The following is a 72089-nucleotide window of genomic DNA, read 5'->3' on the forward strand; positions in this document are numbered from 1 at the left end:
TAGAAAAACAATAAATAAATCAAACATTTTTTAAAAAGAAAGAAAACAAGCTGGTAGCTCTGTATGTACTAACATAGCAAGATATAGATGCTATATTGTTGAGTAAATAAAGAATGCTTTGAAGAACAAAATTACAATAGTATTCTATTTAGAGGTTTAGAAAATCTATAAATATGCTTTTGTGGTAATAAGAGAATATATACATCTAATTATATATTGTATTGCATGTACAAAGAATAATATTTGGAAGGATATATAAAGTATACAGCAAAATGGTGCTTGTCTCTGGAAAATTAGAGTAGAAATAGGAAATAATAGGCAAAAAAATCTCTTAATTTTAGTTTACGTTCTTCTAAAATGTTTGCATCTTTTTTAAACAATTATTTTGGTTTGTTGTCTAATCGGGGAAAAGAAATATTCCTTCAATAATCCATTTTAATGATAAATTACCTTCCCTTCTGGGAACAATCCATATGATTTATCTAAGTTTCTTATACCATAAAAAGTTCATGTTCCAACACTGACCTCAACGTAGAAAACAATACTTGCCCATGTGAAAACTGTTACTTAATTGCCACAATAACTTTTTGCTTATGATATATTTCTTATTCTTATTGTGATCATTGTTGTTTTCCACTGAACAACCAATAGTAACTTGGCAATGCCCTACATGACTCAGAGGGCAGAGCGCAAAAGACCCATGGGAAACCCCACCTCCCACTCACCCGGGAGCAAGATTGCCTTTACTGCATAGTAAGCATTAATCCACCCTAATGTTTTAGTAGATAATTCCTCATGACTACATTCTTGTGTGTCTTATAATAATTCTTTAAAAAATTCATAATGCTTATGTTTATAGCAATAGCCATTTTGTGGCCATCACAAAGCATACAACAGGTTGTTCTACAAAGAAAGATTAGTAGGATGAATAATAATTCCTGTGATAATTGTCTCCCACACTGTCTTAAAATACTTAATCTGCAATCACCCTAAATGTAATTTCAACAATTAGGGATGAATAGCTGCTGATAAGGGACTTCTTATAAAGTGGACATAACTTTGGAGACCTGTGAACTTCCAGACATTTATGTGAAATCACTTTATTCAGACTAATATTCTCATAAGACCCAGCTGGACCATGAGTTGCTTAGGTGGAGTTTCCTAGAAACAGGTGTGAAATCTGGGCACATGTGATTGAGTGAGGGTATGCCTCCTAGCAGAGCCCTACAAAGGAGTGAGGAAGCAGAATAAGCAACAAAGAATATGGTTCCAGGTAAAGTCTAGTCATGGCCAGATCCTGTATTGTCTGAGCTAAGGCAAGGAGGCAAGGCTTTGTACCCTTTATCAGTCAATCATCAGCATCAGGTGCAGAGGCTGTAAACCCCAGGATTCTCCAGGCTAGGAACAGGAGTTCCCCAGAGAAGGTTGATGATGTTAACCATTAGTCTAAGCACTCAAACCAGCAGGAAGTATATGTAAACTGACTGAAAATAGGATATGGACCCTATGCCCAGAACACCTACTGCGAGAGCTTTGATGAAGAAAAGGGAGGAACGAAATAGAGGTAATTATGAATTTGGGCACCAAAGACAGGAGGCAGAGATTGAATGAGGTTTTCTTCTCCTCATTAAGATATCACTGAAGCATAAGGAATAAAGGGACCAGGAAGAGGGGGAGAAATGTTTTCTAAAACGTTTAGAAAATTCTAAATAAAAGCCATTACTCATTTCTTAGTAAATTTAAAAATGTAAATGTAGAATTTCATTCTGTCACTGACTGGATTTCCTTTTTTTCTTTTGGAAATTAAAACCTGTAAACACTAAAAATTGAAGTATTTTACACCTTCTGTCATCTCTTTTGCAAACATCACCTTGAAAAACAACCTAGGGGAGCATTTGTATAGTTAGGATTCATCTTCCTTTTCTCTAGGACTCTACCAGAGAGAAGAGAACAGGCCTTCAATTTACTGTCTTCACACTTGCGGATGTCCAATGACCCCCCTGATTAATGTGACATCATAAAGCACCTGGAAAGAACACCTCAGCCCACTAAAATCTCCTGAGATATATTTCTTTCCAAAAACATACTCACTCCTTTCAGACTCTGTGCTTTTCAGAATGATGTCAACTTATAACAGCTTCTTGACATTAATTACCATCATGCCATTCCGTAAGTTTAGCTCTCTGAAAAGCAGCCTGAAGCTGTCAGGGAGGGTCACATATTTTCATATCCACTTACCTTGACACCAAAGTAATTCAGAAGATACTCACTTTCAGTTCCTCATTTCTTTTCAAACATTAGGAGGCAAGTGACCCACCATTCAATTCACAAATCTTGATTAATTCCTTCCACTTAGCATGTCCCAATTTCTGCCAAGGTATGTGGTCTACAGATTGACAGCCTCATTAAGAGCTTATTCAAGTGCTTGGTGATATAGCTTTGAAGTTTCTTGAGCCCCTAAGAGTCTGAGGAGTAGAATCTCCTCCCTCTGCCTGCCCATTGCAGCACAATAGCCTGTTTACTACCCAGAGGCAAAGAGATTTCAGATTTAATGACAGTCAGTTCTTAGCCTCTGCACATAAACATCCTTTTCTGTGGCACCAGATATCTGCCTAATGTTATCTTTCTACCAGGGTTTCCAAGGGTTGGGTACAACAGGAACTCTAAGGATGTGCCCATGAAGGGACTGTGTATTGTCGTCGGCAGCCGTCCGTCTCGAGAGACGATGGTGTAGCTTCCTAAGAGTCCATCTGCACCGCCGAAAATGGCTGTGCAGTCCGACTCGGGAGTGACACGGTATCTGTCTCCTCCCGTGTTGAATCGACATCTTGCGATGACGCTGAAGCTACAGAGCCTGGGCAGGGTAATATGGAGGGTCTGCTGTTGCCCATGCAGCAGACCCCCCCTCTCTTCGCAGCTGAAGGGTCCAAGGGAAAGACGGAGTCAATACAGCTTGGGTTCAGGTGCGCCGCAGGAGTTGCCGGTGTTGACTACAACGTCAAACCGCCTTAGGGACTCCGGCTCCGGATTTTCTGTCGGGGTTTACTCTCCTAGCCTTTCCCCTGAAGAGGAATGCCGCAAGGCAGCGGAGGTTTTTTGGAGTCAGAGTTTTTCTTCTCTGATGTGCCCTGACTGGAAGATCGAACCAGCGACACTTAGCTCGCAGGCCGACGCTCAATCCACTGAGCTAAACCAGCCAGGGCCCACTGTGTATACAGAATGTTTATCTAAAAACATTTCCCAAAGCCAAAGATCAAAGACAGAGGATTAATGTAACTCAACTCGTTATGAATTTCCAAATAAGGTGAATGAGGACAGAGGCCTCTAAGACAAGCAGTATAATTCCTATTGATAAAACATACCTGGTATCCCACTGACAAACTTTCCTTTCAATAGGTGCCAAAAAAATGACAGCAATATTAAGGAAAGAATAGCCTTAAATGCCACATTAGACAAGTTTGACATTGTAAACATTAATAGTACATTTCATACAAAAACTACAGATTACATGTTGTCCTCAAGTGCATATGGGACATTTTCCAGACCAAATTCACATATTAGAACACAAAACAAGCCTCAATAAATTCAAGAAGTTTGAAATTATATTAAACATATTTTCAAATCACAATAGCATGAAACTAGAAATCAACTACAGGAAGGAAACTGGAAAAAAAAACACAAATATGTGAAGATGAAATAACATGCTTTTAAATAACCAATGGCTCAAAGTGGAAATCAAACAGGAAATCAAAAATCACCTTGACATAAATGAAAATAAAAACACTACCTTACAAAATTTATATGATGCAGCAAAAGCAGTTATGAGAGGAAAGTTTATAGCTATGCAAGCTTACCTCAAGAAGCAAGAAAAATCCCAAATAAACTATCTGAATTTGTTCCTTTAAGGATAAAGGAACAAAACCCAAAGTAAGTGGAAGAAGGAAATCATAAAGATTAGAGAGGGAATAAACAAAATAGAACACAGAAAAACAATAGAAAAGATCTACAAAACTAAGAGCTAGTTGTCTGGTTTGAAACGATAAGTAAAATCACCAAGCCTCTATCCCATCAAGCAAAAAACAAGCAAACAAACAAAAACAGAAAACAAATAAAATCAGAAAAGAAAGATAAGAGGTTACAAATGACACCACAGAAATACAAAGGATCATTAAAGAACACTATAAACAATTACATGCCAACAAATTGGACAATCTAGAAGAAATGGATAAATTTCTAGAAAAATACAACCAGCCTTTCAGGACTAAACTAGGAAAAAACAGAGAATCTAAACAGACAAATTACTAACAATAAAATTGAAGCAGTAATAAAAAAATGTCCAGGACTAGATTGCTTCACAGGTAAATTCTATGAAACATTTAAAGAAGAATCAATACTTAACCTTCTCAAGCTATTCAAAAAACTGAAGCAGAAGGACCACTTGCGAACTCATTCTATGAGGCCAGCATTACCCTGATACCAAAACCAGACAAAGACACTACGAGAGAGAGAGAGAGAATTATAAGCCAATATTCTTTATGATCATAGATGCCAAAATTCTCAACAAAATACTAGCAAACTATACTCAACAGTACATTAAAAAGATTATACACCATGATCAAGTGGGATTTATACCAGGGATGCAAGAGTGGTTCAACATCCATAAAACAATCAACATCGGGGAGAAACAAGATGGCGGAGGAGTAAGTGGAAGCTACACTAACTTCCTCCCAGAACTAGTCTGGATTTACAATGTAATTTTGGAGAAATCATCTGGAATAACCAAGCGAACACCAACTGGAGAGAAGTCTTATAACCACGGAGAGACAGAAAAGGCCGCTACATCACAACGTGACTGGTAGGGAGTGTGGAGACGCAGAAGGGCTGGCTGGGCTCACACGGGTGGCAGCTGAAGGGACTGAGAAACAGCTCAGCAGCCGGGGATTCCCCCTGAGAAGGGCAGGGTCCATACCCCCAGCTGGGCTTCCCAGCCTACAGCGACAGAGTGGAAAATAAAATAGTATCCAGCTGAGAAAAGCGAAAAGCCACAGGGTTTCTTGCTAGCCGGCGGAGAGAAACAGCTGGAGAAAAAGAGCTCTTAAGCAGATCACATACAAAAATATTTTGGCCCCCACTTACCCTGGGCACAAGCAGAGGGAAGACAGAGAGGACAGGAAATGCTTGGGGAGAGTTTGGTGTGGTGGCTTTGAGGGGAGAGCTGGGGAAGTGGCCGGCCGGGTCCCAGTGCTGACTCATCCCCACACTGCAGGCAGACCATTCCCGGCCAAGTGGCGTCAGGCTGAGGGGAAGCAAAGGCCCTGCCTACAGGAATTAAGCTGCCACACCCACGGTCCTTAAGCCTGACAGCTGATCACAGATTGAATAGATTAACAATAAGCCAGACAAAGGCAATAGATCCCTGAAAGTCTCCAACAGGCTGCCTAGGTCCAGACTGGTACAGGATCTGACACCACCAGGGGCAGATCCAGGAAGTGCAGATCATTCTAAGAAGTACCAACAAACAATAGGAGTCACAAAAATGGGGAGGCCGAGAAACAACCCCCCACCGAAAGGAAAGGTAGAGTCCCCAGAAAGAGTGCTAAATGAAATAGAGTGGAGCCAACTATCAGATATGGAATTGAAAGCACGGATTATGGAGAAGCTCAATGAGCTCAGCGGAAACTACAAAGAACTCCAGAAAAACTACAGTGAACTCCAGAAGAACTATAAGGAACTTACTGAGAATTATACCAGCATCAGAAAGGACATGGAAGCTATCAATAAGAGCCAGGAGGAAATGAAGAATACGATCTCTGAATTGAAGAACACAGTAGAAGGAATTAAAAACAGGCTAGAGGAAGCAGAAAATCGGATCAGGGAGCTGGAGGACAATGTAGACAAAAACTCACAGACAGTGCAACAAAATGAAAAAAGGCTGAACAAGACTGAAGAGGCTCTAAGACAGCTGCAGGACAACATGAAACGTAATAATATCCGTATCATAGGAATTCCAGAAGGAGAAGAAGAAGAGCAAGGGATAGAAAACCTCTTTGAAAAACTAATGACAGAAAACTCCCTAACATGAAGAGGGAAAGAATCATGCAAGTCCAGGAAGCACAGAGGGTCCCAATGAAGATGAACCCCAACAGGCCCACTTCAAGACACATCATAATTAAAATGTCAACATTCAAAGACAAAGAGAGAATCCTAAAAGCAGCAAGAGAGAAACAACCAATAACATACAAGGGAGCTCCAATAAGGCTATCATCAGATTTCTCAGCAGAAACACTACAAGCCAGAAGGGAATGGCAAAATATATTCCAAGTAATGAAAAACAAAGGCCTACAACCAAGAGTACTCTACCCAGCAAGGCTCTCATTCAAAATGGAAGGTGAAATAAAGAGTGTCCAAGACAAAAGAAGGTTAAAAGAATACATCTCCACCAAACCAGTATTGCAAGAGATGCTAAAGGGTCTGCTTTAAGAAGATGAAGAAACAGAGAGAGACAGAGAGGAACACGAGTACAAAGGGGGAAAATGACAATGAATAAGTACTGAAAGAAAGAAGGAACTTCTACCATTTGCAACAACATGATTGGAACTAGAGAGAATTATGCTTAGCGAAATAAGCCAGGCAACAAAAGAAAATTACCTTATGCTATCATCTGTTAAAGGAAACTAATGAACAACACAAACAAATGAGCAAAATTGAACCAGAGGTATGTAAACGAGGAATAAACTAACAGTAACAAAGGGGGAGATGGGAGGGAGAGAAGTGGTAAGAAGGGGAAGGGTCTAGTCAAAGAACATGTATAAATGACCCATGGACATGGACAACTGGGTGGGGACTGAATGTGGGAGAAGGGAGGGACAGGGTGCAGAGAAGCAAGAGGGGGAAAAAAGTGAGACAACTGTAATGGAAAAACAAACAAACAGAAAAATTGTTAGTGGGGGGAAAAATAAAAATATAAAGAATAGAAATGCAAGTTCAGTGAATATTAGAAGGACAAGGTTTTTCCTTCACACTGTATATATTTTCTCCCTATCTGATCCCTCCAGAATTTGGCATTCTAAAGAAGTAAGTAATGACCTAAGTTTCTTTGCATAAAACTAATAAGACCGGTTGTTAATAACGATTTTTTTGACTAAGACTTTGACTGGAATGTCATGCCTAAAGGAGACATGCTTGGGCTTTGGTTGTTACCAAAAAGCGCTGAGCAACTGGGACTGACCTTCAAAGGTAATAAAAGTCCACGAGATAAAAGGCCTGGTACCTTGGATGGATGAGCGGTCCATAGCAATCTTTCCAGGGAAGGAACGAAGGTTGTTTTCCTGAAAGATGGCTAGAAGGGACCTTAAGGCACAATGGAAAACCAGGAGGACCTGGAAAAGACAGGTGTTTACAGGCAAGGTTGAATGCCAGGTATGTGGCTCAGCTTCTGTGCCCTGAAGGGCAGACTGAAGGTCACCCTAAATGTTCCTTGCATAAGTTCCAGCAAAGCAGAACTAAAGATCATAAGTGATCATTTGCTGCTCTTGTTGTGTTTATGCAATTGAACAGGATAAATTAAAAATGAACTTAATGCAGTCCCTTTAATGACGAGGGTAATCTTAGGGAGAAAAATCAAGATTCAAGGAAGATCACAATGCCCAGTGGTAGACTATAAAGTAGTGTAGCTAACCGTCTTTAAAGTTTCTTTTCATTTAAAATTTGTTTTCATTTGAAAGTTAAACTATGACTGTGGCATTATCAAAGATGTTTAATTTACAGGCAAGAAGAATGTCAAATGCCTTGCAACTGGATGTCTTTCCGATAAGACAGTCCTACAGATTTAGAGACATGTATGTGGGTTATGTTACATAAATTAACATGTGTTTTCTGTTTTCAAAGGGCATAAGCCTACGATCTCATTACCTGAGTGATTGTCTGTACATATAGGCCTCACTTAATCCTGTCTGCATTGCTGCCTCCTGAGACTCAATGGTTTGGCTGAACTAAGTGGCTGGGTTGGTGAAGAACAGGGTGGTCTGTGGGCTTCAATTTAAAACTGGTTTCTCTTTTCTATCCTAATGGCTTGGACAGAAAGAGCCCAGAGGCCTGAAGGGGGGATACCTAAAATATTTCCCTCAGTCCAAACTAAGTATAATGGGCAAAAGGGTTTTGGACAGGTGAGATGTACCTGGCATACCTTCCTCCAAAGAAACCCTTCTTTTCCCTAATGTGGGACATTGAAAAATTAATACCTGTCTTTTGTCATCTAGTGGTTACGGATTGAATGATGTCCTTTAACCCTGTTGCCCCCAGAATACAACAAGGATGCCAGCCTGTTAAACCAAGCATGCCGTTGTCCAGAGACAGCCAACCAACCTGGAGTCTGCACGATCCTTCCCCTTGTGGGAAGGCCCCCCTCCCCTCCACACCCCCACTCTTATTAGGGATTTCTTGACCCAAGGGTAGGTAGGACGACGACCATGCCCAGCTTGAAGCAGTTAGAGGAGCTCGAGACCTTTGTCCATTGTCCTTTATAAGATTGTAAAGGGTCTCAAGTCTGAGAGGGAGGGATTGTTATTTTTTATTGTTAAAATATTTAACTAATTAATTAATTATTAAAAAAAATAAGAAGAAGAATATATGAAAGGGTGAGCCATGAGCATGGACTTGGGGAGGGGATTGTCGGGGAAGGGGGGTGCTGGGTGGAGGGGAGCAAAGGGGAAAAAATTGGAACTATTGTAACAATATAATCAATAAAATATACTTAAAAAAATAAAAATTAAAATTAAAAAAACAATTAACATCAACAAAACCAAAAATAAAAATTATATATGATGATTTCAATAGATACAGAAAAAGCATCTAACAAAATTTATGATAGAGACTTCTGGCCAAGATGGAGGTATAGGTAAATATGCTGCATCTCCATCCACAACTAAGAAGGAATACAACTACCTCAAAACTGGAGACAACCAGAAGTTCCAGAAAATCTAGCTGCATGGAAGTCCAACAAATCAAGATATAAAGAAGAAATACTCATCCAGACAGGTAAGGGGGGGGCAGGGGCAGGGTGAAGAGGACACAGTGTGGTGGCAGCACCAGTGACAGCAGCTGTGGATGGCCAGCAGAGAGCACAGTCACACATTAAAAAAAGTAAGGAGGGACACTTGTGGAGCTCTACCAGAACCAGATCAGACCACACAGCTCATAGTTCCAATGCCAGGGAAAATAAAGCCTCATTACTTCTGACTGTGAAAACCAGTGGGGGTTGGGGCAGAGGAAGAAACTGACAGTCTCTCAGCAGAGTAAATTTGTCCAGAGGACCCCCATGGTCCTCGAACATCTGAAGACCCACCAACTCTGGGAACCACAACCAGGGAAACAGCTAGAGAGGCGCCAGTCCCATACAAGAAGTGGGAGAAGTGCCTGGAAAAGGGGTGAATGCTGAGCAAGTGACATTGTTCCCTCTCAGTCCCCTTTCCACATACAGTGCCACAACATGGCGAAACCTGTCACCCCATACTGATGAATACCTGAGGCTCCGCCCCTTACAATGTAACAGGTGTGACAGCTCTGCCTAAGACACAGAGGCAAACACAGGCGCCTGTCAAGTTTAGGAGGCAGAGAAGTATGGGCCAAAAGAGGGAAGATATCAAGGTTCCAGTGATAAAACTAAGCAATGGGGAGAGAGCCAACCTAACTGATAAGGAGATAGTCAACCTAACAGACCCAGAGTTCAAAACACTGGTGATAAAGATACTCACAGACTTGATGGATATGCTTGAGTATGGCAAACACAGAAGGGTAGAAGCAAAGGCAATGCTAAGTGAAATTAAAAAAAAATGCACACAAAACCAATGGTGAAGGGGAGGAAAACAGAGTTCAAATCAATTATTTGGAACATAGTAAGAAAGAAACTGTCAACCAGTACAGAATGAGGAAACAAGAATTGAAAAAAAATGAGGAGAGGCTTAGGAACCTCTGGGACAACTTTAAACGTGCCAGCATCTGAATCATAAGGGTGCCAGAAGAAGAGAAAGAGCATGAAATTGAAAATTTATGTGAAAAAGTAATGGAACAAACTTCCCAAATTTGGCACACAAAATAGACATACAGGTCCAGGAAGCACAGAGAGTCCCAGACAAGCTAGACCCAAAGAGGATCACATGAAGACACATCATAATTAAAATGCCAAAGGTTAAAGATAAAAGTAGAATCTTAAAAGCAGTAAGAGAAAAGAAGAGAGTTACCAACAAAGGGGTTTCTATAAGACTATCAGCTAATTTCTAATAAGAAACTTTGCAGGCAAGAAGGGACTGGCAAGAGGTATTCAAGGTGATGAAAACACGGACCTACAACTAAGATTACTCTATCCAGCAAAGCTATCATTTAGAATGGAAGGGCAGATAAAGTGCTTCCCAGACAAGGTAAAGCTAAAGGAGTTCATCATCACCAACTCCTTATTATATGAAATGTTAAAGGGACTTATTTAAGAAAAAGAGGATCAAAACTCTGAGCATTAAAATGACAACAAACTTACAACTATCAACAACAGAACCTAAAAAAATAAAAACAAAAACAAACTAAGGAAACAACTAGAATAGGAAGAGAATCATAGGCATGGAGATCATTTTGAAAGGTTACCAGCTGAGAGGGGAAAGGGGAGAAATGGGGAAATGGTGCAGGGATTAAGAAGCATAATTGGTAGGTACAAAATAGACAAGGGGAAGTTAAGAATAATATAGGAAAGGGTGAAGCCCAAGAACTTATATACCTGACCCATGGACAGGAACTAAGGGGAGAAAGGGGTTACTGGGTGGACGGGAAAGAAATTGGAACAACTGTAACAGCATAATTAATAAAATATACTTTAAAAAAACTAAAAAATAAATAAAAACCAAAAAATTATGATAAAAACTCTCAGTAAAAGGTAACATAATAAAGGCTATCTATGACAAGCTCACAGCTGGCATCATACTCAATGGTGAAAAGTTGAAAGTTTTTCCTCTAAAATTAAGAACAATAGAAGGATATTGACTCTCACTCTATTATTCAATATAGTATTGGAAGTCCTAACCACAGCAATTGAAGAAATAAAAGGCATCGAAATTGGAAAGGAAGAAGTAAAATTGTCACTAGTCAGAAATAACATGATACTATATATAGAAAACCCTAAAGAATCCACAAGAAATTAATAGAATTAATAAAAGAATTCCATAAAGCAACCGGATACAAAATTAATATATGGAAATTTGCCACATCTTATATATTAATACTGAACAATCAGAGAAATTAAGAAACAATCCCATTAAAAAAAACAACTTTCATTAAAAACAATAAAATACCTAGCAATAAATTTACCAAGCAGGTGAAAGACTTGTCCTCTGAAAACTATAAGTCACAGAAAAAGAAATTGAAACGAATACAAATCAATGAAAGGATATACCATGCTCATGGATTGGAAGAATTAATATTGTTAAAATGACCATACCACCCAAAGCAATCTACAGATGCAATGCAATCCCAATCAACATACCAATGATATTCTTCTCAGAACTAAAAGAGATTAGGGGTTGGAGGGATTGAGCAAAAAGGAAAAAGGTCTCATGGATATGGACAACAGTGTGGAGATAGCTGGGGAGAGGGAGATATAAGAGGACTAAATGATAATGGGAAAAAATAAAATAAAAATTAAATTTTTTAAAATAGAAATATATTGTGGTCATCTGAGTGAACATGTATATTGCTACTATTCTGATGCACATTTTCTCATCAGAATAAGATGGACGATGAGTTAAAGAGACAAAGATTGGAACTGGTCTTTGATTGTGGCATTGAGAGATTATAAGAAAACACCAAATGTCATACAAAAATATAATGCCTGGAGCTCTGACTAGGACAACCACTTTAATAAAAGGCAAAAAAAAAAAAAAAAAAATCATACATGCCCCAATCTCATATAGCACTTTTTTAAGAGTTGGAAGCTTTTTAACATACATTATTATATTTAATTTTCCCACCATCTCTGAGCTATATATTATTATCCCTATTTTACAGATGAGGCTTACACTCATTAGGTGAATTGGCAAACTGGGCCTTGATTCATTCTCTTAGAGTAAGCACTTTATAAGACCACAATGAAAACCAAAGTGAGACAGATTTATTTCTGGATATATTTTTCCTTCACCTTAAAAAGAAGGTGAATCTTCAAAGGATACTTACATACTTATTTCTTTTCAAGTTAACAGAAACCCAGTGGGGTAAAGAAGAAGAAGTATTTTTTATCCCCATTTTTCAGATGAGGACACTACGGATCAGAGAGATTAAAGTGACATACCTGAAGTCAAAAATCTTAAAATAAGATGACTCTTAAAATAGAGCATTCCATAATAGTGATAGAATACCGTATACTTCATGATAAGGGAAATCCTTTCTAGCTTTTCCATTTTCTTGTATGCTTTATTAATTTAATATTTAGGCCACTAGTTTTACTATCTTGAAGGAGCTTGCACTATAAAAAAAAAAATGGAAACACTCTAAATGAAAACTAGACCTGTTGAGATATTTAGCTACACAGGGTCTCCTGGTTGTGATGAGTGCACGGGGCTCCACCCCCTATAACATAAGAAGTGTGACAGCCCCGCCCAGGAAGCAAAGGTAAACACAAAACTGTCAGGATGGCACAGATCATGATAGAGATCCCAGTGATGCAGCTGACCAGACAGCAAATATCTAATCTAACAAAGCAGCAGATAGGAAATCTTTCTGAGGCTCAGTTCAGAGCTTTGGTTATAAAAATGCTTACAGACTTCACAGCAGACAGGGAAGAAATGAAGGCTAGTCCTGCTGAAATGAACAAACGCACATATGAAACTAGTGCTGAGGGAAAGTAAACCAGGGATCAAATCAACAAATCAGAACACAGGGAAGGAAGAAACAGTCAACCAGCGCAGAAAGAGGAAATAAAAAGGGAGGAAAATGAGGAGAGGCTCAGAAACCTATGGGTTTCCAGAAGATGAAGAAGAACTAGGAATTGAAAAAATATGTGAAAAAATAATGAAGCAGAACTTCCCTAACTTGGGGAAGGAAATAGACTTACAGGCCCAGGAAGCTCAGAGAGTTCCAAATAAACTGGACACAGGGAGAACCACACCAAGACACATTAGAATCAAAATGTCAAAAATGAAAGATAAAGAGAGAATCTTAAAAGCAGCAAAAGAGAAGAAGAGAATTACTTACAAAGGGGTCCCAATAAGACTATCAGCTGATTTCTCAAAAGAAATTCTGCAGGCAAGAAGAGACTGGCAAGAAATATTCGAAGTAATGAAAAGCAAAAACTTACAACCATGATTACTCCATCCAGTGAAGCTGTCATTAAGAATAGAAGGGCAGAGAAAGTGCTTCCAGGACAAAGTAAAATTGAAGGAGTTCATCAGATCCAAACCACTGTTATATGAATATTAAAGGGACTTGTTTAGGAGAAAGAGGATCAAAACTAGGAACATTAAAATGAAAACTGTATCACAACAACCAACAATAAAAGCTAGGGAACTGAAACAAAGGCAAACTAAGTAGGCAACGAGAGTGGGAAAAGAATTATAGGTATGGGGAACATTATGGGAGGAGGTCATCAGGGAGGGGGAAGGGGGAAAGGGAGGGAGATGGTACAGGAATTAAGAAGCATAGTAGAAGGGAGTGGAATAGACAGGAAGATGTTGAGAAGAACTATGCACAACCAATGGGCATGGACTCGGTGGGGGGGGCAACTGAGGGAGGGGGGGTCACTGGGTGGAGGGGAACAAAGGGAAAAGAAATTGGGACAACTGTAACAGAATAATCAATAAAGCATATATATTTTTTTAAAGTAATGGGTGACTGAGGTACAGTCAGCTCTGGCCTTCTTGCAGCACACAGGCTATGGCTAAAAGGTCCTCGGTAACTTCTGAATCCTGCTGTTTTAACATTTGGATAGTTTTGGTGGTCCAGCTCAAAACCATCAACTTCTGAAAACTGTCTTCTTCCACAGGGTTACAGTGGTGGGGGGCAGGGGATTTAGAAGCCAGGTTTGTAGTTTAGGACCTTGTTCTCAGTTTACTAGAACTGGGGCAACCATAAAACTTGGAATTAGAATTCAGAAAGTAGGTCATCTCAGCATGTAGTCAAGATCATAGTGTGAAAACAGGACTGTGGATAAAGGAGCATCTTAAAAAATAAATCCACAGAATGAGAGAGAGAGACCTGAAGACCTAGGATTCTGTGACAGCCCCCTATACCCATACTCCTGTCATAAATCTCATTTGGTTTAGACTGTGTGGCAGACTGGCCAGCTGTTTACCAAGCCATTCTCTTTCATTCTGGACACACAGCCAAACTACATTCCCAGCCTCCTCTGCAGTTAGTTTTGGCCATGTGACTGAGCCCTGACCAATAGAATGTGAGAGGAAGCAGTATTTTCTACTTCCAGACTTGGCAATAAAAACTTGCCTCATGATTCTCCACTAGCTCTCTTTGCTCACAGGCCAGCAAGGTATGAACACCCAGAGATTGGTGAAAGTCACGTGTGGAATAGGCAGAGCCTCCTCAGGCTGTTTATGAAAGGATATGCTTATAGTAGCTGTCCCACCCTCACCAAGTAAGATTTATAAGCTCAACAAATAAATTTCTCTTGTGTTAAGATTTCACAGATATTTCAGGCTTTATGTGACAAAACATGAATTTTTATCTGACCTAATACAAAATAGTTTGAATAGTGTTTTTTTAACCTACCATCAAAGAAACTTAAAACTTCCTGCAGTATCTCTTTTATTTCAGAAGCCCCCTGTTGAAAAGGCTGAAGATGTTGAGCAAAACACCCTGTGGGCCAGGTCCTGGAGCAAGGAGCAAACGGCTGAGGTGAGGGACTCAATCAATCTCCAGGAGGTCGAGCAAGACTACCTCAGGAGATATCACACCCCCAAACACACTACCTTTCTTGACAGATATCCTTTGAATGCTCCACCAGTTCTGAGAGTAACTGGCCCCCCTTCTCAGTCTCCATGTGGCTGTGCAAGCTAAAAGCAAAAACCTTTTATGTAGAAATTGTGTGTTTCTATTGATGTCAGTACTGAAATGTGTTTCCTTTCCAAATGATTCAGACAGATTTCCAAGATGGCCCGGTAGCAGTATGTTCAATTATTGGAGTTCTAGCAAGGAAGGGACTGACAGAAGAAAATGGCTTTTGTCAAAAAGCAATATGGATGGCTGCTATGCCTTTAAGTATTCTGGAAGACAGGCTTGAAACAACTGTGTATGTGCAATATACAAATTTCCTACTCTCCCCATGTAAGCAGTAACTGTTGTTTAAGAGCAAACTTAATGGAATAGTAAGGGCTATTAACAGAGAACATATAGGCAGATCATGACATTATTTTACAAACCTAATTGGGCTTTGTGGTCAATAAAATATCTCTAGAAAAATGTGTTAAATGCAATGGAGCTCATTTCAAGCCCAAGTGCTTGCTTTAAATGGCATGTAGTTTTCGTAATATTTAAACTAATGGTACTTGCTATCCATAACACATTCAAGATTGAAGGTATGTGAGCTTAAATTCAAAGAAAACAATGAAAATATCTTAACTTGCATTAATTCTATCTTTCATGAACAGGAGAAGCCTGCAAAATTTGAGGAAATATCAGGACCTCACTTTGGGATCTATTTTTCTGCAGCTATGCCAAGACTCTGGGGGATTCCGAGGACATAAAATTGACCACCATTTGCCCAACTGTAGACCCTTTCTTAAACTTTTCTCTCATCCCACTTTACATAAAACACACAATTTTGTTCTTGCCATTTAAAAAATCCCTATACTTTAATAAGCTAAATCAATATATGAAAGATCACAAAATTAAATAGAATATGGCCCTTCCCATTCATGAAAGAGTGCGTGTCCTTGGGGACATTTGCTGGTGGGAAGGGGTGTAATTTCCTCAGCACCTTTTCTTACATTTCAATATTGTGGTCCAAAAAAGGGGAGTGAATGAGAGATGGAAGAAGCACATCACAGGACCATACTCAATTTCTTCAGTTTTCTACTTCAATATGGTACCTTAAAAAATACCAATAACCTCATATGATTCGTCGGCAGCCGTCCATCTCGAGAGACGATGGTGTAGCTTCTTAAGAGTCTATCTGCACCGCTGAGAATGGCTGTGCAGTTCGACTCGGGAGTGACATGGTATCTGTCTCCTCCCGTGTTGAATCGACATCTTGTGATGACGCTGAAGCTACAGAGCCTGGGCAGGGTAATATGGAGGGTCTGCTGTTGCCCATGCTGCAGACTCCCCCTCTCTTCGCAGCTGAAGGGTCCAAGGGAAAGACGGAGTCAATACAGCTTGGCTTCAGGTGCGCCGCAGGAGTTGCCGGTGTTGACTACAACGTCAAACCGCCTTAGGGACTCCGGCTCCGGATTTTCTGTCGGGGTTTACTCCCTTAGCCTTTCCCCTGAAGAGGTATGCCGCAAGGCAGCGGAGGTTTTTTGGAATCAGAGTTTTCCTTCTCTGATGTACCCTGACTGGAAGATCGAACCAGCGACACTTAGCTCGCAGGCCGACGCTCAATCCACTGAGCTAAACCAGCCAAGGCCCTTGGTCTGTACCACCTGGGAAACCCTGGGGCCAGCATACCCAGTGAACAGCTACAGAGAATGTCATAGCACCACCGCTCTGCCCCTGCACAGCTGATCCTCCACACAGGGCCGAGGTTGGTGGTAAGACCTCATATGATTATCTCATTTAATATTTACAAGAAGACTATGAAATAATTAACTGCAGGACTTCCAGCCAAGATAAAGGCATAAATACACATGCTGTGTCTCCTCGCAACTAAGGAGGAATTTACAACTAATTTTCAAAACTAAAAAAAAAAAAAAAATCAGAAAATCGAAACTACAGGGAAATTCAGCAAAGAAATAAAGAAGAAAATAATCAGCCAGAAAGGTAGGAAGGGTGGAGCTGGGATGGAGAGAGAGGAGCGGAGCAGTGGCTGCGGGGGGCAATGCCCGGCAGGTAGCACACCGGCTAGAGGTAGCAGCCAACTAGCAGTACAGCAGCTGTAGCCATGGTGAAAAACACAGCCATACAGTTTAAACCTGAGAAGAAATCCCAGCCCCAGACCAGACCACACAGCTCGTGGTTCCAGTGCTGGGGGAAATAGAGCCACATTGCCTCTGACTGGGAAAGCTAGTGGGGGGTTGGATGGAGGAAAGGAGGCAGCTTAGCTTGCTTAGTAATGGGAAGAGGGAGAAGTGCCTGGAAACTCGGTGGCAGCCGGCACTGTTCCTTCTCAGACCCCTCCCCCACATACAGCACCAAATACGGTGAATGGGTAGCCAGCATTAACAAATACCTAAGGCTCTTCCCCCTATAATGTAACAGGTGAAATGACCCTACCCAAATCACAGAGGTAAACACAGAAAGCTGTCAATATGAGGAGACAGAGGAGTATGGGGTGTGGGCAGATCAAGGTCCCAGTAACACAACCAAGCAATGAGCAGATAGCAAACCTAACAGATGAGGAGATAGCAAATCTAACAGATGCACAGTTTGAGGCACTGGTGACAAATATGCTCACATACTTGACAGAAAATGTTAAATGAGATGGGGAAAGAATGAAGGATTTCCTGGTTCAAATGAAGAAAAATCCGCCTGAAACAAGTGGTGAAGGAAAGGAAACCAGGGTTCAAATCAATAATTTGGAACATAAGGAAGAAAAAAATCAGTGAATCAGTACAGAATGAGGAAACAAGAATTGAAAAAAATGAGAAGAGGCTTAGGAACTTCTGGAACAACTTTAAACATACCAACGTCTGAATCATAGGGGTGCCAGAAGGAGCAGAGGAAGAGCAAGAAATGGAAAACTTACATAAAAAATAAATAATGAAGGAAAACTTCCCTAATTTGGGGAAATAAATGGACATACAGGTCCAGGAAGCACAGAGAGTTCCAAACAAACTAGAGCCAGTGAGAACCACACCAAGGTACATCATAATCAAAAAGGTTAAGGATAAAGAAAGAATCTTAAAAGCAGCAAGAGAGAAGAGGAGAATTACCTACAAAGGGGTACCTAAGACTGTCAGCTGATTTCTCAAAAGAAACTTTGCAGGCAAGAAGGGTCTGGCAGGAAATATACAAAGTGATAAAAAGCAAGGATCTACAACCCAGGATTACTTTATCCAGCAAAGCTATCATTCAGAATGGAAGGGCAGAGAAAGTGCTTCCCAGACAAGGTAAAGCTGAAGGAGTTCATCATCACCAAGCCATTATTGTATGAAATGTTAAAGAGACTTATTTAAGAAAAAGAAGATCAAAACTATGAACATTAAAATGACAACAAACTCACAACTATCAACAACAGAAGCTAGGGAATGGAAACAAAGGCAAACTAAGCAGACAACCAGAGTGGGAGCAGAATCATAGGTACGGGGAGCATGTGGGGCATGGTCAGCTGGAAGGGGGAAGGGGGGAGAAGAAGAGAAATGGTGCAGGAGTTAAAAAGCATAGTATGAGGGTGCAGAGCAGACAGGGGTATGTTGAGAAGAGCTTAAAAGCATAACCTATGGACATGGACTTGAGGGGGAACTTCTGGAGGGGGTTGCAGGGTGGAGGGGAGCAAAGGGAAAAGAAATTGGGACAACTGTAACAGCATAATCAATAAAACATACAAACAAAGAATAATCAACTACAATCAATCAATACAAACAACAGGGCTCACTTTCTCCCAAAGTCCCAATTCATACTTGTCAGTTGTTAGTTGATGAACATATAAAATATATGTTCATTTAGTTTCTTGGTTAACAAAACAGTGTTATGGTTAACAGGTTAGATGTCAAAACCAGACAGACATAGCATTCAAATATATACGTCTACAAAGAAATCAAAAATACCAACTTGCAAATGTATAATGATACAGTGAATGTGAGGTGAGGATATATGAGGCCTGTCCAGATGGTATCCAGTCATATAATATGAAAAATAGAGACATTTAGTGAAGAAGATGCAGGAAACAAGAAATATTCTACATATGACAATGACACCTCAGTCCCCTTCAAAGTAGGCACCTTGAGACCTCACACAGTTTTCCCAATCACCATCAGCTGCCCTGTCATATCTTCCTGAATCTCATCCACTATCTGAAATCTCTTCTCTTTCAAAGGTGATTTTAGCTTGGGGAAAATCCAGAAGTTGCAGGGCACCGAATCTGGACTGTGGAGGGGCTGACTCACCTGGGTGATTTGATGTTTCACCAAAAAATATCTCCACAAGATGTCATGCATGAGTGGGTGTGTTCTGATGAAGCTCCAGTCAGTAGTTGGCCATAGCTGTAGCCTTCTGAATCATCTGAATAGTTTCCATGGAGCAATGTTCAAAGTTAATACAAAAGTTGATGCAGACTCATTGGTCTACTCGCTCAGTCATTTTGAATGTGATGGCCACACAGTACACAAGCTCACTCAACAGCATCTACTGCCCCCACTGACTAGCACAGTGAAGTTGTCACTGTTCATGCATGCTCATCCCAGTTCATTCTCCTTGGCTGCCAGGTTACATCGATATCACACAGACCATTCTCATTATATTTACAATGGATGGACTTTTCTTGGATAGACCTCATATATATCTATATGAGAAGATGAATGGATAAGAAGAGTGTGAGGTGATATATATGTCTCTGTGTGTGTATGTGTGTATATATGTTTGTGTGTGTGTGTGTGTGTGTGTGTGTGTGTGTGTGTGTGTGTGTATATATATATATATATGGAAAGAGAATTCTGCCATTTGTGATAACACGGGTGGACCTCGAGGGCATTGTGGTAAATGAAATAAGTCAGACAGAGAAAACAGAAAAGTTCAAATAATTTCACTCATATGTGGAATCTAAAAATAAGAAATTCATAGATAGAACAGATTGATGGTTGCAAGAGGCAGGGTGGTCATGTGAAAGTGGTCAAAAGGTACAAACTTTCAGTTATAAGATAAATAAGTTCTGGGGGTGTAATATGCAGTATGGAGGCTACGGTTAGCAATACTCTATTGTATTTTTGAAAGTTGCTAAGAGAATATGTATTGAGTTCTCATTGCAACAGAAAAATGTAACTACGTGAGGTGATGGATGCTAACAAAACATTGTGGTGATTGTTTCTCTATATAAATCACTATGTTGTACGCTACTATGTTATATGTCAATTCTATGTTGATAAAACTGGGGGTGGAGACTACAAGACAGTTGAAATAGTCTCGAGGACTGAAATGATGAACACTGAAGCATAAAGGTGTTGGTTTGACCAAATACACAGGAATTTCTAACAGTTACAGCCATTCAAAAATGGAAGAGGATATCTTAGAGTGGTTTACTCTTTGTAATCAAATTTGTTCAACAGAGCAATTGGGTCTGCTCTTGATGGGATTCCCACATAAAGTGAAGAGCTCATTTTTCAGGCTTTCTAAAGCTTTGGGGTTCTTCCTTTCTCTACAGCAGAGATTTCTTTGATTTGTTTGATTGTAATAATATGAAAATTTGAGACACTAAGAGACAGAGAAATAAACACAAATAAAGTTTTAGAAACAAAGAAACAGAGAATTCAAATAGTATTTGCCCTCTTAATTTCAACACCAAATATATCTACGTTTAGCCTGTCCTACTTTGGTGGGACTCTCCTGTGTTCTGAGCCCCTCTGAGCCCCACAGCTTGTATTATTCCCACTGTGTCTAGGCAGTTAAAAAAGTCATCACATCACAACTTATTAGTCCCATCAGTTTACCTATAAAGAAAAAATGACAATTTTAGAGTAGCGCGCTCCATTTGGGAATTTTCCCAAATTTCCCCAAAAATTGTTCTGTCTTTCTATTACAGAAGAAGGATAATGAGCAATATTTGTTGAGTATCAGGCAATATGCTGACAGCTGCACATACCTCTGTTTTATATCTTATTCATAATAACACTTTAAGGTACCTTCAGTATGTCATTGACAAATGAAAAGTTTGAGACTCACAGAGTTTAAGTCAATGTACCAGGTCACACCACGAGTAACTACAAAAGCCAGAATTCAAACCCAGATTTAAGTGGTCTGAAAAATTAGGCCCATTTTCCCACTTCATGATTTATTTCCTCTGAAGATCTTTGCTCAGCTCTAGATCAAATGCTTTTAAATCACTTCACACAAACAGTTACCTATCTTACTATTAAAGTACTCTAAGCAATGATGTTTTTAACTTTTCTTGAAAAACATCTTAAAACTCTTACTGCCAGCACCTAGTGTTTTCAGTGACCTTCCAATATGTGCCCTGAAAGTACATAAAATGAAGGCTAAATTTCATCAGAGACTTTCCTCCTATTTCATCCCTTGAAGTGCCAAAGTCCTATGACTTTGGATTCTCTCATGTTCAGAATTTCCCCCTAGATCTATCTAGAACTCTACCATATAAAAGTGTGTTTATAACTAGGAATAAAAGACTGTGTTTCAAATAAAAGTCTGCATCTTTATTCCATCCATGAAATTATTTTTTCAACAAAATTATTTTTCAGGCTTTGTAAGAAAGGAATCATTACAGTGCAAGTAACCTAAAAAATATATGTATTTTTCCCTAAAACTAAAGTAAAAAGAATGTGTTGAGCAGGGCAGTGAATTGTTAGTGAACATGTCAACTGCAGGAAACTCATCCACGTCAATCAGCTCTTGGAGCCAGTGCTCTAACGGAGAACTGACATACCGTTACACAAGAAGTTACAAGGCTCAAGACACTAACATTCTTCTTGGGCAAAAAATCTTCTTTCATCTTCACCTGACCTCATAAAGAGAAGGAATGGAATAAAATTTGGTAGATGACAATCCAAGGAGTTGAGGTAGGGTTTTGGTGCAGTAGGAGTGAGGTCAAGATGTATGTTAAAAATGGAACATCTGCATTGATTCTGCTGAAATTAAAATGAATGCCTCTTGCGCAGATAGTATTTCAGGAGCTCCTACTGGCTCCTCATGGGGAAAATGGTGCCCAGATCAATGATCTAGCATCAGAGCAGCTAGTGATAGAACACACCGTCAGACCAGACTCACAGGTGGTTTTGAACATAAGACCTCTGTTCTTGCGCTGGCTGAAGACTCATGAATTTAACAGAGCTAGTGCTGGGAACTGAGAAAGAGAGAAAAAAGGGATGTGGAATATGCAGTATTTGGTGATAATGCCTTGATGATATTCAGAGGAGAGTTTTTGATATTCTCAACTAAGTCATGGGGGGTGGTGAACATTGGCCCCTATCTTACACCATACACAAACGTTAATCTAAGAAACTATGATATTTTTAGAATAAGTATAATATTTTGTGAAAAATGAAAAATTCCCTTGGCCAGAACACCAAAAATTAGAAAAACACAAAAGCAGAAGCCACAGACTTGAAATGATGTGCATCCTCCCCAGTGCAATGTCTAATACATGCTCTCCTCTTTTCCTAAAGTCTTGTTTTTTCCCCCTTTAATGTGCAGGCGCACATGCATGCATGCGTGTGCGTGCACACACACACACACACACACACACACACTATCTCCTGTCTCTCTATTTTCATCACAATTATTGTCTGAATTAATTTAAAATTATCACACAGAGCTATCATATGTATTGTGTACACTTATTTGTTGGCAGCCAGCAGTGATGTATTAGTAAATGTTTAGCAACCATCTCTCTAGGGAATCAAAGCCCTGACATATAACATTTGCCAATTTCTGTGATGTAAATACTCTAGTATGGCCTATTTATTTCAAGCTATTGACATGAAATTACTAGATGTGGAGTTGAGGAGAGATCCCTACAACTGGAGTGCATGTGAGCCAGCACAAGCTGATTTCAGCACATCCTAGTTATCTGTCTCCCACTGAGTCTGTAAAGCATCCCTGGTGATATAATTGAATGTAACATGATGCCTCAGTTTTCTCATTTGTTGTAAGTGGGGACACACACTCAAACGAGTTACTTCCTTAGAGGAGAATTAATTCTTAAGCTCCAGTTACTGCTTAAGATGTCAGAATGGTCATTTGCAGAGTGTGTCTCTAACATCCACATCCTCTCCTTCTAGAAAGTCTCCGTTCACCTTTTGGAATCTATCCCTCCCTCATTTTCAGTCTTCAGTCCTCAGGTTAAGCTCCTCACCCAGCTCAAGAGTGGATTATGTGAGCAAAACCAATCTGTGCATCATATTCTCTAGCCACAGTGATTGGCTCACAGGATTATCATGAGCCAATGACAACAATAAGAATCCGTAAGACCTTGCTGAAAATACTGAGACAAAATTGAGCATTTGTTTCCAGGGACTTGAGCCAAAGAGAATATAAGATCTGGAGCTGCTGGCATCTCCATCTTGCCACCACTTGGAGCTGTGAATGATGCAAATCCAACAGAGACAGAAACACTAAATAATGATGACAGTGTTTGAGCCCTGAATTTAGAAATGCCAAAAGCAAAACTTCAGGCTTAGAGCTTTCATTTATATAAGCCAAAAACTTTTATTTTCTTTAAACCAATTTGTATTGGGTTTTCACTGACATACAGCAAAAAAAGTTCAAACTGATACAGAAACATACCCTGATTAATAAGCTCTGTGTATTATTAACACATTGGGAAATATTATAAACATTTATAACAAAATACTTTTTATAAAGCATCATTTTGGCAGCTTCTCACAAAATTAAGTATACACTTATTACATGTCTCAGTTGTGACAGGCAAAATTATGGCTCCTCCAAAGACTTCCACGTCTAAATCCCCTGAACCTGTAAGTATGTTACCTTACCTGGCAAAAGGGACTTTGAAGAGAACTTGAAGCTGTGATTAAGTTAAGGATCTTGAGAAGGGGAGATTATCCTGGATTATCCAGGTGAGTTGAATGTAATATAAGGATACTTATAAGAGGGAGGCCAGGACAGAGACACAAAAGGGGATGTGACCACAGAAGCAGAGGTCAGAATGAGGCAGGTCCACTAGCCAAGGAATATGGGTGGCCTCTGGAAGCTAGGACAGTCAAGAAAGTAGACCCTTCCCCAGAGACTCCAAAAGGAACACAGCCCTGCCAACCCAGTTTAGACTTCTGAACCCCAGACCTGTAAGAGACTATGATTATGTTATGTCGTTTTCAATGACTAATTTGTAGGAATTAGTTACAGCAGCAAAATTAATGTAATAATCTAGCAATTTCGCTTCTGGATATTTTACCCAAGAGAAACGAAAACTGATATTTACACAAAAACCTGTAGACAGATGTTTATGGCAGGTTTAGTTATAATTGCAAACACTGAAAACCACCTAAATAAATGTTCTTCAGCTGGTGAATGAATAAATGAACTGGGTATACTCAACTCAATAGAATGCTACTACCAAAAAATAAGACTATTGTACCTCAAATGTATTATGTTAAGTGAAAGAAGCTAGATTCAAAATGTTCATACTTTACAATTATATTTATATGACATTTTAGAAAAGGCAAAACTACCAGGACAGAGAACAGATCAGTGCTTGTGAGTGACAGGGAGTGAAGAAGCATTGATTATCAAAGGACAGCACAAAGGAATTTGAGGGATGAAGGAACAGTTCTGTGTCTAGATCATGGGGATAGGTTCACAACTCTGCATTTGTCCAAACTCATAGATCTGTACACTAAAGAGAGTCAAGTTTATCGCATATAAGATTAAAAAAATAAATAAATTGGTCAAAAAGAAGCACCTGTATTTTAAGAACAAGTGTGAGAGGCTGGCATGAAGTCATGTCTATGGCAGTAGTTTCCCTGTTAGTCTCAATCACATTAGATCAGGCTCTCATGCCCAATTCCCTTTCTTTCCCTTCAACCATCATTTCTCAAATAACTAAACAATGGTATAAAAAAAATGTGCTAAACTAAAATTCCAGGGTGTCAGAGGCAAGTCCCAGAAGAACTCAATGTCTCTTGAAACTCAACCAACAACATTTCACTTCTTCTTTAAAAACACAATGCTTAACCAAACTCTGACCCTAAGTTGTTGCCTGTGTTTTTGTCCCTATTATTCCCTAATTAATTTTTAAAAAGTAAGCATTTCCACAGTTGCATTGAGTTTAAAGCCAAAAAAATAACACCCCTTTGGTTTTAAGATTTCACAACTTTGACCCTGCATGCATCACCAGAGAAAAACAGTGACTCTTTCTTTAAAAAAAGAAATAGAAAAGGAGAGTGGTCTGTTAAAAATGGATACAGTAAGGGGTAAAGACAGAGGGTAGCATGTCTGTAGGAAAAGCAGATGGGTGCATGGAGTGGGAGCAGGTGACAGCAGGCATGAGGAGGGCAGATTCTTCCCTTCTCGTGGCCCAAGTTTTTCTCATACTACTATACGTGAGTACAGCCCCTCAACTTCTTCTCAGTGCAGGTCACAACTTGACAACAACAGAGAAAAAAGAGAAAAACAAAAGGGAAAAGAGCCGGGTATTTTCCAGCATCAGAGAAATGGAGCTCAGTATTTCTATAACATCTTAGTGGAAATAGGAGACACCCAAGCCTAATATTTTTCTATGAGTTCCCAGTTTCTAGTACATGGAAAGTTTTTCATATTACTCATGCCACAAACCAACGAAATAAAGTGACTGTCTTTATTCTAATATCATGTGATAAAAAATATGAAATCTAAAGTGGTCTAAGAGTGGTCCAAGTTTGGGACATCTCAAGGCAAATGGGATTTAAGGTTATGCCTCTGCCATTTCACTGATTCTTAGCTCAAAAATCCAAAACAGCAATCAGCAGCCCAGGGATGCTAGGAAGGTTAGCGCCCACCACCCAGACCATGAACTGCTGCTTGCCATGGTGCTTCAAGTTCAGTCTTGTCCTTCTGGGCCTGGTTGTGCTGCCAGACTGTCCCTGGGCAGCACTGTCTCAGGACACAGATCATTGCTTACTTGTATTCAGTATGATTTAAACATTACTGCTAATAAATAACCATGGTGTATGGTTCAAGGCCAGGTGGATGAAAAGAATTATCTTTCATATGACAGCAACATTGATAAAGTCATATTTATGAATCTTCTGAGAGAGGTGGTAAAGGCTACAAATGTCTGGAAAGAACAGACCAATACACTGAGAGACATGGAGGACTTGATCAAACAGCAACTACTTGACATCAACCCAGAGAAATACAGAGTTCCTTTTATCCTGCAGGTCAAGATGATGTGTCAGTGTATAAAGCCAATGGAAGCACCAGTGGATCCTGGGAGTTTGGTTTGCACAGACAGAGGTTCCTTGTCTTAGACGCGGAGAGTGGAAAGTATACAGTGGATCATTTCAGAGGCAAACAGATGAAAGAGAAGTGGCAGGATGGTAAGTAAGTGCCCAAGTTCTTCACAGTTATCTCAATGGGAGACAAATAAATGGCTAAAACTCTTGGTGCACTGGATAAAAGAGCTGGAGACAAAAACTGCACCAACCATGGTTCCATCATAGTCTGATCTAAGGCCACAACCATCACGCTCATCACCTCAGTCCTCACTGTGATCCTCACCTGCTGGGCCATGGTCAGCATCCCAGGCTGAGTCCTTTACAGTAACAGAAGATGCTGTTCAGAAGCTCCTGAGAGTGTGATCTAGTTCAACACATATCCCTTTTGGTTGGCTGCCTTCACATCTTCAGCTGTTCAACTGTTGACAGCCAGGAGCTGCAGTCCTGACAGCAAATTGAGAGATCTCCAGAAGATCGTAATGACACAGCAAATGCAATATTCATGTCCTTTATTCCACTGGGGGATATGTCAACTCTGCATTGATTCTCAACATTTTGCTCCTTTTTTTTATGCCAGGTATTGGAATTCTTGCATTTTGTCTTTTTCTATTTTTAAAATTTTTGTTGTGTTTGTTGGAGTGATATTGGTTAGTAAAGTTATATAGGTTTCAAGTGTACAATTCTATAATTTAAAAAAATTCAAAACAGGACTCCCTGCTCTAGACAAATTACCTTGAAATCTCCAAATGGAACTCACTTCCCACTAATTCTATAAACAAGATTTTACTTCTTCCTCCCTACACTATTGATATCTGTCCTTTTTCTCTAGAAAAACAAGCTAACAAATAAACAAAAAACTCATCTTCTTCCAAATTTTCTTTGCTAATTCATACCTACCATAAGTACTTTACTCAATACCTACACAGTTCTGTAGACAGTAACTCATTTTTATGGTGATCTGGGAGACTGCAGATCATGTAACTAAAATTTCCAAATTAATTATTTCATTAAACAGTTAGTAAATTATTTCTGCACTATACTATGGGAATAAAAAATAACTAAGGGAATGTACAAACTATAGTGAATCTTATTCTTTTAAGAAGTAGTGAATTTGTTTATTATTTTAAATTTTGAGAAGACTATGTTAGGAAGGAAAATTTTTTGCACTACTCTTTTATGTTCCCTGATTGAAGACTTGAAAATTAGACCAACAAAGCACAGATTAACAGGAGAGAAGGCCCACACTTTTATTGTCTTAACTGCACTGGAGTTCACAGAGAAGAAGTGAAATTCAAAAAAGTGGCCAGACTAGGAAGTTTATATAGTTGACCCTTGAAAAACACAGATTTGAACTGCATGAGTCCACCTATATGCAGATTTTTTTCTCATCTTGTAAATAGATGTAAACTTATGGTATCAATAAATACAGTACTGTACTGTAGATACATTTTCCCTTATGCTTTACTTAACGTTTTCTTTTCTCTAGCTTACTTTATTGTAAGGATACACTATATAACACATATACTATATAAAATATGTGTTAATCAACTGTTTACATTATTGGTAAGGCTTCTAGTCATTAGTAGGATATTAATAAAGTTTTGGGGGAGTCAAAAGTTATACACAGAATTTGAACTGCATGGGAGTTCAGCACCGCTAACGTTCACGTTGTTCGAGGGGTTTGGAGCTTCAAAGAATGATAAATTGTAGGGAAGTAACTAGAAGCAATATATATGAGGGAAACCAATGGAAGATACATTTATTTTAATAAGGTTTGTTTATGCAGACTCAACTCAGTGGGACTGTTCATTTTGGTGATGACCCTCTTTTTCCTGGTACAGGGAGAAACACCTTCTCAAAGGGAAACCTATGCCTTGTATTTAGGCAGAAAGGGGGGAGGCAGAGAATTCTTTCTGCATCTGTTGATTCTTAATTGCATTCAGCTCAAAATAACCCTTATGCCAAAGTGACTTATTTGGGGGTGGCATATCCTGATCCCCTTCAAAAAATCTTTCCAAAACATATACAGAACATATTTTTGTTCAAAACAGAGGTCATCAATAGGAAGACCAATTAATATATTGCATGATAATATAGATTAGCTCTAATTGCTCACTTCTTCCTTTACGTAGACACCATGTTGAATAACAGACAGGATATAGGATTCACAGTCTTATAGACTTGAGTGGTGTTCTGGAACTTCATGTAGCTGTGTGACACTGGCCATATGTCTTACCTCCTTTGAGTTTAGTATTTTAATCTGGACATCAGAGCACTATGTTTTCCTCCCAGAAACGCTAATTAAGACTATATAGTTAATGATTAAATTATAAAAGTGATGAGTGGAGAATATTATATATTAATTGATCAGGTCTTAGTTACATGATCCACTACAGTGCTGAGCCTATTAAAAAACTGAATAGTCTATCAATAAGAACAGACAGTAGTATTGTAAGGTATCAGGTACTTCTGAGACATTCAGCTGTTTATGTTTATACTAAATGGCCACAGAATTTTCTTTTCAGTTTGCTTTGGTATCTATTTTTTAATAATTTTGTATTTCCCCTTTCACTTCCCAGGTATGAGTTCTTGTTTGTGTGTTGTTTTGGAGGTGCTGGTGATAGAGTATATTCTTTGTCTCAGGCCTTCATGGGAGGATATGCATAGACAGCCTTGCCATTGCCTCATGATGCAGAAAGCACTTCCCCAGCCCTTGACTTTCAGTGTTACGCTCTGCTTTGGCCAATTAGTAGGTGTTTTGCAAGCACAGGGTTGAAATGTACTTGTGCAGTTCAACATGTTCACTTGCACTCCAGCTCTTACCATCAAAAGCAAAGGACTCAGCTGCTAGTCCAAGGACAATAAGTGAAACAAGGAGAAAACCTTTAACCAACCTGTAGCTTGAAGCCAAACACGCTTAAAGGCAGCTGATTCCAAACCAACAGATGTATCAGTGAAAAACAAATGCTTGATTTTAGAAGTCACTGGGTTTGGGGTTTTTATATAACTTGATTGTGGCAATAACTAACAGAGTGCCCTCAAATCTTTAGATTTTATCTCATTGTATGATCATAAACTTCTCAAAAACAATAAATTCTCACTATCACCAAAATGGCAGTCTCTACCAGATTCCCTTACACTATGCCTATCCTAATACCACCCTTTTGTTTGATTACTCCAATTCTAGGAGATCCTTAAGTACATACACTCATCTTAGAACTGTGTGAAGAACAAGGGTTAAATAGGTCATGACAGAATCTGAAGCAGCACTGTTTAGAAGCATGATACAAACTAAATATAAAATTTTTTATTTTCTATTAGGCACTTTAAAAGTAGAACAGTTGAAATTAATTTTAATAATGTATTTTATGTCAATTATCCCAAATGTTATTATTTCAACATGTAATCAATATAAAACTTTTAATGAGATATTTTACATTCATTTTCCCATACTCAGTCTTCAGAAGGATGTATATTTTACCCTACAGCACATTCAGTCAAGTCACATTTCAAGTATTCAACAGCCATACATGGCAAGTAGCTACCATATTGCACAGCACAAGTCTGAAGGTTTTCATAAGAAGTGAAATGGCACCCTGGCTGGTGTGGATCAGTGGACTGAGTGTCAGCCTGAGAACCGAAGGGTTGCTGGTTCAATTCCTCGTCAGGGAACATGCCTGGGTTGCAGGCCAGTTCCCTGGTGAGGGGCACGCAAGAGGCAACCACACATTGATGTTTCTCTCCCTCTCTTTCTCCCTCCCTTCCCTTCTATCTAAAATTAAATAAATAAAATCTTTCTAAAAAAGAGTGAGATGGAGAAACTCTTGTGCATGGCTTTTCTGACAACTACTACAAGCACTCAAAGGCTTTATTTATTTGTTTGTTTATTGGCTTATTTTTGGATGGTTGGCTGATTTCCCTGTGAATAGATGTTGGTTTGCACTTGACAGCATTCTGTGTTCTAACCTCAAACTTGTATTCATTTGTTATTTTATCCACATTTTAATTTTCACTAATTTCATAGTTTCTCCAAAGAACATCTACCATATTATGGCTGTTCTTATGAGTTTTGTTCAACCTTATGTGAAATAAAATGGGATTCAGATAATATATAGTTACTTCCTGTGCTTTTCTAATACCATTCCTAAAATGTTTTCTCTTCCCTCCTCCACCTATCCCAAAAGATAGCTTCTTACAGGCCTTCAGTTTAAATGTCAACTAATTTTATGATTTTTTTTTTTTTTTTGGCTTTCTCTTATCCCACCACCCTCCCCAGACTTTTTCAGTTGTTTCTATATCCTCAAAAATTTTGTAGACTCCTCAATTAACTCCTTTGATTTTTTTTTTAATTCAAATAGCCAGAAGTATTCTAGAAAGCTCTGAGTTCTCCAGGCAAATGATAACCCAATTCTATTTGCATACTGCCTGAGGATGAATGACCATTGCCATAATGTTCCCAGTGAGAAGGTTCATGAGCATCATCCATTTTCCATCCCTAAAACATTCCAAGTTCAGCTCAAAGCATCATCAGTAAAGATTGCATTGCCCAAGAATTTTCCTTTGAGAGTTTTTTCACTTCTAGCTACACACTGCATGCTGTTAGGCTCAAAAAGTTGCACAATAAAAATGATTTTTAATATTTCATTTTAGTTAAATTTCAGAAGGTTCAAAACCTCATTTATTTCTGATTATTTTTAATATTTTGACTCAGAGATTAATATTATGTTTTTATCCCCCCTTTATTTTCTTGACAATGCTTCCTCTATGCAGCTTGCATTGGTTAAAACTCTAATTAGAGAATAAAAGCATGAGTAAATTACTTTCAATATGGCTAAGACCAGACTATCTTCATAATAAATTTCCCTTTGTTAATGAATTTTAAATAATCTCAATAATGATTTTTCTATTGAAACTGATAACACCACTGGAATTATAATGATTTTATATTTTTACACACAAAGGAGAAAGTTAATTCTTAATAATGATTTACACTTCTGCTGATTTACCATAGATCCATGAAAAAATTTTTAACAACCAGGTTTTCCATAGAACATAATCTCATAGCAGAAAATATCTATGCCATGGTAAGGTTGTGGGATGCATATCTATAGTGTAAGTGAGCCATTCTAAATGTTCATAAAATAAAAACCATTTGAGTTTGACAAAAATAAATAAATAAGTACACACACACACACACACACACACATATCAGGATGAGTCTATCAGAAACCATACAGCAGATCCACAAAAAAATCAGAGTGGATAAGAAAGCAAATAAGGATACTAGGGGTTCTTTTAACCTTTTATTCTTAGGCCTAATTTGCATAGATATTTTCACTGAAATACTTTTTACTATATTTCTGGCAAGATGATTTTCATTTCTTATTTCAACTTATTATACTAGGAAGGAAGACATTTAGAGTCATCTGGAAATAAAGTGGTATTGGAAGGCCTAAAAATTTTTGGTCCTTTTTCAAGATTCTGTTTTGCACTTATTAATACACACCTTTGTTCATTCCAGTTTTTCATACACATACAACAGTCTCTCTTATCTGTAGGAAATACATTCTAAGACCACCCATGGACACCTGAAACCATAGATAGTAGCAAATCTTATACACTAGGTTTTTTCTATATATGCGTACCTATGATAAAGTTTAACTTATAAATTAGACAACCTAAGAGATTAACAATAATAACTAATAATAAGGTAGAACAATTATAACAACATACTGCAATAAAAGTTATGTGATTGACTTTGGGGTCATTATTAAGTAAAATAGGGGTTACTTGACCAAGCCTGTGGTACTGTGACAGTCAATCTGACAATGGAGTAGTCCACTACCTAAGTAACGAGTGGGGAGTAGAGACAGCATTCTGGGAGGGGCAGAGTGGGACAGCATAGGATTTCACTATGCTACTCAGAACAGCATGCAACTTAAAACTTACAAGTTGTTTCTTTTTAGAATTCTCAGTTGAATATTTTCAGGCCAGGGTTGACTGCAGATAACAAAACTGAAGATAATGGAGGACTATTGTGCACACAAATTTTTTTAAAGGTAGGATATAAATTAGGTTTTTCCATGGCTTCAGAGAAGAATAATATTATTTCCTGGGGGAAGAAGAGAAAGAGAAAAAGGATTTTTACAATGAAGAATCAGGATGGCCTTCAAGCAGGAAGTAGCATTTACTGTAGTGATGAGCAATTAGATTTCCAGAAACAGAGATGACAGGAAGAGAAAGAAAATAGTCTTAGTTTATTGTACAAAAATATTTGTAAAAGAGGAGATATTTAATAGAAGAAAATTGTAACTTCATTTATTTATTATTCATGTGTCAACTCATTCTCTAAAATACTAGAGGCAATTTAAATACATATGAAATTAATAATATGAGAATTATTAGATTCATTTATTATTTCTAAAATTTGTTGAGTACCTCACATGTGCCAGGCTAGGAGGAAAAAAAATATGTCTGCATTCACAGAGTTTTCAACCCAGTGTAAGAAATTCACAATAGACAGAAAAATAAATAAGTAAATCTATAATGATCTGAACAAATGTTTAAAGCTGGAAAAAAAAGAAAGGGTAAGTATTGAAGGGGATCAGAGCATGCTACTCAAAAATATGCCACTTTTGCATGAGGATTATTTTGAGCTAAAGGCAATTGAGAATCAAGAGATGCAGGAGCCTTCCTGAGTTTCCCTTATCTGACTGAAAGCAAAAATTTCTGAGAAATGAGAACTGCCATAAATCCTGTCTCCCGAGAAAGTTTCATGGCCATGAACAAGACAGAAAGTTGGCACTAGCACAGAGAAGGGCTGGTGCAAACAAAACTTACTCAAATGACCCTTATCTTCCATTAGTTTCCCCCATATATTTATTTTCCCAAAGTTTGCCACCCTTGGAAACCTAAAACCCTTTTCCTTTGTCTGGTCACATCTTCACAATTTATTGCCTTGTTAAAAAAAATGGTATATAAGCTCTCAAGCCTACATGCTTCTTTGGGTTGTCACTTCTTTTCTAAAAACACCCTCATGTCAAGTAAAAAAATTAACATCAAATAAAGTTTACATAGCTTTTCTCCTGTGAATCTGTCTTTCCTCAATCTAATTTGCATGGCCTAGCTAAAGAACTGAGGAGAGTAAAGCGAAATGTTTTTTGGCCTGCCCTACCCTTGGGTAAATAAACTGGCCAAATAATGCCATTCTGAAGAGACTTGAACAAGGTAGGGAAATGAACCTTGGCTATGTTATGGTGTCATAGTGGTTGCACTTCTTATAAGGTGGTTTGGGGTTCATGGAATGTTCCAAGGTAGAAGCTGTAAAGATTTTTAAGAGCTAGCTTCAGAAGATACAAAATTTCACTTCCACCTCATTCTAATGGACAAGTAAGACATAAGGCCAGATAGGCAGAAAGAAAAACAGAAAAGAAAAAGACATAAGGCCAGCCTAGATTGTTTAGTCTCCACTTCTCAGTGACAGGAGTAGCAAAAATTAGTAGTCATCCTTAATCCTCCAGAGTTGTGCAAAAGTTTCTAATTAGGCTGGCACATCTTCCCCCAAGGAAATGGTCTATGTCAGAGATTAGCAAACTATGCCTAACAAAATACAACCAGCTGGCCTAATCCACCCCACTGACTGTTTTTGTAAATAAAGTTATGTTGACAGAAATACCCATTCATTTATATAGTGTCTGCTGTAGCTGCTTTCTACTTTAAAGGCAAAGTTAAATAGCTGCAACAGACTTCATGGGCTGCAAAAATTAAAATGTTTACTATCTGACCCTTTGCCGAAAAACCTTGCTAACTCCTGCTCTACAGGAAAGCAATCACGCCATTTCTCAATCATCATTCCACACAGAGCTCTAGCAATTTTATTTTCAATCTTGGCTACAGGTCCCTAGAAAGAATTAACTATGCTTTGAAAAATTGAAGTTACAGAAGATTTTCAGAATGAAAACTGATATCCAAGCAGAAAGCATGTGACTCAAAGAAAATTAATACGTTGAACCAATCACACCAAACCTGGAGCTAATGGAAGCAGAACTAAATCCAAACTGGAAAAAACAAGTTCTCGTCACTCCACCCAGACAGCCAGGCAGCCAATGCACTACACTTACTCAAAGGTTTTGGTTTGTCACCTAAAATTAAGAAGAGGAAAAATATCTCAAACCTTAAAAATATATATATATATATATATCGTCGGCAGCCGTCCGTCTCGAGAGACGATGGTGTAGCTTCTTAAGAGTCTATCTGCACCGCCGAGAATGGCTGTGCAGTCCGACTCGGGAGTGACACGGTAACTGTCTCCTCCCGTGTTGAATCGACATCTTGCGATGACGCTGGAGTGTCCTCTCTAGTGAAGCTGAAGCTACAGAGCCTGGGCAGGGTGATATGGAGGGTCTGCTGTTGCCCATGCAGCAGACCCCCCCTCTCTTCGCAGCTGAAGGGTCCAAGGGAAAGACGGAGTCAATACAGCTTGGCTTCAGGTGCGCCGCAGGAGTTGCCGGTGTTGACTACAACGTCAAACCGCCTTAGGGACTCCGGCTCCGGATTTTCTGTCGGGGTTTACTCCCTTAGCCTTTCCCCTGAAGAGGTATGCCGCAAGGCAGCGGAGGTTTTTTGGAGTCAGAGTTTTCCTTCTCTGATACAAAGCATGTCTTCTACAGCCTGGATATTAAACCCATCAGAAAAGCTTGGGCTTTCATACTCCTTCTAACAATATTGCAAGAAAGGAAACTTAGGTCCCTTTCAAGGCATTTGCCAGCTTGGAACAATGCAACCAATTGGCTAAACTAAAACCTGAACCATTGGGGGTGTTTAACATGCCTTTTCCCCAAATTCAAGAGTATAGCATATATTACAGCAGTCCCAAAAAGTGGAGGTGTCTACTGACCTGGGGGTTCAAGTTAAATGCAGTAGGGTAAGACTTGCAGTTTAATGAGCCAAATGAGCAGTGTCAGGACTATTCAGGAAATTAGAATGAAGCAGAGTCCAACCCTAACTGCTATGGCATGGATTTTTATAACAGGCTTGTAGGATTGAATAGGACATAAAGCTAAAGGAAAGCAACAATATTCTCATCAAACAAATAGGCCATTTCTCCAGAGAAAATCATTATTGATGTTGGGAGTCTTCTCATGATCTAAGAGTAAGTTTGTGTGTAGGGGGTCTATCCTCAGAATGTTGGAACACATTGGGTGAATGCCGTAGTGACAGTCACAGAGCATCTAGTCTCCCTCATTTGTGATGAGCTTCCCCCACTGCATCCATTCTTACCAGCCATCATACAAAAGTCAAGAGCTAACCCCAAAACAGCAAAAACCTAATGAAAATTACTATTAAAAGTATGCAATGGTGTAACAACATAATCAACAAAATATACTTTTAAAAAGTATACAATGGGTATATTTTTAAGTATGCAATAGGTAAGAATAAAAATCAGTAATATTTTCTTTTGCTGAGCAGAAACACTTTAGTTTGATGTAGTCCCATTTGTTTATTCTTTCCTTTATTTCCCTTGCCTTAGGAGATGCATTGGTGAAAATATTGCTATGTGGGATATCTGAAATTTTCCTGCCTATGTTTTCCTCTAGGAATTTTATGGTGTCATGGTTTACATTTAAGTCTTTGATCCATCTTGAGTTTATTCTGGTGTGTGGTGTAGGTTGGTGGTCTAGTTTCATTTAAGCTAGGCAATGAAAGGACAATACCGTATGATATCACCTAATACAGGAAACTAATGAACAACACAAACAAATGAGCAAAATTGAACCAGAGGCATGTAAACAAGGAACAGACTAACAGTGACAAGGGGGTGGGGGGAGGGAAAGAAGGGGGGTAACTAGGGGAAGGGTTTAGTAAAGGAACTAGCATAAATAACCCACGGACATGGACAACGGGGTGGGGATTGACTGTGGGAAAAGGGGTGGGCTGGGTTGGGGGGAGCAATGGGGGGAAAAGTGGGACAACTGTAATAGAAAAACAATAAAAATAAATGAAAAAATATGTAATAAAGGAATATACTCGTAAATTTAAAATCAATTAACATGAACAAAAGCAAGTAACAAAGCCTTTGAAAACAGTAAGTAATTTAAAATGTAAAATATAAATATATATCTACAGCAAGCAAGAAAGCCCTTAAAAACAATAAATATGTTTAAATGTAAAACATGTATATTTTTAAATGACTAACAAAAATTAAGTATGTTTACAATAACAGATATAAAATTAAAAGTAAGTTCAAAGTAAGAATTATATAAATTTATAAAAATAAACCTAGATTTTAAAGTAAGAAATTAAGAACAAAAAAATGGTTTTGAATTATAAATTAAATGAGCTACTAATACAAGTGATAAAGGGTACAGTGGCAAAAGAAAAAAAGGAACTAATAAGAATTAATAGGATAAAATATTAGCAATAAAAATGAGAAGAAAAAAATAAAATTTTCAGAAAATATAGGAAATATACTAGAGTCAGAAAACTTGAAAAATTAGCAAAGTCCTGAAATGTGCTAAAAAAAAAGCAGGTGAAGGGCAATTAAAACAGCATGCACCAATGTGTTAACCCAGAACTATAATACAAAATTATTTATTAAAAATAAAAATAGACACCTTAAAAAGAACACCCTCCTGGAAACATTCAAACTGAGGACTCCTCAATAAAAAAGAAACACCAGTTTGCCCTTCACAGAAGTCCCCAGGATCTGAGTGGCTGAAAGGAAGACCAGAATGAGATGTCCCTTCCCCCTCCCTGTCTGTGGGCCAAGGTCCAGCTCAGCCCCCTAGTGCACACGAATGCATAAAGGTAAACAGTAGGAAATCAGGTCAGAAATACAGGATGAGAAAGACTATAAAAGACTAAGGCAGTGTTTTCTAAACCTGGTCATTTGTTTAAAATGCAGGTTCTATCCTAGAGGTTCTGATTTAGCAAATCTGGGGAGGGGAGGGGTGAAGAGAGTAGGCGACATCTGTGATTGTTGCCACTGATGACTTCCTTCAAACAGGTCCAACCCTTTTAACAAGTCTCCCCACCTCCAAGTCATTTTGATATTTATCGAAGTTTAGTACACAATGATTTATGATCTTGAGACAACTGAGACTTTTCTTCAATATCCAGGTGCCAGATTCTTCAACATAGGTGATAGAACAATGCTCTGAATAGTCGCAGGTCAGAGTTACAAAACCTGCGTAAAAGTTGCAGCCAAGTAAGAGTTGCTTTCACATGAAAGTCATCTGTTTTAATGCTTTTTGTCACTGCCAAGAGCCACCAAATTAAGAGGAAGCCATGAATATATGTGTCGCTAGTAGCTTTTAAGTATCAGAGTATCACCAAAATAAACAGTGAGGGTCCTTTAATATTCATTTTTCTCAGGGATCAAATGTATGCACATTAAGCCATATCTGTCTTTTGCAAGACATGGAAAGGATAAAAATTAAGAGGATTCAGGCCTTTTCTCCTGAACCTCTGTTGAGCACAATGCTAAATACGTATCACTGGCGCATGTAGGAAATGATTGTGTTTGTACAGCGCACTGAATAAACTGCAGGGGACTTGGAAGCCTCTGTGTGGATATGATTTAAAAAATGCATTACACTTTGTTTATATAAAATAATTCAAAAAAAAAATGAAACACAGTTTCAAGTATAGCATTTGTGGTGGGAAGAGGATGTGCTATTCCAATCCTTCTTCATGGACAGTTTTGTCCCCACTGGAATTAGACAGCCCCAGTTGACACCTCCTTCAGGGATTGCCTTACCTTGCTTTAGAGCACACTCGTCTCTGTGCAACCCAAATCTAATGACCAATAAAGGCAGGAATCTAAGGAACAAACCATATTGGCCAACAGGGAATGACTCTGAGGGGCCTTGAACACTCTGGGCCTGGGGAGAAAAGGGGGTGTTGGCTCAAACTTTGAACTCATCACAACACAGTCTCCTCTGCCCAGTCCCGCTCCTACCCCGTTCTCTCCACTGGGGCTGGTCCCTAATAAATACCCTTCCCCAAAACTACATTTCAGTGTCTGTTTGTACAGAACCAAACCTGTGACAGTGTTCAAAACTGATTTATATGAAACTTCCAAACAATCTTTTCAAAACATTAAGATGCTTAAGTTTGATTTATTTCACCTTTTTGATATCACCCTTTTTTATCATGCTCTTTGCTTGAAATGGCTCCTTATCACTTTATTAGACTTTAATAACAAGCTCTTCAAATACTCGTTGATTCCATCCAAGAAAAACTTTGTTCATACATGTACATAAAATTCTTAAACGACATTTTACAACCATCCAAAAATTTGCAATTATTGAAAATATTTCCTTTTCATTGGTATAAGTAATGTTAAAGCAGCTTGTGACTATTTTGTATCCAATCAAATAATTCTTTCTAAATAATTGAAAAGAATGATGATGCTCTTATTTGTAGACTGCGCACACATTATTAGAGCTGTCATCATGTAGTTCAATTGGACATTAGCAAAAGTAAGCAGCAGCTGCACCAAGGATAAGTTATCTGATATGAAATCCAAGGTTCAGGACCGTCCCTGAGAGCTATGCTAGTCAGAAGACCCCATCCCTGACCTGCAGTGCCCTCTTTAGGTTCATGGAGCATGAACAAATCCCTTCAGCTGATCAATGATAAAGCTCTTTTTTGGCAGTCATCAGCGAATCCCAGTATAGTAGCAAATGCCCAATTTTGCCCATTACCTGGCTACCCGAGTTGACTACTGGATTTGTGATCAGATCTCACTTGGGCAGTCCCCTGCACACCCTCGATGAGGATGCTCATGGCTAAGTTTACCAGAAAACTAGAGGATGCCCAGTTAAAATAGAATTTCAGACAAAGAATAGTTTTTTTAGAGAAACTTGTCCCCAAATATTATATAGAACGTACTTATATTAAATATATAAGTAATATGAATATACATATTTGTTTTTTATTTGAAATTCAAATGTTACTGGGTGTCATGTATAATTATTTGCTAAACCCGACAACCCCACTTAAAGTCCTGAAGGCTCTGGTCATTCCAGGCCCAACCCAGCATGGGATGAGCTAAGGAGATTGATAGCTCTTTAAATACCTATAACTTATTTTCTCTGCGTACCTTTTGGGAAATGCTGTTACTGGATTTAATATTGCCAATTCCTCCAGGTTTTGGAAACACTACTCCTCCTTGACATATCATCTTCTTTCTTTCACTTCTAATATCTGACCAGTCCTTCTCTGGATTCTAATTCTTCCTGCACTGTCTAAATCAGAGGTTAAAAGATGGAGAGTAAATATTTTAGGCTTTCAGGAGTACACAGGGTCTGTCACCACTGCTAGACTCTGACCCTGTTGTGCAAATGCAGCCACTGGCAATATGTACATGAAGGAGCGTGGCTGTGTTACAGTATAACTTTATTTACACAGACAGGTGGTAGGCCAGTTTGGCCCACGTGCTGTAATCTGCCAATCCCTGCAGATGGACTCTTCCTGAATGTCCTATGACCCTTGAATTCCTCAATCCTAGTTTTCCTTCAAAAGCATCACCTGTTTCCTCCTTAAGGTTTTCTATTTCTGCCAGTAGAACTATTATTTCTATGGCTAACACAACTTAAAACTTCCACAGGAGTTTGGTTTTTCTCTTTCAAAAGCTACTCATATTCATCCAGTTTATAAGTTCTGTGAATTCAATGCATTAGTGCCATATTTGTGTCTTGACAGGTATAGAGAATTTCTCATCCAAATGGCTCCAGACACCAGCATCTGCCTTTTCTAACCAAATTTCTCCAATACTGTCAGATTGCCTTCCCTTATTATGCTCTGATTTTTCTCATTCTTCCTTAAAACTTTGAAGCCCCCCAATGCTATGGCATTCAAGTCCAGGATCTTTAACCTGATGTCAAAGACCTGTTAGCCAGCCCCACACTTATGATCCAGCTGTTTAATATTTTGCACCATTAACAGTGGTTAAAGGGAACTATGTGTAGTTCCCTAGCCACCAAAACACTTTCTTATTTTCTTATCTTTTCCATGCTGTGTTTTTCTCTGCCCTCCCTAACCCATGATCACATAATTCCTACCCACATTGGAGGACCCAGCCCAAATGGGTCTTCTCCACAAAGCTATCCCTAACCTTCCAGCTAGAAGAAATATTTCACATTCAGAACTCCTAACTTTAGATAAACCCTCTCTTACAGCTATTGTAATTTCCTACCTTGTATTTCACTTAGTCCTAGCCTGTCTCCCCTTATACAATTAGAGACCTGGAAACAGAGTCTCTGAATCTTCTTTCTTTTCCTTAAAGCATTCAGTTAAAAATAGTCCAACCTTCTTTATTTTAGGTGTTCAACACATATGTGATAAATGAATAAGAAATGGAAGATAAGTACTCTATACAGAAAAATAAATAAATAAAATAAGACTGCATGATTGTAAGAAGGGGGAGGGAGACTCTAGATCAGTGGTTAATTTTAGCTCATTCTCCTTTTGACACCTTCCCTTCCTTTCATTGTGGGGAAGGGGAGAAGGGCATGAGATCAACATTACTTTAAATTCTATCAGCAACCTAAAATTCTTTTCTAAAAAAGCACAGCCTTATAGTCTACTGGTGCCAAGGATTGTTGTTTTGTTTTATCTCGTGTGTCTGTATCTTTCCTTGGGGTTTATTTGTCTTGTTTTATTTGCTTTGGAGAATATAGTCTTTAACATTATACAAAAAATAATTAAAACATTTTGTAATAGCTGTCATTTATTAACCTGTCCCCTGTGCCAGGCACTGTGCTAAAGGGCTTATATGCTTTATCCCCTGAAATCCTCTCAATAGTACCTCCTCCTATTCAGATAAGAAAACTGTCTAACTCAACAGCCTGTATCCTTACCTACTAAGACATAGGGCCTTGCACATTAAAAATAACTATTCATCTGAAAGTGAGGACTCGAAACTACTGGTAAATGTGTGATTTTATTTCATGTGTATTAAGAAATGGATAGCTCAGGCAGGGTAGCAGTCACGGCCAGGTCAGAAACTAGAAACCATACTCGTTATTTTAACGGAGAGAATTTAATATAAAGAATTTTAACTAAGTATAAAGTCTTAACTAGATAACTAAAAGAGTAGGAACAGAACCCTAAGGCATCAAAGAGGTAGTCATTGGAATGAGCTAAGGCCTCATTCCTGGGGCCTGAGAGAAAGAAAAGGAACAGGTTGAAATATCCAAACTTAAGACTCTTAAAAGAAGGGCCTTATGAAGCTGACACTCAGACTCTGAAAAGAGAAGCCCTGTTTAACTGGTGTTGAAAAAATTGCAAATGAATTCAGCTGCAACTACAGGAAGAAATTGCTGCTGCCAGGGAGAAGAAACTTGCTGGGGGGCGGGGGGGGGATGCTCATAGGGAACAGGAAGCAAACAGGAAGGAGGAAATCCCTTCTTCCTCGTCCTGCCCCGTTAGTGCCCCCTATTGGCAGAGCCTGGTATAGAATCGCCTGGCAAAACAGAGTTTGCAGAATCCGAGCCCCAGCAACACAAAGCTATGGAGTATAGAACAGTAGGTGTGAAGTGAGAGGCAGTAACTTAAGAAAGGGCACCGAAAAGATAAATATGAAGAGAAGTTTATTGAAATGTGACAAGTAAACCTGAGAATGAAATCAAATAGGGCAAGATAAGCAATATGGGATGGATTTCCCACCCATTAAAAATAAATTATAAAGACCTCTAAGTAGGGACCTGAAGGCAATTCAAAGAAAAAAAAAAATGCAGATAGATTTCTTGACTTTAAAAATCAAATAACAGCTTTAAAAAAACACCACCAAGACAAATTACCTGTGATCTTGAGGACAAAAAAAGAAAAAGGAAAAATTGTCATAATTGGTAAAGTGCTGTTAATTCAAACCCCAAGGAATGCTAAAATGCCATCATTTCACACTAGAGGTCACCCCCGGTAAGAAAATATAATTGTACCATCCTTTATTGTCCCCCTGTAGCTATTATAATAGTAGAGAGCTGCTCCTTATTGAAAAGAGATTGGATTTTTATGAGACTGACATGCTAAGCAGCTTTCTAGTCTAGTAAAAGACTATATTAAACAGAATTCACTTTCTTACTTTAGTGAAAAGCAGATATATTGAATAGATAGTATAGGAGACAGTATCTATTACATACAATCACTGACCTATTCCTAAGGTATCAACTTTAATCAGAGGTAGGTCAGCACTGTTATCAAGAAACAATACATTGTATATGACATAGAGACTGATATTAGGCATTTTTAATTGGGAAAAATACTTTCGCGTGTCAACAGAAAGCAGGTATATTATATGAAATAACTACACTAAATATTTTAAGAAACTCATTAATTTGGGAGTTTATTGCATTAAATGCATTTAGAGCTTAGGAAATTAGAATGTCATTATTACTTTATGTCAAATTATGATGATTCAAGGACATCTTACAGAAATTACATTTATTAAAACTCTTAATGGTAGGGATTCTCTTTATGTAAAGAATTCCAATTTTTTTTAATCATTTGAATACACTATAAATAAGCTGGTCATTCTTTAACAAGATCACTTTTAATCTATCTCCATATCAGCGCTCCTTTGATACCTGTGCTCCCAACCTTCACTACCTACTAACTCTCTTTTGTTATTGTTATTGTTTTATTGTTGTTTCCTGTTTACTATTCCCTACCAGTATTCTGGTCTTCCTGCATCATTCATTGAAAATGTCAGCCCTTGACTTTTTTCTTTATACCTCACTCCAGTTAACATTCTTGGAGACATCAATATCCATGTTGTTTAAACTATCCAAGAACCTAACTCCTCAAGTTCTTGGCCCTTTCACTCACTATGGTCTGTTCTTGTACTCTATTTCAACTGCCAACTTACATGGTCACAGCATTTTCCTTTTCATCAAATCAATGCACCAACTTCATAACCTCTGCTACACTTGCTTATTTTTCCAGTGTTCCTATACTAGATGATAGATAGATAGATAATTTTGTATTATATTACTATATTTTATTAACAAATATACTCTTATTCTCTTATTCTTAAGCCTCACCAATACAGCCAATCCACTGGCACTTCACTTTTTTTATTATTCATTATTTCTCATGTTGGTGCTGCCCCTCATACCCTGTTTAGAAATTCATGGTTTATCATTATAATCACTTACTTGCTACCCACTCAACCTCTTTTTCTCCACTTTCCTCTATTAAATACCTACCTTGGTTAAACCCAATTATTTCCCCATTCTATACTTTTCTCCATAAAGCCAAATGGTATTAGGGAATAAACACAGAACCTGTCAGGTCTAAATTTGAGCATCATAACCACAGTTATATGAAAATAATAACCAGAAAGTCAGAAGGTCTCTCAACAATCAAAGTATATTTCTATGATATATTTACTCACTCACCAAGACAGAATTTTAATGTTCCCTCTCCTCAAAACTCTAGCATCACTATTCCATCAAGACACATACATACATCTACTCCCAACTAATGATGTCACCTCATATTTGACTGAGTAAAGAGAAGCAACTAAAGAGATTCTGCTTTATCTCACCACCAAGTCTGCTGCCCTTCCTCAATCTGTGCCCATAGTCTCTGACTGTCCCTCCATTATGATGCCTTCTACTTCCACTATCTACCCTTCCACTTGTGCTCTAGACCCCGCTGCCTTTCATTGTCTTATGGTGTCCATTCATTTCCTTTTGCTCAGTTCTCCCTCTCTCCTAAATCATTCCCATTAACATGCATACATTCTTCACTGTGACCCACTGATTCATTTCTACTGACTCCACACAACCTCTATTGATTCTCAAAAAATTCTGGAGAATTTTTCTGCTCCTTTGCATGACAGAAATTCTTGAATGGCTTATTTACAGTCCCAGTCTTCATTTCCTGCCATGAAATCTCTTCATAGCCCATTATCTTTTCCATGGAATTGATTCTATTTGGCAAGGTTATTGGGACTCACCACCAAAGTCCACCATGTTTTCAAATTTATTTGTCATTTTTCTTTCTTTGTCTTACCCAAATTCATGGCAATATTAGACACTGTTGGCCACTCAGTCTTCCTTAAAATGCACCCTGAGTTTTTGTGACTCCACATTTTGCTGTTTTTCTTCCTTACATACTAATCACTTCCTCTCAGTCTCTTTCTCTGCCCTCCTCCCTTCATTTCAAGCTTAAAAAGCTGGAATACTGCAGGACTCCTCCAAGGCTTCACTATTCTCCATCTCCAGTGTTTTCCTTCATGAGCTTTTATATACTCTTACAATTTTAAATACCATCTGGGAAAGACTGTCAAATTCATATCTCCATCACTGTTGCTGACCTCTTCATTGAGCTCTAAACTCAAAGTTGTAATTAATTATAATTTGATGATTGACATTTCCACTTGAATATATAATCATTTTATTAATCCTAAAATGGCTAAACAGAATCTTGATTTCCTTGACTTTATTCTCAACATGCTCCTTTGAACATTCCCACCCCTCATATCACTACCAACCACCTGGAGCTCAGGTAAAATATTTAACATCATTTTGATTCATTATATCCCTGCATCCCTCCTCCCTCACATGCAAACCTTTAACAAATTACATCAGATTCAGCTCCAAAATAGATTTTAAATCCATCCACTCATTTTTATATCTCCTGTGTCAGACACTTCCAGTTGCAATTGTTAGCACCCACATGGTTACTATGGGCTCCTACCTGGTTGTTTTGCTTCCACAAAAATCTGAACTATCTTTTTTAAAATATAAATCCTCCCAGGAAACACAATACACCTCCAACACACACACACGCACACACACACACACACACACACACACACACACACTTCAAAAGTCCCAGAAGCACTTACAAAAAGCAATATGACATGATCCAGTTCCACCTTCTGGCCTCAGCAATGACCGCTCAGCTAATTATACTCAGATCCAATAGCTTTGTTTTTATTCCTCAAATGCACAAAACTTTCTCTGCCTCAAAGCCCCTGCCCTTGTTACTGCTTCTGCAGGGAAGACTCTACTACATCTTTGTGTGACTGGGTCTTTCCTTTCACAACTCAGGCTCCATCTTCACAGAGGGTCCATTAGTATAACATATCAATTATCCTGCTTTGGTTTCTTGATAGCATTGATCACTCTCCAAAATTCTCTCACCCATTTTTGCTGTTAGTTGTTTCTTTCATCCATTAGCTTTCTACAGGCCAAGGACTTTGTGTATCATTTTCACTTCTATATCCAGAGTCTAGACAGACTATCTAGAGAGGTGCAGGCACTAAGTAACTATGTGTGGAGGGAAGAAAAATTTGAGAAAAAGAAAGAAGCAAGAAGGGAGAAAAAGAGAGAGGGAGGAAGCAAAATGGATTCAGTGGCTTATCTCATAAAGAGAATGATACAAATATTTGTATAGTTAAACATATATCTTTCCAACTTCCCCAATTAATTTTCACTTCTGTAAGTTTATGTGTAAAAAGTACGGAGCACAGCTCAGCCCAGAGGCATGGCTCTGTTAAATAAAACTAATCTGACAGGATTAGACCACTGGGGTTTGGTCATTCACATTCTGGATGGCTGGAAATGATAATGTGCCAAACCTCCTTGGGTACTCAGTGAACCACACTCTCCACCATCTCCCTACACACTCCAGGCAATTACCCATCTGGTTTGACTGGCTTGCCTGGTTGTATTTGAATGAGGTTTTTCAGCTGAAAGTAAATGGTGTGTGTCTGACCTGAAAGGCAGCCCCTGGCAGTTGTTGCCTCCAGGCCTACGTTCATCTGCAGCCACTCTCTCCAGACAGGAGTCAGAATCCTCCCCAAAAGCAACTGGACAGTCAGAGACAGAGGAAAGAAAGGGAGGCCCAAGTAGGGGCTAGGAGACCTGGGTTCTAATCCCTGTCGGTCTCCAATGCATTATGTAACTTCATAAAATCCTTGTACTGCTCCAGGTTTGTTTCTCCAGCTGCAGACTACAGGGTTCATACTAGGTAATCTCTAGGAATTTCTTCCAGCGCTCACATTCCAGACTGAGAAACCACCAAGTGCTAAGCATTTGCTAGGTTGCAAATTCTCCAGCCCAACAAGCCAATCTCCAATCTGGGCAGAGTGGTGAGATTAGTGCCACTTGGGGTTTTATATTTAACCAGAACCTCAGAATTACAAGGTTACCCTCACCACACCCCTTTGACACAGATGGGTGACAAGCACTAATTACCCTGTGCTGCTGGGGGACGAAGGAAGGCAGAGAATGATTGACTCACCCTCTGTTCATAAAAGCAGTGGTCTGGCAGAGACTAGAAATTCACAAACTTCTGAGCTGTGGACCTGAGCTCAGGACACTAGGCACAGGCCTTTGCCGGAGTTATTGGTGCTTTGCTGTGTTTTGCTGTGCTTTGCTTTGCTTGCTTTTTATCCTGAAATAGATGAAAAACACTTACATTCTTTTTTTCTGAATAATCCACTGCCATTAGTGCTAATGCAATTGGATAAAAGAAAGAAGGTTCTATGTACTACAACAATCTAAGAAAACTGTGTGGGCAGGTGGTGAGGGACAGTGTGGACTCGGAAATAAGAGACAATCATCCTTGTTCTGTGGGCAGATATTTTTCCAGGAATTAAGAAAGCACAAAAGTGATAATGATGTGTAAGACTCAGTTCCACTCATAGCTCTGCAACATACGTATTCTCTGAGCCTTGTTTTTTTCATCCATAAAATGTGACTGCTAGAACTTTCCCACAATAATCTTATAAGGCTGATACAAGATGAGGCAGACACTCCCATTGTAATTCCTCAATTAATTAGCATCTTTCCCTCTTTCTCATCCTCCCTACGAAAAGCAAAACAGGGTGCTCCCTACCCACACCCTGTACACCCATCTACACCCAAAGCATCCTTACATTCACCAGCATCAATGCAGGTGCACAGCCTGCTAAAGCAGGCAGTTAAATCGTCCATGAGGTTGAGGTATCTCTCTTGCCGGCCTCTCTAATGATATACTGTATCATAAGGAATGAATAACTGACCCTGTATCTCCACCTATAAGAGCGGGGCTAACCCAATTGTCCCAGGGAGTATTCTGAGCACAATTAAGGAAGGTTCTATGAAAGGCTTATAAGCCATCAGGTATGAAATCTAGACTAAGTGCTATGGTTTCTTGCAAGTAGCCTTTAGGTTATACACAAACACCTCTACTCTTCTGAATAGCCACTTCAGCCTCCTTACCCAGCTGCTGGTCATTGTCATTCCACCAGCAGGGGCATCCAAAGAAGCCAGAGGACAGAACAAAGAGATACAAAGGAAGGAAAGAAGGAAGTTCACCAACAGGGCAAATTTCTCATCTCAGTTGGTTTCCTTTTCTTACCTATCAGAGATTGAGAGAATAACATTTTCCCTCCAAGGCTTCTCCCTATGCGGTGAAAAACAAGGGACTTAAAGCTGGATAACAAACAAGAGACAAGTTTACATTGAGGTGGTCTGTGTCTTCTTGTGATACAGAAGGAGCCCTGGACTCAAAGCTGTGCAACCTGCTTTCAGGTCTGCCTCCACTACCAGGGGGCTGCGTGCCAATTTTTAGGAGAGTGAACTCTACCGAGACTCCATTTCCCCACTTCTGTATATGAAGTATGGTAGAAATAAGTGCTTCCCAGGATGCTTACTAGCCCCGAAGTGCTATGAATCTTGGAATAACATACATAGAAGCTGATGCTCAGAATCTGCATGTACCTTACATTCACAGTGTTGACGACCTATAGGTCTCGTTAATATTTTTATGGCCTCTAACACAACATTGTTCGTTATTTCTTTGAAACAGGAAAATTTTTTATCTCGAGAGAAATATAAATGTATGTAGAAACTATGTGTTGCAACACATCTGTATCATTAACTAGTTTCCCAGGTATTTCAGACTAAAAAAAAAAAAATCTGAAGACCACATTTTGAGAAACTCTGGTTGAGACATGCATAATACTCCAAGCTATTAACTGGGGAAAAGGCAAAAGGCAAGAAAAGATACTTTTAATATTTGCTCCAGTTATTTGAATTCTTAGATGCTTAACGACAAATATGTATCTGTCTACTAATTTGGTAACATAGAAAGAAACTAGTATCAAAAATGCCATTTAAAAATGATTATTCTCAAACTGTATAGAGAACTTTCTGAAAACACAAATTCCTGGGCCCTACTCCTTACCTACTAAATCAGAACTCTCAAAAGAAAGTATAAATGGCCCAGACACAGGTTTATTTGCAAAGCCCCTAAGGAGATGTTGCTGATCGCCCAGGTTTGGAAACCACTGTTAGAAAGCAGAGCGTCCGCAGTCAAGTCTGACAAGTATGGTAGTTCCTGTCCTCAGTGCCCAGCAGAAGTAATGTCTCCTCTCACTTGTGAACATCTGTGATAATCATCACAGAGAGCCACTTGTTTGTTAATGGGTGGAAGAAAAGTTATTTACCTAGTTTTCAAGCCAAGGGAGAGCTTAATTAATGTCAGAGCGGATACAATTTCTTCCACTCTCTTTGCCCTAGGAATTTACAGGAATGACAAGAGGAGTTTTAATTAATATTTGAAAAGCATTCTGAGATCCCTGGACAAGAGGCACTGAAAAAGGGCACAACATGATTATTGTTGTTATTAATAGCAGTTGTATTAATAGAAATAATGAAGTTCTCAAAAGCGGTTTTTTAGAAAATCTATGACATCAGTCATCAGTGTGTTTCTGTGGCAAGAATTTTTTGAGAGAATGAAGGAAAAAGGAAAAAAGATATAAGAAAGAAGTTTAAATGCTTTTTCCTATTTTTTTTTTTTTACCAGTTAGAACTGGATAACACTTTGAAGTTCTAGCATAATAACTATGGAAAGTTTTTACACTGTTCCAAGGTAAATTAAAATATAACTATTAATTGCTATGTTACCAGTGAATGATTCTGACCATAGTTATAAAATAAAGAACTCAGGGTTGGGAAATAGAATTACTGAATTTGGGGCTTACTAGATGCTGTTTACTGACTTACCATTTACTAAAAAAAATGAAAGAAAGATGACAGAAATGAATATATATTATTTATAATGTATTTTTAAATGTAATTTTTACAAAGTGAAATTGTTCTATAAGGCTTATAATAAAAAACAGCTTTAGGAAGTTTAGAAAATGAAGGAGTCTTTTCAGGCTCATAGTGAAAAACAGCTGACCCCTGTCCATCCTTTCCACCCAAGTGCTTGTTCCCAAGATGCTCCATTTAGATTCTTCAGTTGTTTCTTTTGATGTTTATCTCTACATTACCAATTAATATGATTGAACTCTTAAACTTTACTTTGTACAATTTTAGGCATTTTTTATTTCTTATTAGAAAAGACATATTAATTATGTTATGCTACACCTCCACTTACTTCTCCTCCTTTCTGCATATATAATTAGCTTTGCTTTTGCTAAGATTAGTATTTACTATTTACACTTTTACTGCTGCACAGATATTGTTTATTGCTGGACTAACTAGTATACTATTAACCTATTTCCTAGCTTATACAACTCTTTGTTTTTCCTAGAGTTATTAGTTGCCTAGTGTTTATATAATTTTCTTAGATGTCTATCTACTTCACACTGGTTCTTTCCACATATATGTGTACAGCTATTAACCTCTTATTAACTAGATAGTAGTTCCACACCATCAAATGTATCAGCTCATATAGCATTTTTCCCTAGTTTCTTCCTATATAACCATGTCTTCCTACTGTAACTGAACAATACCATGTCAGAGATTATGAAAATAGTAATAAATAATTGTGCCTATGGGTCCCCAATACTGTGAATATAAGGCATCTGTGGATTCTATGCATCAGCTTATATGTATGTTGTTCCAGGATTCCCAAGATTGAAGACATACTAATGGCCAACGAGTACATGAAAAGGTATTCAACACCACTAATCATCAGGAAAGTAAAAATCAAAACCAAGAGACATTACCTCACACCTGTTAGAATGGCTGTTATTACAAAGACAAGAGAGAATAAATGCTGGAAAGAATGTGGGAAAAAGAAAATCTTGATGCACTATTGGTGGAAATGTAAGTTGGCACAGTCACAGGGTGGAAGTTCCTCCAAAAATTAAAAATAGAACTACCATATGATACAGCAATCCTGCTTTCAGTATATTTCCAAAGGGGATGAAATCACAATCTCCAAGACACATCCATATTCCCATGTTCACTGCAGCATTATTCACTATAGCCATAGATCACAATGTCTTGTGCAACATTATTCACAAGACATGGAAACAACCTAAGTTTCCATCAATGGATAAATGAATTTCAAAGTCAGCCTTAAGATAGAAAGATATCCTGCCATTTGTAACAACATGGATAGACTCTGGTGATATTCTGCTAAGTAGAGTAAGTCAGAAAAAGGTAAATACTAAATAAATCTTTAAAAGCTGAATTTATAAAACCAGAGAGTGACATAGTAAAAATAGAGAGTGGTTACTATAGGCTGGGTATTAGAGAAAATGGAGAGATGTTGGTCAAAGCCTTGAAACTTCCTGTTATAAGATAAATAAGCTCTGGAGGATCTAATGTAAAGAATGGTGATTATATCCTTGAAAGTTACTATGAGAGTAGGTCTTAAATATCCTCACAACAAAAGAAAATGGTAATTATGTGAGTTTATGGATGTTTTAACTAATCTTACTGTGGAATTCATTTTGTGATGTATACATATCAAATTATCAGTTTTTACACCTTAAACTTATACAACCCTATATGTCCATTATATCTCAATAAAACTAGGAAATTTTTTATTATGAAGCTACAGTAATCAAGACAACATGGTACTCACATAAGGAGACACACACACACACACACACACACACACACACACACACACACACACACATATATATATATATATATATATATATATCAATGTAATAGAACTAAAGACCCTGGCTGGTTTGGCTCAGTGGATTGAGCGTCGGCCTGCGAGCTAAGTGTCGCTGGTTCGATCTTCCAGTCAGGGCACATCAGAGAAGGAAAACTCTGACTCCAAAAAACCTCCGCTGCCTTGCGGCATACCTCTTCAGGAGAAAGGCTAAGGGAGTAAACCCCGACAGAAAATCCGGAGCCGGAGTCCCTAAGGCGGTTTGACGTTGTAGTCAACACCGGCAACTCCTGCGGCGCACCTGAAGCCAAGCTGTATTGACTCCGTCTTTCCCTTGGACCCTTCAGCTGCGAAGAGAGGGGGGGTCTGCTGCATGGGCAACAGCAGACCCTCCATATCACCCTGCCCAGGCTCTGTAGCTTCAGCTTCACTAGAGAGGACACTCCAGCGTCATCGCAAGATGTCGATTTAACACGGGAGGAGACAGATACCGTGTCACTCCCAAGTCGGACTGCACAGCCATTCTCGGCGGTGCAGATAGACTCTTAAGAAGCTACACCATCGTCTCTCGAGACGGACGGCTGCCGAAGAATAGAACTAAAGGTCAAGAAATAATTCCTTACATTGTCGTCAGTTGATTTTTGGCAAGACTCCCAGGTCAATTCAGTGATGGGGTTTGGGAGGAATAGTACTAAAATAACTGAATATCCACATGCAAAAGAATGAAGTTGGACCTTCACCTCACACAATACACAAATGTTAACTTTAAATGGATCATAGACCTAACTGTAAGGTCTAAAACTATAAAACTCTTAAACAAAATCTTCAGAGTAAATCTCTTTAATCTCAAATTTGGCAATTTTTTAGCTATGACACCAAAAGCAAAAAAGAAAAATAGACAAATTGTACTTTACCAAAAATAAACCTTTTGTGCATCAAAGCACACTATCAAGAGAGCAAAAAGACAATCCACAATAAGGGAGAAAATATTTACAAATCTTGTAGCTGGCAAATGTCTTGTATGCAGAATATAACAAGAACTCTTACAAATCAACCATTAAAAGGCAACCCAAGCAAAGGAAGATACCCCTTCAACGAATACTCAACATCATTAGTATCATGGAAATGTAAATCAAAACCACAAGATAGTGCTTTGTTAAAATAAAAAAGACAAGCAATAATAAGTGCCTTCAATGATGTAGAGAAACTAGAACCTTCATATGTTGTGGTTTGTGGAATTATAAAATGATGCAACCACTTTGGAAAAGAGTTTGGCAGTTCTCCAAAAAGTTAAATATACTATTGCCAGGTGACCCAGTAGTTTTATTTCTGGACATATACCTGAGAGAACTGAAAACATATGTCCTCACACACAAAAAAAAGACTGTATACAAATGCTAAAAGTAACATTACTTCTAATAACTAAAAAGTGAAAATGTTGATGTCATCAATTGATGAATAAATAAAATAAATCATATTTACACTATGTAATATTATTCAGCCATAAAAAGGAATGATATATTGATATATGCTATTAGTAGTTCAATGATGAACATTGGATACATTATGCTAAGTTAAAGAAGTGAATCACAAAAAGCCATATATTGTATGATTCCATTTTTACTGGAAGTCCATAGTAGGCAACTCTATAGAGAAAGAAAGCAGATTAGCAATTGCTAGTATCTGGGGGAAGGAGTAAATGGGGAGTTACTGTTAATGGGATTCCTTTTGGGGCTGATGAAAATGTTCTAGAGTTAGAGATAGTGGTGACAGTTGCACAACTCTGTGTACTAAAGACCAGTTAATTGTGTATAGCTTAGAATATGCAATGACATATGTCAAAATCTATTCAGAGATTATGGGAAGACAGAAATATGCTGTGTGAGTAAATACATAGAATAATTACTCTGTAATAAAAATCAGTTTCTTAAAAACATAAATATCCATTATTAAAATCATCATAATAAACATCTTTTTAATATAAAACACTATTGATGCTGAATAAATTTGTCTTATTAAATTATAATTTCTTTTGCTTTTACTATCTAGATCTCTTCAGGAAACATTTTTAGAAGAAAGACTTTTCATCTTTAGCTTGTCCTTGTTAATTTCCTAAGTATGTATGTGTGTATAAGTGGGTATACTGTCATAGAACAAAAAAGAAGAGAGAAATTCACTTTATAGTGTCATCTATTTACCCTAAAAATTAACATTTTCACCATTTCCAGGTATCTACTGATATAACTTTCAGGGTTTGTCTAAGGTTTATATGGAAATATCACTGAGTTTTAAAACAACATGCAATTCTTAGACACAAAGTTCAGGGATTATCATTCTCTAAATGATTCTATATCAGAGGATAACAATACTAACGGTACTGTCTGTGTTTGGATAGTTTTCTGCAGTTGTAATACATTCTAGCTAGCATTTTACTCTCATCAATAAATCCTTTTAACCTTAATTATTGTCTGAATTCCAAAACCAAATCTAAGCATATGAACTCCAACTCAAAACCCTCAGTAATAAGTTTAGACTCAATACATACTGACACATTGAAGAAAAGAAAGAAAAGAATAGAAATTTGAGGCACTTTCAGCACTGCAATCACTATTCTTTTTTTCTTATTATTGATTTTTTATTGTATTTTTTCCCCTTACTGTATAGTCCCCTTATACCCGGCTCACCCCACAATCACCACACTCTTGTCCGTGTCCATGAGTCCTTTTTCCTTTTTGCTCAATCCCTCCGCCCCCAACCTCCCCCGGCCCCTTAACTGTCATCTGCTCTCTATCTATGAGTCTGTCCCTATATGCGCTATTCTTATAAAGAGGGAATCAAACGTTATCATTGAAATCAAAGAGAAATATTACTTATGGTCATCGAGGGGTTATCATGCTCAAATGTTAGTTCACTGAATGGTGTCCAATATACATTGAGAATCTTGAGGGTTTTGGCTCCTTTAACTCTTCAAAACAATGACATCATCTCACAAAAGACAGAAAGGAAATGCCACCCCTAGAATTATAGTCTTTATTTAATATCCCAAAGCTAACTCAATATTACTGTGATCATTTTGTTATAGCTACTAGCAATAACTTGCATTTTTACCATGCTGTGTTCAAAGCACTTACACATCTATTTAATTTTATTATGACAGTCATCATCTGAAGTCAGAGGAGATTAAGTATTAGCATCCTTTTCAAGATAAATCACTAAATTACAGTTTTAACTTCTTGGCTTTGCAACCTAGTTTTCATAGGCTTCTATATCTTTGTTTTCCCAAGTCATTTATTTGTAAAATATCACAAGCACATTTGGAACATAAACCAGTGACTTAGCATACATGATTTAACCTATTCCTTATAAGCATTAACATATTTTTCAGCCTAGCTCCTTAGAACAATGTATAATGCTTTTTTATAATTAATGCTTTTATAAGAATAAAGAAGAACGCAACAAAACTTTAAGTCCAGTTTATGTATAACATACATTGCCATGAAAATGCAATACAGTATGCCCTCACTTATCACGGGCATTACATTCTAGACACCCCCAAGATAGATGAAAATCCACGAAGTAGAAACCTTACATTTATTTTAGTATTTATATATATTTTAAGGCTTTATAAACCCTTCCCACACACTTATAAACCGTTCCCAGTCCCTTATTAACCTTTCCTCCTCCCTTATTAACCTTTCCTCCTCCCTTATTAACCTTTTCCACACTTTTATAAATACTACTTATGTTCTTAAACATATTCTACACTCTTAAACCTACATAACTTTAACAACATATGTATACAGTACCACAAAATCCCATAATATCATGAAAAATCTGTAATAAATAATTAAATATAATATTTTTGAAAATCCCGCGATACAGTGAGGCTGCGATAAGTGAACCATGATATAGAGAGGGACTACTGTACCTGACTTTTAAGAAGTTCAAAAGAAAAATGTCAGCCACTAACTACTGAAAGCACCATCTTCAACTTGTGTTTAAGCTTGTCTCTTAGATAACACTTTTTTGTGATGCATTCTACACCAAAGATTATTTGTGTATTTCCTCATGAAAACGGGTGTAGGATGTGAAAAAACATGATTGATGTTGCATTTAATATATTTATTAAGAAATTATTCTAAAAATTAGGGATAATGACAATGAAAGAATACTACTTCAAGTCTCCTTCTAAGATAAATTTTACTAATGGACCAGATAAATATTATTATGCAAAGCATGTCTTTTGCATTTATTACTATTCAGTAAATAATTATTATTGATCTCTAACCATGCATCAGACTTATTCTTGGCACTAGGGATATAGCATTAAACAAGAAATAGAAGGTCTCTGCCCTTAAGGAGCTCACATTACAGTAGGTAGGAATAGAAAATAAACAAATATAAAAATTAAAAATATATTGGAGCATGGAAGACAGAACTAAAATAGGGCAATGTACAAGAATAACTGAGTAGATATTTTTGATTGGATAGTCAGGGAAGGCATCTGCTGAAGGTGATATTTAAGCTGGTATTTAAATGACTCGAAGAAGCAAATTGAGCAAAGATGTGGAAAGAACACCACAGTGTTTAAAATGGAATAAGTTTGTAGCTTTTCTAGAAATAGTCTTTTGGTTTCTTTTTTTAAGTTAATTCCCCCATCATCTTTTTATTTGTAAACTAAGCCTTTTTTTTAAAAAACAATCTGTGGCAAAATTGTATAATTTTCTTTGGAATATAAAAAGATGGATATGTGTGTGAGTTTTTTTTAAAGAACTGGAAAGAGCCTGAGTTGGTGAAAATCAAAAAGAATCCCATAATAGCTAAATGATAGTGGTTACCCAATAATGTTGAAGAGCTAGGCAGGAGCCAGATTACCATGGGACTTGTGAACCAGAATAAGGGTTTATTTGTTTACTAATGGGATAGATTTAACACAGAGGGAGAAATTGATGATGATGGATAGAGGAGCATCATAACTCAACAATATGATGCTAGCTTTCACTTGCCACTTTTGTTTTATGCACTGTTTTGGAGATGACTTCATTGGGGTACAAGCAGACTGATCACTCTATAAAAATAAATATAGCGAAGACTTCCAGTAAAGATAGCTCTATCAGTTCTGACATTGATGCAACCTCTCTATGTCAAACAATGAGCAATAATACCTAAAGATAAAAATAGAAATGAAATAAAAGTTATAGACATATCAAAATAAAGTTAAACATCTCTGGAAGGAAAAAGGGAAAAATACAATGTGGTCAGCTGGGCAGAAGCCATAAGCTGTAGACCTTGAAGTCTCAAAAAGATGTTGACAGCCAAAAAGAGACAGGAACTAGGCTTATTACTTATAGCAAGAGGCTTTGCTTTGATGGAGTGTCTCCCTTTGGGAATAAAGGACTGAAATATATTCCCATCATCTGTTTAAAGTAGTGGTTCTCCACTGGAAGTGTTTTTGTCCCCCAGGGATTATCTGGCAATGTCAGGAAACATTTTAGTTGTCAGAACTGGGAATGTCAAGATGCTAGTCACATGCAGTGTATAAGGTTAGAGGTGCTGTAAAACATTCTATAATGTGCATGTGAGCGCACACACACACACACACATACACACACACACAGCTCCCACAACAAAATGTCAATAGTTTCAATATGTAAGTAGTACACTATTGAGTACACAGTCTCAATAGTGAGAAACCTTGGTTTAAAGGTCTACTTTTATTCAGTTAAAGCCTGGAGACATCAGATAACATAGGCAAATTCTCTCAACCAAAAACCAAGGCAAGCTGTCCTTTGGCTCAGTGACTCAATCTGCCAATAACCTAATATTGCTTAGAAGCAGGAACCACAAAATTAATAATGAGACCTGCTTAAGGATTGCAGTCCTGAAATGCAATTACTAAACATAGTAAGCGAAGAGTGGAAACAGAGGAGTGTGAAGGAAAACCAATTCAAAATGAGTCTTTTAATCAAAATTCCAAAACATGTGAAGAAATGTTAAGAAAGCCAGACAACAAAACCAATAATTAGAATATAAATGCACTTAAAATGTAATTAATCTTAGGGAAAAATATAATACAGATGAAAATACACGTACTTATAATTATCAACAGGAAATATGAAGTATAAATATCATCAAAAAGTAATAATGAAAGTAAAACAAGAAAATGTTGAAATAAAACAAAAAAACATAAAATGGAATTAATACTAGATTAAAGACAAGGAAAACTGAACTCTAAATTTGTGGAATTTATTGAGAGTACAGTAAAAGGAAATAAAAAGTAATAAAATTATGAAAAATCACCTAGGGAACATAAAGGATAATTTTCAGATTCTAGTATACATAAGATTTTCAGAAGTAGAAGAAAGAGGAACTAGTTGAAATTCAATATTTATAAAGAAGAGCTAAGAATTTTTCCAAGATTAGAGAAAGACACAAATCCTCTAATCCAATCTATTCCAAATTCCAAGCAAGATAAATAAATATAAAACTATTGTTAGATATATTATAGCAAAACTGGAAAGCATCTAGAAGGAATATAAAATTTTTTAAATTAACAGAGAAAACAGTGTACCAGTCAAAATAGGCAAATTCATGCATATGAGATAGCCAGTGAAAACAGAGTATTTCAAGTACTGTTTGAAACTCCTATCAGTTTAGAATTTTATCCTCAGCTATACTATCTTTCAAGAGTAGAAGTGAAGTAAAGACTTTTTTATGCATAAAAGACTGTGAGAGCTTATCGCCCATAGGCCCTCTCTAAAATGAATATTAAATGATTTTTTTTTCAGGAAAAAGAAATATAAATAGTAGAAGCCCCTTGCATTCCAGAATGAATTTAAAGTGAATGTAGAAATTATATTATTTAAAAATAAAAGACTTCACTCCCACATATTCATTCTCTGCATAAATGAGATACCATTAAATTTGGTAAAAGACCTTAGCCTCTCCTGTAAATAAATCTTCTATAAACACAATCAAAGATGAATAATAATCAGTAAGATACTATTACAGGATTTACTCAGAAGTGTTTTAAGACAAAAAATAAAAGCAGGAACAAAGAGGGGAGAAAACAAATGAAAAACACTCACTAAAATGTTATAATTATGGATTTTCTTATGACTTTTAAGTTTTAAAATTACAAATCTAGAGTGCAAAGGAGATCTATAAGAGGTTGAAGAAACTATGGCAAAACAACAAGAAGTGAAAATTTGAACTTGCAAACATCAAAAAAGAAGTAAACAAAGAAAATAAAACAAGAACAAGCCATTTGGAAGTAGCAATACTGCTATGTAAGTAGACAAATCATTCAAACAGAATTGAAAGTCCAGAATTGGACCTAAGTATAACCTAGTATATGATAAATGTAGATATTTTCCAATGAGAAAAAGATAGGTTATTCAATAAACTGTTTTGAAATAACTTGGTTACTTACCTGAATTTCTACCTCACACTTATACAAAAAATAAATTTCAGGTAGATTAGAGATTTAAATATCAGTTTTGAATAGAAGTACTACATGAAATTATGGAAGGACTTTTTTTCTATATAATTTTGGAAGAAGGACTTTCTGGGTAAGATACAAAGCTCAGAAGCCCTAGAAGCACTGATTAATAAAGTTAACTAAATCAACATTTTTTTAATTGTCTTACTTGGCAAAAAAAAAACAACATAAGAATTATATTAAAAAGTAACTACAGGTTGAGAGAAATATTTGGTGCTCATTTCACAAAGGGTTAATTTCTAATTTCCTCACACCTTCAGTGCCTTCAATCCCAGAAAATGCTTAGTGATGCAGTGGGAAAATATACAAATAATCTAAACAGATAAAAAAAAAAAAAAGTTTTTAAATATATGAAAAAATTCTCAACCCCACTGAAAGAAAGGGGTCAAAGACTATGCCACTCCAATATATGGCATTTTGGTATAATGATTATTTTATGCTGAAGACTATTGAGAAATAGCAGACAAAAGAAGAATTTTGTGTACCCTCCCTTTCTGCCTTAAGGCAAAGCATCAACTTTCTGTGAGAAAGGTCCCCTCCTTTACCAAAAAAAGAACACTCTTGTCACCAGAAACCAGGAATGAGCACTCAGATGAGTCTGCACAGATTGACCTTACCAAAATAACCCTTACCTTCCAGGTAGCTTCCTTCATATACTTCCTAGTCACTTCCTGACAGTATATTGGCCTTAGAAGCCCCCACACCCTTTCTTTTGTCTAGTCACTTCTGCACAATTATTCTTTGTTAAATTGTTATATAGGCTTCCAACTCCGTTTCTTTGGTTTTTCATTTCTTTCCTGTGAAACCCCATGCACATAAGAATATTAACATCTATAAAAATTGTATGTCTTTTCTCCTGTTAATCTATTATTTGTCGGTTTAATTTGCAGGCCCCAGCTACTAAACCTGAGAGTAGGAGAAAGCCTTTTTCCCCACTATATCACACACACAAACACACACACACACACACACAATTTAACCATTTTTTTTATATTACCTAAAATTAAAAAAAAAAAAAAAAAAGACTTTGATGACACACTGAAATAGTGAAAAATTGGAAGCAGATAGGTCCCTGTTTTGCTGGGTGTGAACAACCTCAATAAAAATATTGGGCTATCTCTCTAAATATTATAAATGAGTACACTAATTTTTCCACCAATTCCGCACCTAGAGATAAACTTGTACATACTGAAATTAAGCACTTACAAGAATATTCACTGAAATATTGTCTACAATAGGAAAATGTTCACTATGAGCAAGCTAAATAAATAATATGAAATCTCATACAGTCATTTTTAAAAGTTAGTAATCTCAAAACTGACTGATAAGGAGTAATTCTTAGCATACATTTTAAGTGAAAAATGTTAAATTTCTATGTAACAACAAAAGACTTATATACAGGGGTTGGCAAAAGTAGGTTTACAGTTGTTTGTATAGAAAAAGACATGTAAGTTATGATTATTACAATAGCTTTATTAACTCAAAAGAATGTCACAGTACACTTGGGTACAATCTTGTAAGTGCTTAAATACAAATAAATTGATACAATAAAATAATTAAATACAATAATTGATAAGTAAATAACCATACAAGAATAAACTGTGTTTCATGTACTCACAACTGTAAACCTGTTTTTGGAATGATTTTTTTGGCCATCCCAAAATGTTAGACAGAGCATAGCCCTGGAAGTGTCTACTAGAACTAGTATAAAAATGGCTGCTGTCACTGAAGACACTGAGTCCCTGGAAAATATCAAGGGATATTTTGAATTTTGAATCATATTCATGAATTCCTGTTTAGAAAATAAAATTTAGAACATATCATATATGCAATTTTATTGTAAGTCTTTACGTGGTGTTTTTAAAATGCATTTTGCCACAGAGGTATGTTTTAGTGAATATATAATGGAAATAGTCCCCTCTTGGCAATGTCTTCTCTAGGGAGAAATGATCCTTCCTTCCTTTTGCATTCATCATATGGTGTGTGCCCTGGCAGCACTTAGAAAGTAGGACTTGAGTTGTACTCACCTGGGCTCATGTATGCTCCACCCCCTTTCAACCATAGAGCCTTGAAGTCATTCTTAGTGCCTTATTCCTCTCTGTATTACCAGCATTCATCACAGTGGCAACACACAGGAATTTACTGAAGTGACACATCCCTCACCCTTCCATTTTACATTGGAAGGAGCACTTCTGGGAGGGGCATGGGGGTGCCGCAGACAGGAACATACAGCACGGCCCAGTTAGGCATCGGCTGCCCATCCACCCAGAAGAGCTCTGACTGCCCTGTCCCCTTGGTTACCCTGACTGGTCACTTGACTATTCAGTTGTCCTTATTATTGTAATCCCTCAGATGGCCATCTGCTCTGCTCATGTGGGAGAGCTGGCCCCTGGGAGAAGCACTCAGCTGCCCTGCATCCTCAAATCAGGTCAATTACACCACTGCTCCTTAATTGCTCATGACGGGCTGGCTATTGTGTATGAACCATCAGTAATTTCCAGTTCATTGTGGTTAAAGATTCTGGGCTAATGAAGGTTCCAACCTGTTCCCCAGGGTCCCTGGCACCACTCAGCTTGTACATGTTGCACAGCATGCTGAGTTCCATCTCATACCCTATCAGCTGCTGAGTTTCAAGCAAAACGGTACATTAAAATAAAACCAGACCACAAAGGATAAGACAAGAAGTGTCATGTAAAGACAGTGATTCATTGTCAATGAAAAGGGAGAGAGAGAGTATAATCCTGACAACAGGCCTGATCAGTCCTCTGAGCAGCAGCCCGCAGCCCTAAGCACAGGTTGTTAGTGTTGTTTCATCTGACAAATGACCAGTCTCACAGGTGACTGATATGAATGACTTCCTGGGCCAAATTTAGGCACTTTTGAAAATTTTCAGGAAAGTGAAATTTTCTTTCAGAGACTTCTCATTTGAGAAACTCTAGTGTTCATTTTTCATTTTGCCCTGGTATAAATGAATAACCTTCCTGAAAACTCACTACACTGTGAACAGTTGGGTTCCTTTTCTCTGATGGTAAACAAAGAGAAAATTGATGGAAATGTTTCAGGTGGCACATTTGAAAAGGCTGGATTTGTTTAAAAACAAAACAAAACAAACAAAAAACAACCTCTTTCTAGCTCAGAGTGATACTAAGAAATTTAACTTTAAAGCTCTCCAATTTCTTTTTCTCACCATCCCCTCTTCCAAAACATGATATATAAAATCAGAATTTATTGGAATATAAATTTTCAATGTCAATGATTCATTGATACCATATTTGATAAAGTTACTAACACAGAGTGGATGTCCTGTCAACTTAATGTCTCAGTTTTCAGACAACTGTACCTGGAGTTCAGAGTCATGTAGATGCTGCTCCCAACATGGTATCACACTAAGCCAAAAAGCCAGCCTTTGGCTGTCAACTCACAATATTGTAGCTAACTTTTAAATCCAAAATTCTTTCTTGGACTCAAGGAATTTTCCAACTAAAAGGAAACTTCAAGGCCACGTTGCCAAAAACCTTGCCTTTAAAACTAAATAATCCAAACAGGTTCTATGTGTTTCCAAGTCACATGGCTAAATAGTGCTGATCACCAATCTAACACAAAAGTCTCTTCTCTTTTAAGTGATTATCTTCAAAAACTATATGGCCTCAAGTCAGATTATATGTTACACACAAACTTTATTTATTTACTTTAGAATCTCCTTTCATTTTTTAACAGAATACATTACTCAACTTATTCACCAGATTGGCCATGGTAACTTAATATTGTTTCTCCAAATCAGAATACCATCAAAGGGGGGAGGTATGTCATCACTGGAGATGTATCAAATAATAGTCTGATGTCTAAGTAATAATATGCTTTAAAAATCAGTTGCATGAAATAGAATAAAGAGCCCAAGAACAAACCCCTGCATATGAAGGCATCTAGAACATGCCACCCCAAAATATGCTCCTTGACATGTTGATTATTTTGAGCTGAAGGCACTTGAGAAAAAAATAGCAGCTGTTGGAAGGGCTCTCTGACCTTCTTCTTTCTACCTAAAAGCAGATCATAGAATTTCTTATAAGAAAGGTGCCCTCTCTATAGCTGTGATAGAAGAACATCCTTATCACCTGAGACTGGACATCAACACCAAATTGAACCTACTAAAGCAACCTTTATCTTCGATGAATTTACCCCTTATATTTTCTAGTCACTGTCTCATAATTTACTGCCCCTAGCCCAAGATGTTTTGTCTTGTCACACCCCCACAAATTATTGCTTTTTTTATTTTAAAAAGTATATAAGCCTTTAGGTCTAACAGCTTCTTTGGGTCTTCATTCTCCTTTTGAAGACTCCTGTGTATGCATAAAAATGTTAAATGAAATTTGTATAATCTTGTCTAGTTTAGCTTATGTCAGTGTAATTCTTAGGCACAGCCACAGAACTCAACAGGGTGGCATAAAATTTTTTCTCCCCTACATATATGATCAAATGATTTTTAACCAAGATACCAGCACCATCCAATGGGAGAAAGGACAATCTTTTCAAGAAATAGTACTGGGAAAATTGTGTGTCCACATGCAAAAGAATAAAATTGAAACTTTTCTTATATCACATATAAAATGTAACAGAAAATGGATCAATGACCTAAATGTAAGAGCAAACTTCATAAAACTCTTGCAGGAAAAAAAGCTTATAACCTTGAATTTGGCAATGATTTCTTGGGTATGACATAAAAAGCACAGGCAACACAAGAAAAAAAAGAGCCAAGTTGGACTTCACTAAAATTAAAAACATCTGTGCATCAAAGGACACTATGAAGAGAGTTGAAAAGGTAACCCACAAATAAAAGAAAATATTTGCCAATTATATACTTGATAAGGGATTATATCCAGATTATATAAACTTCTACAACAGACACACAAAAAGGACAATCTGATTTTTAAAATTGACAAAGGATTTAAATAGACATTTCTCTACCAAAGATATACAGAAAGCCAATAAATGCATGAAAAGATGTGTAACATCACTAATCATTAGGGAAATGAATATCAAAATTACAATGAGATACTACTTTATACCCACTAAAATGGCTATTATCAAAAACCTAAAATAACAAGTGTTAGTGAAGATGTAGAGAAATTGAAACCACTGTGCATTTCTAATGAAAATGTAAAATGGTACAGCCATTGTGGAAAACAGTATGGTGGTTCCTCGAAACTTTAAACATAGAATTAACATAAATCCAACAATTTCACTTCTGAGTATGTACCCAAAAGCATTGAAATCAGGAAAACAAACATATACTTATACAAAAATATTCACAATAACCGAAAAGCAGAAATAATATACCTTCCACCAACACATGTATAAACAAAATGTGGTACATACAATGGAATATCATTTAGTATTGAAAAGGAATTGAATTCTGATATGCTACAATATGAATGCACCTTGAAGACATTATGCTAAGTGAAATAAGCCACACATAAAAGAACAAATATTTCATGATTCCACTTACACAAGGTACATAGAAGAGTAAAATTTTGAAGACAAGAAGTACAATGATAGTTACTAGAGGTTGAGAGGAGGGGAAAATGGGGAATTCTTGTGTAAAGGGTGCAGAGTTTCAGTTTGGGGTGATGAGACAGTTCTGGAGATGGATAGTGGTAATGATTACACAACAACGTGAATGTACTTAATGCTACAGAAGCATACACTTAAAATGGTTCAAATGGTAAATCTTATGTCTATTTTACCACCCCAAAAATCGGTGGCATGACTTTGAGGTGTACATGTCAACTATGGAGGTAGCTCAGATCACCCTTTAAGAAAGAACTTGCTACTCAGCTGCAAGAAGTGCAGGTGATTGAAAGCCTCCAGCTGTTAGTACCTTGAGAATGCACCTCAGCTTCCAATCTGAGACCACACTCTTCCCAAACTCCAGCCAACAACTCAGCAAACAAGGGCTATCAGGCCTGACAGATAAAGCCTTGACTAAAATTTTTAAATTATATTACCAGGAGTAGATATAAGTACTATTGAAAGCAAGTTTATCTAAAAGTATATTTGTTACAGCATTATCTATACTGTAATAGAAAAAAATTGAAAACAACAAAATGTCCAAAAAGATGAGACTGGTTAAATCAACTATAATATTTATGCAAAATATTACCGAACTATCATTAAAAATTAAGTTTTAGTAGCATTAATAATGAAAGAGAAAGTTGTTCATTATCTATTGTTTAATTAAAATGTAAGCTTACAAATTAGATTACCCCACATTTAAAAATATATACATGCATAGTCATAAAAGCCATGAAAAAAATTTACATGAAAATAGCAATAACTGTCAAATCTGAGACTGATTATGTGTAAACTTTTTCTTTTACTATAAATTACATTACAGATGATACATTCCAAGACCCCAGGATATGCCTGAAACCAGAGAGTAAAGTTTAATTTATAAATTAGGCTCAGAACAAGATTAACAACAATAATTCATAATAAAATGGGACAATTATAACAATATATTGTAATAAGAGTTGTGTGAATGCGGTCTTTCACTCTCTCAAAATACTGTGTGGTACTCATCTTTTCACATAAAGGAAGTGCTTTATGGCTTCTCTTTGGCACATCTGAATTAGCAGCATCACTAGTCTCGTACTTTGGGGCCATTATTAAGAAACATAAGGCTTACTTGTACACAAGCACTGCAATACTGCGACAGTTGATCTGATAACCAAGATGGCTACTATGTAACAGGTGGGGCACACATACAGCACAGAGATGCAGGATAAAAGGATGATCACATCTTGTGCAAGATTTCATCACAGCATGCACTTTAAAACTTAGGAGTTGCTGCCCTGGCCATCAGGCTAAGTTGTTTGGAGTGTCATCCCAGACATCAAAATGTTACAGGTTGGATCCCCAGTGGGGACACATTCTCAGGCTGCAGGTTTGATCCCGATCGGCACATGTGAGAAAAAACCAATTAATGTTTCTCTCTCACATCGATGTTTCTCTCTTCCCTCTTTTCTCTTCCCTCTCCCCTTTCCTTTCCCTCTCCCTCTCCCTTCCTCTCTCTCTAAAATCAATGAACATATCTTGGGTGAGGATTTTAAAAATAAATAAATAAATAATATTTGTTTGATTCACTCAGCTGCTTCATCTAGGTACCTTCATTTCATTACCATCAATTTTACAAACATTTTCTGTTATGTGCCAGGCACTTTCAGTGCTAGGGTCCATGGGGAGAAAGGCCTGGCAATTATACAATACAGTAGTCTATAAGATACTGACCTTGACCCTAGAGAAACATATTCTAGAGGAAATGACAGATCTTTACCAACCTAAATGTGGTGCCTGTACTCAGTGCTCTAATAAAAGTGCAAACTAAGAGAAGACAGCTATTACATAATCCAACTTCTTTTTTGCTTCAGTGTAAGTTCTGACTGAAGCAAGTATATGTTTTTCAAGGACAACTATCTGTATAGTATAGATCCTCTAGCAATAGGAAAGACAAGATTCCAAGATTCGATGTTGTTAGCACTTCACATGTACAGTGTCATTCACTGTATTTAAAGAGAGTTCTAACAATCCTATTTTTGTTGTTGTGTGGGTCTGGTTTTCTCTTAAGTCATCTTCACCTTCTTAGTGCAAAGGGTTGGAATAGTTCAAGATTTTCCCATTAACCATGAGAAATGGTCACCAGCCACGCCTGTATTTCTCAGACCCTCTGCCCTCTTCCCCATCAACTAGCACCAGGTCCCAATCCAAACCAACCTTGGAGATTTTGCTTCACAGGTTATGTGGGTAGAGTTAATGGAGCTATCACTCACTTGCTCTTGTCAGCAAACAAGAAATGATGGGTGGCTATCTGCTAAATGTATTAAACTTCCTTAGCATGTAAGAGGGAAAAAATGAGACTTCTCCACTTCTTCATTCACCTCCTGCATTCTAGGAAGATGCTTCTCAAGCTAGTCACCAACACAACTAACAAATTTCTCAGTGGCAAGCACCATGCATGAGAAATGTACTTAACACAGTGCATCCATTCATTCATTCCACAAACATTTATTAAGAACCCATTAATTGGCAAAGCTCTGTGCCAAAAGCTGGAGATACAAAATAAATAAAACATAGTGCTCCCACCTGGGAGCTTATGATATAGTAGGAGAGACAGGCATTAAAACAAATAATTAAATGAAGTGTTATATGTTCTCATAGATATAATATACAGAGTAACAATTATAAGCCTCTTTTATTGAGAACTTGCTATATAGTTACTTTGATAAATACCTCATATGCACTAAAATCAGTCAATCCTTACAACAACCATCCCTATATGACAGGGATACTTTCCAGATGCTGTGCTAAATAATTCTAGGACAATATTTTTCTATTTATGTGCTAAAAATATTAGGACCAAGTAAAAGGAAGTACTTTTGTTCCATGAAATATTTGCTCCTGCAAGATAAGACTGTGAACTAATTAAAATAGCTTATATATCAAGACTAAACTTGCTAATCAGAGCTTGCTTTAGTCAAGGAACATGTATAAATGGCCCATGGACATGGATGTGGACCACAAAGTGGGGATTGGCTGTGAAAGCGGAGGATGGGCGGGGCAGAGGGGAGCAGTAGTGGAAAAATTGGGACTTTAAAATAAGTACAATAAAAAAAAGGTAAAAAAATGTAACAATAAAAAAGAAAGATTTTTGCCTTGCCACATCCACCAATCAAAAGTAATTTTATCACAGACACTGCCCAATCCCAACCAATTCTGTGCCTTGAAAGACCCACTTTAAAATCACCAGCCCAGAACCTAAAACACCATACATATCCTTTCCTCATTTATTCATTTTGTGACACTACTAAAAATCATCAAGTTGGCCTTCTCCCTTACTTCAGAAGACCTCATAAGCTTAGCTTTGCTTGATCACAGAGTTTTCTGGGAACTGTTGAGAGATCGATGATCAGTAATTGATATTATAGTCATCATTTCCCATTTGTATCAGGATTTATGTGACTAACCTAAACCTTATATTTCTGTCCATTCTCCCATTTATAGTGAATTAAAAGAAGTGATGTTTTATTGGGAAGTGTGTCAGGGAAGGTCACAGTGGAGGTGTTATTTGAGCTGTGTTTTAAAGGACAAAGTATTCAAATAATATTCAAGAGAGGAAACAATATTTGTGTGCAAATAGAGACATGAATTTGTAAGATAGATTAAAATAACTTAAAACCACAGAAAATGGCTTGAACCAAGAGTACAGATTGGGTAGTCTGCCAGGAGACAAAGCTGGAAGCATAAGTGGAGCCAGATCACAAAGGGTCATGTTGTTTTCCCAAGAGTTTTAATTTGATCTTGTAGGCAATGGGAAAACACAAAATGGTTTTTTAACCAGGGAATGATGTAATCAGTATATTTTCACAAAGTCTATTCTAGCTGCAGGATGAAAAACTGATCTGGAAGGCATGCAAGTAAAAACAAGGAGACTCTTTAGGAAGCTACTCTGATAACCTAGGAGAGATTCTGGTGACCTGTCAGTAGCAGAGGGGTAAAGAAGATGGGACATATGAAAGAAATAAAAGCCACAGGATTTGATTGCTAATGAGATGTTGTTAGTAAGGGTAAAGAAGAATTTGGTATGATGCCAGGTTTCCATCTTAAGATACAAAGTCATACGATTTCAAAGACAGAAAATTTTTAGACATATTGAATCCTAAGTATCTATAGAATATCTGGAAAAGAAATTGAATAATGCTGGGATCTCTGAGAGACCCAAAAAATAGCACCCTTTCTTCCTTGAGCAATTGAAGAAATAAATAGGTGAGCAAGACTGTTGAGACACTTAAATATCAACCTTTCTACCAATAGAGGCCAAGAAGGAAGATACTGTTTTAGATTGGTTATCCAAATGGACCTGCTAACAGGACCACAGAAATAGATAGACAGACCAACCCTGCCATTGGCCCTAGGACCCATGAGCCAGGCAAAGAAACTGAGAAAAGGCAAAGAAACTGAGAAAGGGCAGTCACAAGTAAGTTAGAGAAGCCAAGAGAAAGTGGTATCACGAAACCCAGAGCAGGGAAGAATCCAAAAGGAAGGATGGTGCAGTGTTAAATACTGTGTAGGTCAAGCAAGATGAGGCCTGGAAAAGTACAAGGGAATTGGACATTCAGGACATGGCAATCTGAGAGCAGGGGATTGAGGATTGGAAAGCCAGGTAATCTAATCTTTAAGGCCATGGAGGTGTTGAACAATGCTGGGCCTTACTCAGGGAAGCTATTGTAGACCATATGGACTGATCAGGGCAAGGACCTTGGTTAATTCTTTCACTCTTCTTATATACCAGCTCTCATTTCCTTATTTAGTGGGTAACACTGGATGATTTAAGGTTTGGTACAAAGTTGCTTCTGAAGCTCTAAGAATTTATGAGTGTACTAGCATATGAATAATTTTAGAAAGAAAAAGTCCACAGAAGTGCTTCTGAAGAAGACAAAACTATGGGATTTCCTTGGAGAAAGATGCAATTTAGGGAAGGCATTTATCATGACATTAACTTTGCTCTAAGACAGGTGCCTTCTCCTTGCTGCTTTAGAAAAATATCTTTAGCCTGACATGCAAGTACCACCCTAATGAGACTCTGATCTACTTACCCCCTTCACCTACCCTATTTTCTAGCCATGAGTCTACAAACTATGGTCAGTGGGCCAAAAGAACTTCCACCTGTTTTTGTAAATAAAGTGTTATTGGGAGCACAGCCACATCCATTCATTTAGGTATTGACTATGAGTATCTTATGTGGCTCACAAAGCCCAAATATTTGCCATCTGTCCCCTTACAGAAAGTTTGCTGACCCATGTGGTCTAGCCTATTTCTCTTCATACATGTACTTTGATTTCCTCCTTCTTAGCTTTGCTTATTCTATTCTCACTTTGTGGAATGCCCTTCAAATGCTACTTATCCTTCAGGAGCTAGCTTCTTGTAATGCCATTTCTTCCATAGATCAATTAAGATCAGTTCCCTGAAGCTTCTCCCTGGAAGACATCGCTACTGTTTCTGAATTCCCACAATATCTAAAGCGTGTGGCATGTATTAGGGAATCAATCAGTAATTGTTGAAAGAATGGAGGAAGGGGTTTATTGTTTTAGTTATGTACACATGTCTAGCACCTCTGTCTTGAGGTAAATCAGTCTGATACTTCTCAAAGAATTTGACACTGTATGGTGTGAAGGGTATTTACTGAATGAAGGGCTCAGAAGCAGGAAAACAGGTAAAGCATGAATTGGTTAGTTAGTGGAAAGAATTTTTTAGGAGCTCCCACCATTCTAAATTTTGAATGCTGTCCAAAATAAACACAGATTCTAAAATCTATGCAAGGCCCTCACATCATTAGCTTTTATATGGATTTCTGCAATGGAAACAGTGCCTGCTTTTTATTTTGCTCCCTGATATTTGATACAGCTGAGCAGGAATCATGTGACAGAGGAAGGAGAATTAATAAGAATACTTGGGAGCTTGAGACTCACAAGTGAGCTGAAGAGTCCGGGGAGATATGAAATATGTCACATCCTCCTGGGTCATGAAACTAAAAACAAAACCCAACTACCTTTAGTTTGGATGAGCAAAGCCTAAAAATAAAAACTAGGACCTGAATTTAATTTTCCATTGTAAAATACACAGCAGAAAACATTTACCTTTTTAACCATTGTTAAGTATATAGTTTAGTGGCATTAAATACATTCATGTTGTTGTACAATTGTTAATACCATCTATCTCCAGAATGCTTTCCTTTTCCCAAGCTGAACTATTTAATTTCAATGCTTGATTTACACATTTGGAATCTGGATTTTCTCAGATATTGCCATGGGAGAGTCTGAGGCCTCATCATTTCATTAACTGAAGTCACTCAGTAACTCTCCCCAAGTACAATTCAAACATACAGAATATGATCTAGCTGATTGTTTAGAAATAATTCAAGACAATGAAATTTTAGGAGAAATAATTATTCAGTGCGCTAAGTTTCTAAGGAGATTCTAAGGGTTATACAGTCTCCATCATTTCTTAATGGCTAGGATTAGGGTTGTTTGGTTTTGTAATGATTGAACAGAATTAACAAGAAATACATTTTAGGCAAGCAGCAGCAACTACTCCCCAAATCATTCCCAATACCAAGCTATACTCATTTCCTGTTAACAGATATTCCCATGTGTCAAAACATAGTCCCAAGAGAGGATTCTGTATCTTCCATTCCAGTATTTCCAGAAACACAATCTTCTTGGCTAACACAGCAATCGCTGCAGGGTGTCCCACAAGGGGGCCACTCTTCACCTTGTAATGTCTAACCACTGGAGTGTTTGTGTGGCAAAGATTGATTTACAAACCAAGGTGTCTGGTCCCGAGAGCCACTCGCTTCACTCTAGCCTTCGAGAATCATATTTCACAGTCCCGGATAACTCGCTTGGGTAAACAATCAAATTGAGCACCAGTATTGCCCAGAAGCAGAAGGTTTGGCAGCCATAAAGCTGGGATGCTGACTCTGAGGGTTTAAGGCAGGGAAGACGTATCTGGAGGTCGTACCAACTCTGAACCAGGTTTCTTGATTGACAAGTGCTTGATTTCTGCTTCCTTGTCTACATCATCAGACAATTCTGGTCATTAATAACTCTCTAGGTTCAACTCTTCAGTCCAGAGAGGCTGTGTTTTTTAAACAGAAGGCCAGATTCTGGAAGAAGGTTGGAGAAGTGTTCAATGGTTTTCCAGTGTTAGGGATCTGTGGGAAGAGCTTGGGCAATTTAAATGGACAAAAGAAGGGTGGATTGGCTTCCACAAAGGCCTTGCTCCCCTCAACCCTGGGGTTGGGTCTGGTGCAGGGCTGCTTCAGACTGGAACGGGGCACCTTTGAAAAGTGGCTGATGGAAGCCAAGCTGAGGAAGTGCCTCCAGGTGCTATGAAGTCTTCCAGGAAGGAAGGCTAAGCTGATGCTGTTCCAGGCTCTAAGTCCTCTTCATTCAAAACAGTGTCTTATATATGTTAAAATTACTAAAGGATATGTAGGTGATGCAAACAAACTTTACTTAATATTTCATGAAGTGGGCAGTCTCCACTGTCAAGCAACCAGAGAATCACAAAATGGGGCTGAAGACAGGAAGCTTTTAAACTCCATTTTTTTTTAAATACTAAAGCAATTATTGTCTTTAAAGATTTTAATTATTTATTTTTAGAGACAGTGGAAGAGAGAAAGAAATAGAGGTAAGAAACATCAATGTGTGAGAGAAATATCCATGAGTTGCCTCTCAGCCGGCAACCAAGGCATGTTCCCTGACTGGGAATTGAACGTGAGACTTTTTCGTTCACAGGCCAACGCTTAATCCACTGAGCCACACCAGCCAGGACTGACAGGAAGCTTTTATAAGATAAAGAAAAAATAGGAGGAAGGAAGAGAAAAATAGAACATGAATAAGGAACATGAAGTAGATATAGAGCCCAGG

At 37.7% G+C, this 72089-nt stretch overlaps 1 pseudogene; it reads left to right on the forward strand.

Moving 5' to 3' along the window:
- The first annotated feature begins 25829 nt into the window (after positions 1–25829).
- Positions 25830–26465, forward strand: LOC150013223 (UL16-binding protein 3-like; annotated as a pseudogene).
- Positions 26466–72089: the final 45624 nt, after the last annotated feature.

The sequence above is a fragment of the Furipterus horrens genome, unplaced genomic scaffold, assembly GCF_987537825.1.
Source record: "Furipterus horrens unplaced genomic scaffold, mFurHor1.1.pri manual_scaffold_4, whole genome shotgun sequence".
Taxonomy (NCBI): Eukaryota; Metazoa; Chordata; class Mammalia; order Chiroptera; family Furipteridae; genus Furipterus; species Furipterus horrens.